This window comes from Gossypium hirsutum, chromosome D01 (genome assembly GCF_007990345.1).
Source record: "Gossypium hirsutum isolate 1008001.06 chromosome D01, Gossypium_hirsutum_v2.1, whole genome shotgun sequence".
Classification (NCBI taxonomy): domain Eukaryota; kingdom Viridiplantae; phylum Streptophyta; class Magnoliopsida; order Malvales; family Malvaceae; genus Gossypium; species Gossypium hirsutum.
The window spans coordinates 2,654,657-2,715,604 of record NC_053437.1 but is presented as its reverse complement, the minus strand read 5'-3'; the positions used below and the strand labels follow the sequence as shown (position 1 = coordinate 2,715,604).

The window sequence follows — 60,948 nt, the reverse complement described above, 5'->3', positions numbered from 1 at the left end:
AAGTGCCTAGCCCGTAGGCTAACATCCCTCTAGAAATATTCCTGGGCACCAAGTGTCAAGCCCGAAGGCTTTACATCCACCCCTAGTAACACGTTAGAATCACTATAAATATAACATGATAGCCCACAACAAATGTTTAACTCTAGTTTATTCAATGGATAACAACAAATCAGGAATCATCATCTCATCACAAGTCAATCCCCTACAACGTGCAATATAACCTATTGGCATGCCAATTATACCCTATCATACGTTCATTCGGGCTCAAAACATATCATTAGGTTAACAATGTTCAAGACAATTACTTTCTCAACTCACAACAGTTTATAACAACTTAAATATACTAAAAATATTCAACAACCACATTTCATAATCAATATAACATTTCAAATTATATTAAACTAAATTGAATGAACTTACTAGAGCTAAACTGCAGAGATAACAAAAGTTTTAAGGACTAGTCAGCAATTTTCACTTTTCCACGATTATCTACTTGTTCTTGATCTATAAAATAGTTTATTTCAATTTATTAGCATCAATTTCATGTAATATTCAATTTAATGCACATTGCTTCCTATTTACAACTTTTCACGTTTTTCCAAACTTTTACATTTTATTCAATTTGATACTTAAGACCAAGATATAATTATTTTCACAATTAAACCCTATACCCATTGAACCTAATTCATTACCATCCCAAATCAATCCTCACATGCTAAAATTTCACAAGAAGAACATGTCATATTTTCATTATTTTCAATTAAATCCCTACACTTAAAAATCAACAAAAACCACTTTACAAAATGCTACTATATAACTATCAAACTTAATAATTTGTCATAAAAATTCAAGAACATCCAAAATTCATCCATGGTAACATTCTAAACATTTAACACTTTTACGAATTAGTCTCCGGGTTAACTAGATTAAGCTACAACGATGCTAAAAACATAAAAATCACTAAAAATAAGCAAAGAAATCACTCACATGCAAGGTAACCTAGCTTGGCCGATTCTTTTGCCTCCAAAAATGGTGACTTTGGTTGAACACAAAAGAAATAAGGAAGATGATAGCTTTAGTTTTGTTTTAGTTTATGTTTTAAATTGTTAATTACCATTTTACCCTTTTATTTTATTTAAAATTTCCTTAATAACCCACTGACCGTCCACTATAAAACTTATGGTCTAATTTCTACTTAAATCCTCAATTCATGTCTTTATATTCATTTAACACATATAACTTAATTGCGATTATTTTTGCAACTTTTATAATTTAGTCTTTTTTTTTCTTTAATTAACCATGCAAACAATAAATTACTGAACCAAATTTTAATACGACAAAATGACCTCGTAAATATTAAATAAATCATATTTACTGACTTACTCATCAGAATTGTGGTCTTGAAACCACTGTTTCCGGCACAACTGAAAAACGAATTATTACATTTTCCATCACAATTGGCCCACTCTGCTTACCTCACTAATTGATATGTTTAACATGAAATCAAGCAATTAAGTGTTGCTTTGATACTATCTGTTACGGGACCATTAACCTCTTCCCAAAAGACATGATGGTATGGCCTCGTTACACATGCATATCTATTTTTTTTCCTCATTTTTTGAATCTATTTTTGACTCTAAAATCACCTTGTCTACTAAGTCTTAAATTTTGACAGATACGTTGGGAGTTAATGAATTTAATTTTCAGTTATTTTAGGTTTAGGTTACTTCTGGATTTCGGTTGGATTCATTTGAGTTCAAGTTGGGTCAAATTTTAGAATTTGAGACAAAAGTAACAACTTTAAATGAGTTCCCTCTACATTCAAACAAATAAATTGATAATTACAATCAAAATAAAATATACTAAATTATGGCACACCCACTTCAATAAAATAACTATATAACAAGTTTATGAAAAATTGATATAAAAGTTAAAATAGTAAAGACTATAATGTTTTGAATTCAAATGTCAATGATTCTCTTTAAATGTATGTATTTTTCGATATTTATATAGAGTATAAAAAGATGTAAATAATTTCAAAAATAATATTGAGCTATTGGTAATTTTACAATTGAGTCAGGACTTGATTATTGAATTACATCAACTTAGTCAAACATATTATACTAATATAGATAAAGATAAATTTCAATACTTAGATTTTATTTCTAAAAGTTAAAAGTAAGTCATTTGTATCTTTATCTACCATCAAATTTTGTAAGAGTTACATCATTAAGTGAAACCTTATTTCCAACATCATGGGTGATTAATGGTGTTTGAGTAAAAGCAGGTTGTTTTGGAGTGTTAAGATTTGAAATCTCACTGTTAAGTATTGAAACAATTGTAGACATATTGGGCCTATCTTTAGCATATTCTTGAACGCATAGCAATCCAACATGTATGCATCTCCTTATTTCTTTCTCATTCTTTGAATCTGATTCAAACTCTGAAATAACCTTGTCTACTATATCCCAAATATTGCCTTCGTTCCATAGTTTCCATGCCTGAAAACAAAAAACAACTTTGTTTAAATTATATGGCCTAACTAAACCCAAAATGCTAAACTCAAAGCTTCAAAAGAGCTCGATTGGATCAATTTGATATAAAGAACAAACTACATGAACTCTCTTGATTAGGTTTGTTTTACCTAAGCTTAAAACCAGTTTCATTTTCATGCTCAACTTCAAACTTGATTATTTGTACTCGAGCTTGAGTTTAAATTGAAAATTTTTCAATATTAATTTAAATGAAAAAAGCTCAATTAAGTTTGCAAGCTACTTTATTCAAGTATTAGCATTCTCAAATTCAAGTTGCAATTACTGAGTTGAATTCAAGTTTTCTTGAACCAAACCCAAATATCTTCCAAATATAGCTTCTTAACCCCCCCCTCCTATTTTAGTTCTCTTAGTTGGCATAGTACAAGACAACATAGGTTTAAGCGCACTTAAGCATGTATTTTTCTCTAAATTATGGGTTTGGGGAGTTATAAATAGCAATAGGAATTGTATAAAAAATTATCCTATATACTTACATATCCCAAGAGGCTAAGATCATACTCATTGTTGTAAAAGCTTGTGTTTTTTTTTCCGCTAACAATCTCTAGCAATAGAACTCCAAAGCTGAATACATCTGATTTCTCTGAAAATTGCCCTTGCATTGCATACTCAGGAGACATATAACCACTGAATTTTAACATTAAAAACAACAGTAATTACAACCTTAACTTAAACTTATTCATGAGCGGATTTGAATTAAATTAAATAATAAAATTATAAAAAATAATATTTTTAATATTTTGTTTTTTAAATCAGTAAAATGAGTCTAAGGGTGAGTTTGGATGGCGGTGCGTTTACCTGCGGTTAGTGTAAAAACAGCGGTGGCGGTGAGATTAGATACTGTAGCAACACTGTAGTGTGAGACAAAAAGTAAGCTAAACGCACCGCACCGCACCCAATCGCCCATCCAAACCCACCCTAAAACCCAAATAGGCCACACTAGATTGAGGTCTACCCGACCATAGACATATTTATATCATATTTTGTCCAAAAAATGAATAAAATTAAAAGATAAGGAGAAAGTTTGAACTTACTAAGTTCCAACAATCCTTTTAGTGTTGGCTTGATTTTCATTGGCTCCGAAAATCCTGGCCATCCCAAAATCTGAAATTTTTGGATTTAACTCTTCGTCGAGTAAAATGTTACTTGCTTTTAGATCTCTGTGTATAATCTTCAATCTTGAATCTCTATGAAGATAAAGCAATCCTCGACTAATCCCTTCAATAATATTGAAGCGCTTTCTCCAATCCAATACATCTAGTTTAGATGGATCTATAACAAAAATTAAACAATAAGAACTACAAGATTAATAGCTAATTCCTATAATAATGGATCTAAACTACCATCGTCATTGTATTTTCTACCATATTATATTCGTGATTGTGAACGAAATTGATGTTATGTAAATCAATTGAAATAAATATTAAAAAATGAATAGAGTTAAAACGTTATGTTGTTCCTATTTAAATCTCAGAATATAACTACATTAGGAGCCATAACTTATTTTTCATATCTTCTTACATAGGCTTGCACCAGATAAAATTGGGGACCAATTTCATTAGCAATATATAAAAACTTTGAATCATATTTTTATATTTTATAATTAAATTTAAAGTAAATAATAATAATACTTTGAACCATAATTTCAGTATGAACTTAGAAAACGCTAGTTCTCGACCTAACTTGTACGAACTAGATGAATAATCCGATCATTGTCCAAGCTATTTGATTGTCTAGGCATATCCATTGATTAGGTTGGATCTCAGCTTGGTTCTTAAAAAAATTCATGATTAGGTTAAAATATGTCGTAAGTTTCTATATATTTATTTCTAAGGATTTAGTCTCTCTATTTTTTAAATTTCAACATTCAACTTCAATTGTTATTAGTGGTTTTTTTTTTGTTAAATTTGTTGATGTAACATTTTGAAATTAAAAAAAAAAAACCCCACTTGATAATCATGTGACTAAAAAAATGAGATTGTCAAGAACATGAATTTAACATAATGATTTGAATAGTGTTAATAGTTAAACTTAAATTTTGAAATCTAAAAAACAGATGAACTAAAATTACTATAAATAAAATTGCAGAGACTAAATTTCAAATTTATAAAAAATACAAGGACTTTGACATATTTAACCCTAAAAAAATATACTAATATTTATATAATTAAAGTTGTTGGATTTGGCTAGATAGAAGTCCAAACTATATCCAATATCTAACCAATATGGATTGGACCTACCAAGTCAAACAAGTTGGACTTATCAGATTAGGTAGAGGGTAAGTCATGGACATGTTTAAGTTCTACCAAAAAAAAATTGTACCAATGCTTATTAGATCGAGTGATAAGAAATTCGATACGTCTTAAATAGAGGTGTTCATGGGCTAGGCCGGGCCGGATTCAGGCTGGGCCCATAAAAAATTTTGGCCCGGGTCCTAGGCCCGGGCCCGGCCCAAAATATGGGCCTAAAATTTTTCCCAGGCCCGGCCCGGCCCATTTTTTTAATTAATACCAAAATTTTATTTTAAAAATTAAAAAAAGTATTTTAAAAATATTTTTAAAATATTTTAAAATTAAAAAAAATAAAAAGTATTTTTAAAATATTTTAAATTTAAAAAAATTTTAAAAATAAATATATTTATTATATCAGGTCGGGTCGGGGCCGGGCCAAAAAAGTTGTGCCCGAGGCCTGACCCGTTTTCTAAACGGGCCTCGTTTTTTGCCAAAACCCATATTTTGGGCCTATATTTTTACCCAAACCCTCCCATATTTTGGACGGGCTGTCGGGCCGGGCCGGGTCACCCGGCCCATAAGCACCTCTAGTCTTAAATAACATTTTAAGTTTGAATCTTGTAAACGAAGAAAATAATTTTGAAAAAATTTTGCCCTTTGTTTCAGGTCTAATTCAACTAGATTCTAAATTTAATCAAGATCCAAAATACCTATAGAAAAATCGCAAAAGAAAATAGTAAAAAAGGATTGGTATAAGTTACTAACCAAAGAGAAAAGCGTCCAAACTTGTGTTGGGCATATACTCGTACACCAGCATCTTCTCTTCTCCTTCAACACAACACCCAAATAATCTAACCAGATTTCGATGTTGGAGCTTAGAAATCACCACCACTTCGTTCTTAAATTCTTCCAATCCTTGCCCCGAAGCTTTCGACAATCTCTTCACTGCTATTTCCTTTCCATCGTCTAATGTTCCCTATGCACAAAATTCAGCTCATAAGACTTTATGGAAAAAAAGGGGTCATTTCAGTGACTCTAGATTTGCTGGAAATCACAATCGTTTATTACCCTGTAAACTGGACCGAAACCACCCTGCCCTAGCTTTTTTGTGCGATGGAAGTTGTCCGTCGCGGTGGCGAGTTCTTCGAATTTGAATAGTGGTAGTTGCTGGAGTTTAACTCCAATTAAATTTTCTTCTACATTTTCACTATAAAATTGGAGTTTGATCTGTTTCCATATTTTATTCCTTCCTGAGATAGAAATCAGAGAAGCACAGAGTTGAATTTTTATATAATTCAATTTCACTTGAATTCCAAGCAGCAATTTCAAATCAGTCCAAGTCCAGTTTTATTCTATCTAGAATTTGATTCTCTTCTAAAGGTGTCTACACATTTTATTACCTCTTTGTTTAGCCATCCTACACCATAAGAAGAGTGCAGAAATTGTTATTATGACTATGCCCGCAATGGCTGTAGTAAAGACAATGACCTTCTTGCTTTTCCCTTTATCTGCAAATCCAGAAACTTGGTTTATAAAACTTCAACACTAAAAAAGCAGATTAATTGAAACACATGGTCGACATGGAAGACAAGTTTACCAAGCTCCGAAGATGGCAGACGAATGTAAAGATCGACTCCGCGAGTGGAGAATTTCTGCACGTCAATCAAATCTCCACCCCAAAACATGCAACCAATGCCATCATCATACGCATAAGCCACGCACGAACAATTCTTCAAGCATTGATCTTTGCAGTCCCTGTTAATTAATGATGACCGGTCCGGAAATGCCGGCACTTTCATCATCTTCAGCTTCAAAAACCCATCATCTCCTTGGCCTGTTTCACTCCCATTGTTGCTATCTCTTTGGCACTGCAAAGGGGTAGTCCTCAAACACCCACTACTCCAATTACCTTTACTCCATCCCTCTATATTCCTAGGCTTAAACCCCTTCAAGCAACTGCAAATGGGTCGTTTCGTTGAATCGCATATCCCAAATGGCCCACACTTCCCATAATCATCACAATCGGTTTGAAGAATAGGGTACCTGTTTATCCAGTCCCCTTTCCCCGCATCCCATTGTCGTTCGACGAATTTCCCCTGAGAATTCAGTTCATAGTACATCGACATTGAGTTATTAGAAAATTTATAAGTGAGATAGTACGTTTGTTGTTGATTATCTGCAGCCATATAAAACCCATCAAGATAACCGGTGAGTATTACGCCAAGAAAGATATTCCCATTCCAGGGACCGGTACGAAAATAGAGCTTGTTATTCTTCCGAATGATGCCCTCTGGGATGTTGAAAGGTTCAATGGCAAAAGAAAAGTTACCATCAGATGGATCATCAATGCTTTTCCATGATTTCAGCTCCACTTTACGACCCTTTTTAACATCAGTGCCGATCTCCATAGTTTCAATGAAGGCATTAGAAGGATCTTGAAAACTCTCCCATAAGCTGCTTCCTCCACCATTATTGAGGACAAGGTTTCCAGAGTTTAAAAGCTGGGCAGTTGTTGCATTAGGAACCAAATTCGTAACATTTGATGACCAAAGAATCTCAGCTTTGCCATTCAAAAAAACAAGGTTGCCATCATCTGATATGTTGAGAATCCCAGAAGAGTCTTTGAGAGGCTTGTTTCTGTTCGCTACCCATACCACTGTTTGTACGGGGATTTGATTGTACAATATCCCTACATAACGATTGCTGGAATTAGCAAAGCTGAAGAACCCCAATCGGAAAACTCCACTCTGGGAGATTATAGATTCAGGGTCTTTGATGGATTTTGATGGTGTTATGGTGTCTAAAGCAGTACCAAACTGCAAGGAAAAGCAAGATATTAAAGTTAGTAAAACAGAGCAGCTAATAGTTTTCCCCATGACCGTTTAAGTGCAGAACTTGGAAATGATCCTACGATTGTATGAATGATATTGATAAGAGTCAAACAATATATTAGGCCACTTGTCAAATGATCCTATGGTGGTTTCTTTGCTTAAATCAAAGTTCAGTAGCGTTGAACATGTGATGATGTGCCATGCAAACTTTGACTTTTTGTTATGGTTAGATAACTATTATGTCTTTTTCCCTTTTTAAATGTTTAAAAAAATCATTTAATTATACAAAATATGTCAACACATAGTCTAATCAGATTACTTGAGAATTAGTAAAGATAGATGATTGCCAAGACTAAAAATATCAAAGGATTGAGTTCACAAATTAGTGGTGTATCTTTTCCTTTAATTTGTCATCTTTAAATGTGATGACGTAATTTTTTTATAATTAAATAATTTTTTTATCTTTTCACATATATAAAAATTTATATAACTACACAAAATGTATTAATATGCATACGTTACGTCATCACATGTTCAAAAACAATATTGAAAATACATATTAGTTGTAATTCTACCTCCTAGATGAAATTCCATCTACATTTGCAATTGAAAGATTGTGCTACTTGTCATATATATGTTGGCTTTTGAAAAATCATCACTTTCAGGATTTTAAGCAACAATTTAATTGAATGGGTTACGTTGATAATCACTCTATTTAAAGTTTTTTGCTATTCTGCTATCTTAAATAAAGAGATCTGATTTTTATAGAAGTCTATTCCTCTAAGATCTTTGAATATTTTGATTCCTTATTAAAAACTTATCAAGCACAATTCAAAGGAATACACGTTCACATGGATTGAAGAATTACAAGCCGTCAATACTTATTTAAAGAAAACTTGTTTGTTTCATTACAGATGATTATGAGATAGCACTTGTCTGTTCATTAGGAACCTATTCTTAATACAAATTTACTGTAAACAATTTGCTTTATGTTCAGTTTGTAGCTAAGCTTTTAAGGGGAAAGTCTTAGTAGAGAGAGTAATCGTATATTGATGTGCGAGAGTGAGGTTAGAGCTTGGTGAAAAAATTGAACTCAAATCACATACTGCAGTGCATAGTGATAATGAATTAGTCTCTAAGTAACATCTCATAGATATAGAAAAGTTTTTCCAATTGTATAACCATTTTCTATGATGCAATTGCCATGTAATTTTAATATTTCTTTGCATATTCCGAAAAGTAGAGAGATTAAAAATATTAAATTATACAGAAAGACAAAATTCACAAAATGTATATAGTGTTATGACCTTCTATAGAATTTGACTTTACTTTCACTAATAAAATATATATTCACTTGATAGTTATGTAACAATAAAAATAAATAATATTGAAAATACTAGTTAAGATTTCTTTTCTTAAAAAAACTCATTTGAACTTGTCATAATAATTTTTTTTTTTTGTGTTCTTAAGAAAAATTGGCATCAGTATTTGATTGAAATAATTAGCAATATTAATTATTTAAACTATCTAAAAACACTATAAAGTAGAGGAGCCAAATTATATAAATGAAATTAAAGCATATATATTATAATATCGTATAAAGGCCAAATTTAAATTTGGCCCATTATCTTATAATGTAAATAAAATAAAATAAAATAAAATAAAAACTGAAAAGAAACGAGAAGTCACTCATCCGTCTCTAAGACTTTTAAGATATTCAAATTATATATAACCACGTAATATTTTAATAAAAAAATTAACAATATCGACATCGTATTTTTGTTTACAAACTAGTTAAATTATTAATTATGCTATTTTCTTTTAGGTCAAATTTTGCTCTAAATCTTTATATTTTATGTAAGTTGTAGATTTAATTTTTGTATTTTAATTTGATAATTATTGAAATTACAGTCTTGACTCGAATGATGGCCGTTAGATTATGTATTTCCAAAATCTTATACGAAAAATATATTATCATGTATAATGACATATTAGCTTGTTGTGTGCACATAATACTCACAAAAATAATGTTATATTAGTTAATGAATTTAACTACTATCGTTCAAGTTAGGACTGAAGTTTTAAATTTTGAAAAGTTTAGAGGCTAAAAAAGATTAATTTTAAAAAACAAGGATTAAATTACACATAATACCGGGTTAATAATAGAATTTAACCTAACAAATTTAACTAATAGAATTAGAATTTCAAATTTAACCTAACAAATTTACCATACATTTACCATACATTAATATATTTAATAATTGAATTTAACCTAACAATTTCTTTCTTCAACATTTTAACCTACATGGTATTGTAAGTTGATACGACACGTTTGTATGCCGAATAAGTTGAAGCTATTTGTTATACAAAGGTTACAAGTAAAAAAAATTTAATATTTAAAAAATTAAAATCGTAATTAAACTGATCAAATTATCAATTTTTGAATCAAAAACAAAGTAAACCACCGGTATGTCACACGTCGTGGGTAAATCTCATCGTAAATTCATCTCCATTTTTATTTGCTTAAATACCATGTCTTTAAGATGGGCTTACGCAAATTTTTGGGGCTGAAGCCCATAGCTCACTTCATTTCTCCCTGCACTTCCCTTTTCTTTCATCAAAGCCACCACGTTTGAACATTTTCAGACATCCATTTCCCTACTAGTATCTTCTTTCCCTCTCACGCTGTGTCTTTATCCGGCGTCCGCCGCTTCAGGTTAGTCCACCCTCTTCTTTCTTTTGTTCTTCGCCGGCGCAGGTTTAGGAGTTGAATAAAACGTATACATGTTTCGGGAATGAGTTTTCAAACTTTGGGTTTATCTACTTCTTGGGAGTTCTTAATGTTTTTTCCCCCTTTTTGTTCTTTCGAAAAGATGAATTCTTGAAATGCTGAAATTTGTTTTTTTTTTCTCTTTTTCTTTTTCGTTGAACGTGGTTTATGTTGTGAAAAAGTGCACTTGAGCAAAATGGGACCTTTGATCTTACTGTTAGTTTGTAGTTGTATTGATGGTGCTTTTTTTTTTAATGAAAGTTATCCTTTTAATATTTTTCTTACATTTTCTTACATAATGAATTGATGGGCTTTGATTAATGTTAGCTGTGGATAATCATTATGGATTGCTACAGTGTTTATGGAATCATGCTATGGGTTTTAAGTTTTAGAAATTGAACTTGTTCTACCAATTACCTGTTTTTATCAAAATAGTCTAATATGGCCATGGAACATGAGTTTGCTATATAAGGCCTTTTATCATCTACATTCATTTTTTTCTCATTTTCAGGTGAAATGAAGGGACTTTATTAGAATGCACATGGTCTCGATTTAAATTCTTCGGTCCCCAGGGTCGTCCTTTCTTGTCTAGTTTTACCGAGCTACGTTTGGCGGATGTTGGTAAAGTCATGCAGCCAGCTCTCGTTTTTCCTTGTAAGACGCATAGTACATACTCATGTAGTGTATGCCATCTGCATCATCTCGTGTAGTGTTACAAGGCCTCTCTATATCCCGAATCCAGAAGTTCATTCCTAAAAAGTGGAAACAAAGTGTCAAACCTGTAGATATCCAATCCAATCAACTGTCGGAATCATCTGATTACCGAGGGAATGAGTTGAAAACAATCTTTACTGATGATACATCTATGTTAGAAAACCTTGTTATATCTCTCAAGGAATTTGTAACCCGAGGACATATACTGAAAGCATTTAAATCATATTCTTTAATTCAGCTCCATGTCTCTTCCACTGCTTATGATGTTATCTTACACCCCATCTCTTCTCTTCTCGTATCGTGCACAAACCTTAAATTGCTTCTGCCGGGTAAACAGCTTCATGCCCAAATCATCTCACTGGGTTTGGAACAACACCCTCTTCTGGTTCCTAAGCTCGTCACGTTCTACACTAAATTTAATCTTTTGGATGATGCTCGAGTTGTTACAGAGAATTGTAAAATTTTGCACCCATTACCCTGGACTTTGCTTATATCTTCCTTTGTTAAGAATGAGCATTTTAAGGAGGCACTATCTGCCTATACAAAAATGTTGAATAGGGGGATTATACCAGATAATTTCACCTATCCATCTGTTTTGAAGGCTTGTGGTGAGGAATTGGATGTCGATTTTGGGAGGATGGTTCATAGCTCGATTACTGCTAGTTGTCATGACTGGAACCTGTATGTGCATAATGCTTTGATTTCCATGTACGGGAAATTTGGTAAAGTGGATGTTGCTCGTGATTTATTTAACAAGATGCTGGAGAGGGATGATGTCTCTTGGAATACAATGATTGGCTGTTATGCCTCCAAGGGCATGTGGCAAGAAGCGTTTGAGCTCTTTGATTGCATGCATGCTGAAGGAATCGAGCCAAATTTTATAACTTGGAACACTATAGCTGGAGGGTGCTTGCGAACACGGAATTTCAAGCGTTCACTGGAGTTGCTTTCTCAGATGAAAAGTAATGGGTTCCACTTGGATCAAGTGTCAATGATCATTGGGTTGGGGGCATGTTCTCATATTGGAGCCTTGAAATTGGGGAAAGAGATTCATGGTTCTGCAATTCGGAGCTGTTGTAATGAGTTTGAGAATGTTAGAAACGCAATGATTACTATGTATTCTAGGTGCAAAGATCTAGAGCACGCCTATATTTTGTTTCAGTCAATCAAAGAAAGGAGCATAATTACTTGGAACTCAATGCTTTCTGGTTACACCTACATGGATAAGTCCGAAGAAGCATCTTTCCTATTTCAGGAGATGTTGCTTTCTGGCGTTGAACCTAATTATGTTACAATTGCCAGCATCCTGCCTCTTTGTGCTAGAGTGGCAAATCTGCAACATGGCAAAGAATTCCACTGCTACATTACACGGCGCAAAGTTTTTGAGGATTGTTTGTTACTGTGGAATGCTCTTGTCTCTATGTATGCAAGGTCAGGAAAACTCGTTGCAGCTAAGCATGTATTTGATTTAATGCAAAAGAGGGACGAAGTTACGTATACTTCTTTGATTGCTGGATATGGGATGCAGGGAGAGGGACATATTGCTATAAAGCTATTTGAAGAGATGATTAGCCTCCAGATCAAGCCGGATCATTTAACAATGGTGGCTGTTCTATCGGCTTGCAGCCATAGCGGACTAGTAATTGAAGGCCAATTTTGGTTTGAAAAGATGCAAAGTTTCTACGGTTTAGTTCCCCGTTTGGAGCACTTCTCTTGCATGGTCGACCTTTACGGGAGGGCAGGATTGTTGAATAAAGCGAAGGAAATTTTCACAAGGATGCCATATAAAGCAACCGCTGCCATGTGGGGCACTCTCTTGGGAGCTTGCAGGATCCATGGAAATACGGATATAGGCGAATGGGCAGCTGAGAATCTTTTGGAACTTAGACCCGACCATTCAGGTTACTATGTGTTGATTGCTAACATGTACGCTGCCGCTGGTTGTTGGAACAAACTAGCAAAAGTCAGGACTCTGATGAGGGATTCGGGCGTAACCAAGTCTCCCGGTTGTGCTTGGGTGGATGTGGGATCTGTTTTTTCTCCATTCGTTGTGGGGGACACATCGAATCCTTACGCACCGGAGATTTACCAGGCATTGGATGGACTGACTGAACTGATGAAGGATGCCAGTTATGTTTCAGATGGTGAAGTACTTCTCGAAGGAACCGGATGAAACCCAGAGAATGAAAATCCGTTTTGGTTCACTGATAGTGTTTTGATAGGGTCCCGAAGTGAAACATTTTTTTCCTATAGGAGATTTCATTAAAGTTGGTCCTTCAAACTTGGTTAACTAGTCGCATGATGGAACAATTTTAAGCTAATTTCCATATGTTACCATTCTTGGTTATTATAGCTCAAATGTGGTGCAAATTTAAGGTGATTCTTCTGAGCCTTAAACATGATTTTGGCAATCAAAGGTAGGTTTATGTAAGGTTTTGCCATTCTTGAATAGTTATTAACAGAGTTGAAGTGAATGACCTTTGTTTTTCCTTAAACATATGCTTTTTTTTTTTTTTGCCGCTGTGCATGCTGTAGTTGGTTTTACATATATTTGTATTCATAATTTGTACGTGTCATGTAATTGTGGTGTTTGCACTTTTGAAACTCTTCATCGAGTGAGTATTAGTTCAAATGGTATTAACATGATCATTATTGTCAATGTAATAGAATATAGGTTTGAGTGCGCTAAAGCAATTTAGGTGATTTAAGAAGGTTCATGGGCCAAGCGCTTTGCTGGGTCCAGTCTGCTCATTCTATTTCTGGGTCCAGTTAGCTCATTCTATTTTATTTTGGGTTTAGTTTGGATTTAATATTTTCAACTTTTAAGTTGAGCCAGCTTAGGCTAAATTATTGTTCAAAAAATAATATATATATATTTAACATTTAGATCTATAATTTTCATAATTAAATTTAAATAAACTTGGCTTGGTAATTTCAACAGGGGCCTCTAATAATATAACAACTTTAGTCTTTTTAAGCTTCTTTGATAAAAGGAAAATTTTATTAGCTTTTATCAAAAGCTAAAAATTCAATTTAAATCATTTTAATACAATATTTTTAATTTTGGTCCTAAATTTTATTTCAATCTCATCACAAAATTTTTAGTTTCATCCCTAAATACAATATTATTATATGATGGCAGAAATAAAATATAATATAAAAGATAATATAATAATGAAAATACATAAATGTGTGAGTTTATACTTAGAAATTATTTATACATATAATAACTTAAACGATAATACTCAAAGTTGTCGAAAATAATACAACCATTCAAATTGTCAAATCTATATTTTTAGATTTGTAATGAAACTATCCCTCTAAATTACCAAACCTTATTTTCATTTCATTAATAGGCTACTCACTAGGGTTTGGCCTGCCTTAAAAGTAAGTAAATTCTCCATGGCCATGGCTACCTAAAATGTCATCCCCCCCCCCTCATGTAAACATCTTTCAAAGCTTGTGATTGTTGATACAGAGATGTCGGAGCGGTGGTTAGTGACAATTTATACAATGTCCGTGTGGAGAGCCATAAATAATGGTAAAAAAGAAGAGTTGAGAGGCGAATTGAGAAAGTAACAATAAGGTCCTTCCTTTTACATTCAAGAATGGGGGAGATTTTATATAACTTCTTTAAGTGAATCCCAATGCCTCCGGTTATCCCCCTAAATAAGTTACGGCAGGCTTTGGGAATGTGCCTTTAGTGATCATGGAGAGTGTTATCTTCATAAAATCTTCTGGTTAGGTCGACGACATGATCATATAAGAAATCACGTGCATGATATTCAAGAGATAAATAATTATAATTGTCGAAATAAGAGAGAAATAATTCTAAACATGCAGGATAAAAGTGTTACCGACCGACGAAGTGTCGATGCTGGTGGGTGGGCTCCTCGGCGACTGTATAACAATAATACACAAGGGAAAGTAGCTCTCTTGGATAAAATTACTTTGTTTAGAGATAGAAGATTACTTCCAATGTGATTTCATGTTGCAGATCTAATAATTTTCAAACATTATATATCAAAATATGAATGAGTATGGTATGTTTAATAAGCATGAAAAAAAAAGTGTAATATATAAAAAAATATTACTAACACAACAAAATTGAACGTATAGTAGTTTATGAATAAGAGGATAACACGCTTTAGTGCACTCGAACTCACATCTTTCTGCATTAACAATAATACTCATGACAATCGAGTTAAGATTCAATATATCCCCAAACTTCATTTTCTATCAAAAAAAATTGCCGTACATATATGATTTGCACACAAGTTTGAAATGACTAAATATCTTCTTTGTCACTTTCCATGGGGAAAGAAATAGTACAATCCATTTATATATACACCACTTTAAAAAAATTATTGAATTTCAACTTAATCAACGAATTTTTTTTAAAAAAAGTTTAAATAAAAAGCATATAATTATAAAAACATTATTATATTTTAGAGACAAATATCGAATTTCTACATGAGTTTTAGTTCAATAGGCAATTTGATACATGAACTTTAATTTTATGCAATTATATATGTGAAACTTGAATTGCGACTGATACATATACATGAAACTTTGATTTTGATTCAATTGTACACATTCAAGGAAATAAATACATACATTTATTTTCATATTAGATTAATATAATTGTTTGTACACGCAATATATCATTAATGTTAATTCAATAATTTTTTTTCACTTGTGTTAATTCAATAATGTTATTAGTGATTTATGAAAATCAAATCAAATCAAAGTTACATGAATCAAAGTTTGTATATAACATTGGACATCGGATCAAAGTTCATGTATAATTTTAGTTTTTATTCATTTATTTTACTGTTTTAAAATTAAAAATAATTGTTTTCAAAATTACTCCCTTCTAGCATATATGTAAAAGGATGGATTTGAATTTAGAGATGAATTTGAAATTTTATTTAACATATGAAAATAGTTATTATTTTCAATATTTTTTATCACAAATAAGATTTATTTTAATTTAAAAATAATTAATTTAATTTAATTTTAAACTCATTATGACAATAATTAATTTCATTCTGTTATATTTTTTAAAAAATAATTAAACTCATGTACTTGGCATCAAGGGTGAAGCCAAAAAAAAAATTCTAGGGGTAGAATTAAGTTGAATATTTTTATGAGAGTTAAAAGATTAAATCAAAATTTTATTATTTTGGGGAGTAAAATGAAATTTTTTATTTTTAGGGGGGCTTGCAGACCCTACTTGGCAAGATTTAGTCCCTCTATTCTTATAATATCAATGCTTAATCTGTATAATTAATATTATTAACTTTTCAAGTCAAAATATTAATGTAGAGTTAGAATAAGTGTTTTTTATTTTAAAAAATGTATATCAATATTTTAACCCAAAACAGATAACTATGTGGATTAATTAGTTGAAGTGCAAAGACCACATTTCAAGTGTGAGCATAATAAAAGGACCAAAACCATAATTTAACCCAATCTTGTAATAAAGTGAAAAAGGAAAGTCGGCACTCAGGGATGAAACTGAATAAAAAAATATGATTAACTTTAAGCAAAAGGCATCTTGAAGCTGTTAAAAAGTAGAATTGAAAAGCAAACAAACAAATAAATAAATAAATAAAAAGTTAAGAGAGAGAGAGAGAGAGACAAATGTTGCAGGTAGAGAGAGAGAGATTGGAGGATTATGGAATCTATAGACACAGAAAAGCACGTTGTTTCATTCATTGATGCCCCTCTTCCAGCCTTCGCATGCAGGCCAGGCCACCCACTGTTCCTCTTTTTTATTTTTGTATATATATACTTTGCTACTAACGGTCTAACGTATTTATTTATTGGGGTTTAACAATTATATGTTATTGTTGATGTGAAGATGAGGTTGCGGTGTTTTGTGACGGTTCATTGAAAGAGTGGAGAGTCGTACGAAAATTAGAATGATGGGAATATGGGTACTTAGAGAAAAAGAGGATGGAAGAGAGGAGAGAGAATGTCTTGGCCTTCTATCCTAATGCCGATAGGCAATTAAGGATTTGTCTCTAATCATTTCTCGATGCGTCACGTGTCATCCATATGGTATTAGTTTCGAACTCTAATATTTAGCTTATCTACTGATACGTTGTTAATGTAGGTATGTGCTATCATATCAAATGAATGGATATCATTGCGTACGAGTGACAAATACCTTATCCATGTCAAGTGTGTGATTTTGATGGTATGGGGTTGTAAGGTCTTTGGCATGTGAGGGTTTGGACTCACAGGTAAAGCTATCCATGAGCAGGTCAAGTCGAGCTGAGACCCGATTTCAAAAAAAAATTCATGTCCATGAGTAGGCTACTGACCCTTGGACAGTTCTACTCGCGGGTAGCTTTAGCTTGTGAGGTGATTCTTCTTAATCAAGGGCGTTGACCTATGAGGTCACAAAAACTCAAGGTGGGCTTAGATAAAAAGCTTTGTGTTCTTAAGAAAGATTTTGCGTACGAATATTGTGAACGAAGACAACAATGTTGGAAGTGTTTTATCTTCGTTTAGAGTTTCGATTTATTTTAACATCAAATTTAGTTCAACTTGGATAATGGATACTAGAGGGCCTTAAATAAAAATATATTATATTATTAGTAGCTTAAATTATACTACATCATTAAAAATTTTCCCAAATAAATATAGATAATTTAGTTATTAATAAAGTGAGTTTATAAGTGTATAGAGTGCACTAAATATAATAAAAAAATATTTTCAATTAACTCGTATATGTAAAATTGGCATTTTAGATATAATTCAATTACAAATATTGCCAGTAAAAAGTATTTTAAAGTAGAAGATATAACGCGTTTAAGCATACTCAAATTCATAATATTATTAATTTACTGATCAAGGCAGGACTAAGAAAATAAGGTTATAATAAAAAAATTTTAAAGGATTATAATAAAAATATATTAATTCTCAAGTTGAATATAGCCCACCAAATTAGACCTAAAACTATAGCTTTGCCCACCACTAGTACCTCCTCACCTTTGCTAACATTTGACAATGCACACCATTGCTATGCCTTCGTGATGAGTTCTCTTTTGTGGTTGAGGCCAAACAAAATTAAAGGCCATTAAAACACTCATCTTTTTAGGTTTTTTCTTTTCTTTTTTACTATCAAAATATATTCTATATTGATTTTATAGTTCGTAAAAGTTATTTGTTTCTATGTCAACAATGTTATTTTTAGAATTTAAACTTGAATTTTATCCTTAAAACTGCAACATACTTTATCATCACACTCGATACTTATAAATAAATTATTTTTATCTTTTAATCATTCCTTCTTCTTTTCTCCCCACAATTTGTTTTCATATTTTAATCATACTTCCTTTTTACCCAACTTTTGCTTTTTTCCTATATCTATTTGCAAATTGAAAAGCCTAATGCATTTGATTTAGAGTAGAACTAATTTCCTACTATGGCTACTTTTAGCTTTGGAATCCTAAAAACATTTTAGATGATGAGATGATTCTCAAGTTCTAAGTACCTATGCATTTAATTTGGAGTGGAACTAAAATTTTGAGATAATGTTATAAACGACTCTTAAAGTTTATTAAATTTATCAATATGGTACCTCTAGGGATCAAATCAAGATCTTTGTACAAGGAGCCGAGATAAATTATAAAATTTTAAGGTTCAAAATAAAAATGTTCTATTTGTAAAAGGGTTAAAATACTTTAATTAAATTATTGATACCCTTAGCTATAAATTAAAACATGGTATTTCCCCAATTAGATGCTAATACATGGTGTTTATTCAAAGACTATAGGAGCTTCTTTTTTTAAAAAATTATTGTATATAATCAAATATTTTAATAGAATAATTAACTTTAATAATATTAGTTTAATACAATTTACATCTCAAACAAACACCATTTGCTTTATATAAAAACATAAAATATAGCAATGGCTCCAAAGGGCTCAAGCAAGTAGGGTGGATTAAATACAAAATAGCCATAGATGCCACACCCCTCCTAAAGAAAATGATCCCATGCTATATGCCCTATATAAACCTGCCTATTTCTCAAATCCAATGGCCAATTTTTCCCATTTATCATATGTTAGTTTATGAAAAAAGAATCATTTAGATTAATTGATGAAGTTTTGTATATATGATTCATTATATTCAAATCACAATTTTTCACAATAATAAACAAATTTATATATCGCGGATCTAATTTTAGCTCAATTGGCATGTGCATTATTATCAATATAGGAGAACGTGGGTTCGAGTATGCTGAAGCACATTATCCTCTTAGGTTGGGAGGAGTTATGAAGAATTCTAGACATTGTGTCAAAAAGAGCAAATCATATTGTGTTGTATAAAATCTAGTTTCTTAGTAGAATCAGCTCAATATAATACATGATAAACTTAAACTCGAAATATAACCAGACCCATAACAAAATAAATTTGAACAACCAGACCCATAACAAAATAAATTTGAACAGCTTATGAATGATATAACTTAAAATAATTTGATAGAGAACTCACTCAATATTTACATATTATAAAACTTAAACTTCAACGTTTAATAATATGACATTAAGATAAAAACAAATTTGCATATGAATAATTTAAAGTAATATTGTTGAGTAATTTTTCATTCTTAGTAGACTTTAAGTATGCTAGACGTGTGTACTGTTCTAGGTTGCTTGTTGGACACTCTTTGGGCATATGTGAGCTGAGTCCGTGAGCACCCCTTGTTGACTTCGTACTGTGAGGCTTGCACGTATCCATCTGGTGGGCCCTAGTCGGGTCGTGGATAGACGACTCGAACCTTATCTAGTTTTCGAGTTGAATCTTATCTAATTTTTGAGTTGGTGACCATAAATACATAACAAATATATTGATTTATTTTCCCACAATAAATGTGAAGGAAAAAAATTCGAGTTTGCAAAAATTTATATATTTTAAAGAATAAAAATGTAATTTTCCAATTTTAGGGGTAGAGGCCCTGGTTGTCCTCTCTCGACGCCTCTAAATAGAGGAGAGACAAATTGACAGCAACTGCATCACTAGAAGGTTCAGAAACAAATCAAAGAGTGAATCACCTTGATCAACCGTCGAGAATTGCATCCTAATTCATCAACTTGACGACGAACTCTAGTTAACCAATAAATAACTGCCAAGAGTCTAAGAAATCCATCACATCAATGATGCATAAAAAGCTAATTCTCAAATAACCACTCTTTTTCATCTTGGAGCCCAATCTCGTAAACATCATCGCTCTGTCACGAAAAAAAATCCTCCCATAACCATTCTCAATAGATTTGGACCGTTTGATGACGCCTTTACCTTGACAAATTTGATCTATATGTCATAACACAACTAATAAATTAAAAATTAAAACTAATATCAATTTCCAGAAAACTAAATAAACACTAAAATTTAGTGTAGTTTGTTTTTAATAGTGATAATATTTGTTCTTTTTAATACAATACTTAAAATTATCTATAATCTTTCTCTAACTCATAAATAGGAAAATAACACACCTCGGCATATTCAAACCCACATTCTCTTAATCGAAAAAAAATTATTAGTGTAATTAACTTAATATAATTTACAACTTTTTGCTGTTGATTTGTGTGCCCCAATTGTCACCCTAAATTTATACAAGTTAGGGCATGAGGTCCTAAAAGTACAAAACATGGAAGGAAAAATAATATATAAAATAATAGATTAGTGGTAAAAAGGCTAAAATTTTTGTAGCAGAAAAGGCAGTGGGGAGTCTGATACAGTCCAGCAAAATGTGGCATCATTTCCCAAACTCCATAAATAAAAACATTAAACAACAAATCTCAAAAAATATTATTTTTTCGAAATTATTAAAATATTTAATGAAAGAGACATATTAGATAAGCTCAACATGACTATTACCAAGGGACTGAATTGAAAACCTGACATACGCGCCTGTTCCAGCGCGTGGACTCCCAAAAATACCAAAACAACAGCTAAATACAGAGATTCCATATCTTTCAGATCAAATTCAACCTAATGAAAAAACATAAAATCAACTTCTCCCAAATGGTCAAATCTAGTTTTAGTCCCTGTTATTATATATAATCTAATTATGAATACATGTAATTCAATACAAAGCATATGAGAGAACAAAATTCACATATAACAAATGCACATTACGAGACTTGATTGCTTAAAAGACCCATGCCCTCCACAACCTTTGCCAACAATGTAAAGGATTAAATTTTAATTTAAGCATAATAAAGGGACCAATATCATAATTTGACCTTTACAAATACTCAGTTTTTTCTGCCCTTTTCCCACTCAGAAGTCAGAAAATAGTGAAAAACTAAAGACCAAATCATAAACAAGGAGAAAAAAGAAAAGGGATATTTACATCTCAATACTACTTTTTTCTTTTTTTTGGTTTACTAAAAACTAAGACAGGGAAAGTTACAAAGAAAATGTGGGTGGGGGGGAATTGTGAAAGTTTTTTTTTTCAATGATGAAAATTGGAAAAACCCATTACATAAAAATCTCAGAAAATACCACATGAATTAAATACTACAACTACTACTAATTAATAACTTCGTACTTAAAATTTGTTACCAAATCTCTTCTTCTTTCTTTCTTTTTCTTCAATGATTTCGATCGGTTGTTCTGTTTCTGTTGCAGCTAATCTGATGGCCTTTACTGCTTGCCGCTGATGATGATGATGATAATGATCCATTTGGATTCTTTTGTGGGGAAGATGAAAACAACTGCCCGAACCCGAAAACCGAACCCGATTTCGAAGATCCTCTCAATGAACAAACGGGTACGTTAAGGACCGGAGTGATCCTAACGTTTGCTGAATATGATCTTTCCATTCCCCTTTGTTTAAACCTTGGACCGCCATTGAAGCTGCTTGGACTGCTTGAACTTCTTTCCAAGCTTTGAAATACGATTTTCCCTGAAGAGTTCATTCTTGGACTATCCACTGAAACTCCCCGGCTTGTCATTGGTTCTCTCCGGATCGGACTCCGACCCATTCTAGCTCCACCGGTGGATGTTTGATCGGACCCAGACCCTGGTCTTGGCTTAACCATCCTCATTCTTGGTGGGTTTGGGTTAGGGTTTATGTTTCTACATGGTGCAAAAGGGTTGGGGCTTGGCTTATCGGAATCTAGTGATAGCCGTGGGAGATCGTCGTGTTCATGGCCTGAAGATGATGAAGAAAGGGATAAACGTGATGAAGATATGGAAACTGATTCGGAATCTGAGCTTTTCAACAATGGGAGATTCAATGAAGAATCTGAGGAAGATTTGGAGCTTCTATGAAGGAAATGCTTGAGAGATTTTGGGTTATTATTGGATAATAACGAGACTTTGCTGCTTTGAGATTCGGGTTTTGATGGTTGATTATTGGTGCTTAGTGAACATTTTTTGAAACCCAGTAGTTCCCTCCACCTGCTGGAACACCTCGGAGCTTTAGGTGAAAACAAGTAATGATCCGACCCGGAAACCTCCATTGATGAACCTGTTTCCCTTGACCTGATCTCAGCTAAACCATTCAAAGCACGATGTTGTTCTTGTTCTTGTCGTTGTTGTTGTTGTTGCTGCAGTTGTTTAACAGTCGATAAATGTAGAGGCACTAGTTTACCATCGGAGAAAAGCTCATCGGCCGGTAACATGGCGACGGGATCTTCAAGCCTGAACTCAAACTCACCCGGGGGAACATCCTGGATCTCCGTCGTGTCAGGATCCGTTTTAGACTTCGACTTCGACGACGATTCTTCCTCTCGACTGAACGAAATCCGTGGACTCAACCAGCCGAACGATGGGTAACTCGTCTTGGGCTGGAAACTCTCCGGCGAAACGCCGATATTGTTAACACAAGCTGAAGCCATGAAAATCCCAAAGAACAAACAAAAAAAAAACCTGCGTTATGGTTATGGATTGTTAATAAGGGAATTTACATTTACAAAAGGGATCTAAAGGGGGAAGTGGGCTTAGCATTGATTTTCGGGTATTTTGGCTTTTGTTTAGGGTTTGGGGATGAGACATGTGATGTGAGTGAAATAAAAACTGTGAAATACTGTGGAGGAGAGGGGACATTTATTTATAGTATGCATATAACCTATGGAGGAAAATAGGGTAAAATTTTAAGTTTTTTGAGGGGTAGGGCACGTGGCTCATGTTTTTTCATATATTACCATTTTTCTAAAATTTAGTGGTTGAATTTGCTAATTTCTTATATTTTACCAAATTAAAATGGATTCGGATACATAATAACGTAAATTCGATTAACGCGGTCATAGTTGAATTGATAAAGTTGTAGAGCCGAATTACTATTTTAAAGAAGTTTTTAAAGTATCAACCATTGAGTGCTAATAAATTTCTTAACGGGTACGTATTATCCTTAATCACATTTTTATCTCTCTACTTTACATAGGTTTGCCCGAAGAGGCAATAAGTTCAATAGAGTGAGAGCGCCTCGTTGGATCGAATCATACATGGTGCACGATCACCTACTAAAGGAACATGATTATTCGCGCTTGACCACTTGTTCTAACTTAACGCACTTGAGCTCTCCGTAAAGTAGAGAGATAAAACTTTGACCAAAGACAATATCAACTTATTGAGGGTTCCGTCAACTTTCAACAGACAACGCTTTGAAAATTTCTTTGAAAGAAGTTGGCCTTCCCTCAACATTGGCATCAAAAGTTAAAGTTTAAGCTCTGAAAATCTATAAAAATTAGATCTAGTATACATAGAATGTCTAAAATTACAATATAATCTTGATTAGAGGTAGCATCAAATAAGATATGTGATGTAAATTTTAAATATAAATATATAAATCTACTTTAAAATTTAAATTACTTATTGTTTATTGATCATATTTGTTCTTTTTATATAACGCCTAAAACTATCCATAGTCTCACCCCAACCCATAAATAAGAGGATAATACGTTTTAGCATATTCGAACTTACATCCTCCTGCATTAACAATAATACCCATACTAATCGAATTAACACTCAATCGGCAACAATTTAAATATCTATAAATTTTCGAATTCATAGCCATTCCTAATCTTGAATGTAAACAATTAAATTCAACCCCAAAAAAAAGTAAAACAATTAAAGAATTTTAACATGTAAACTCTGATTAAAATATAACATAATAAAATAATATACAAAGATATAAAAATTTATATAATATAAATTATTAATATCTTAAATAAAACTATAGAATATATAAAAATAATAAAAATAGCACAAAATACGAAAAAGTTTGTTTCCACGTGAAGGTTGTTATCTACTCTTAAAATTTGCCCTTTTGAACGTTTTCTTGTTATCTTAAACAAAGTTTCTTTTTTGCTAAATATATTGCTATTTGTATCCTTTCTTTTTCTCGTGACGTTATGTTTCATTCATCTTTTCATTTATTTTAATATTGTTGATTGTTGATTGTTGATTGTGTATCACCTTCTAATCTCAAACCGTCGCTGGAATAAGGTTACAATACATTATCGAACATTTCAGATAATTTACAAATAATTCTTAAATAAATAACAAACATATATAAAAGAATCATAAATTCATATAAATTTATACTAATTGGCTTAATTCATTTTTTAAAAAATTTCGACAGTATTTCTGTTTATTTTTACATAAAACCCCTTGCAAACTTAAAATCAATAACAATATTTCAATCAATGATTTTATCCTTTAAAACGCCACTAAATCATGCTTAATAAATTGATTTACTACTTTAATTAATGAAAACCCTATTAACATTTCTAATTAGTTCATCAACTATTCAAGCCATTCCAATTCAATACCAATGCCATAAACAATTTCTACCATTTTTTTAATTTAATCGTCAAAACACTAAATATCTTTCTTTACAACAAAATTATATAACATACTAAAATAATCATTATAATCCCTATGTACATGTCACTTTCACTTAAAGGAAGAAAACATCACCAAAATTTTTATGCTGGAGTTGGGATTGTCCTGGATGCTGAACCGAGACTCTGATTCCTTTTTAACCCGCGCACGAAAACAACGATACCCTGAGTATTTTATACTCGGTGGTATTACCATAATTCAAATTATAATAGCAATAAAGAAATAGAATTACCAAGCATGTAACTATCCATCTTCTTGATTATCAATTAATTCTTAAACTTTCATCAATTAACAATAACAATAAAATTTATAGCTATTCTTCAATTTCAATCACATATCACATGTAATAATTTCAATCTCTACTTGAACATTAAGTTCATGCCTTTTGTTTTCAATCTCAATTTCAATCCACAATTTTAAATTTCCTCATATTCAATACTACAATCGATCAAATTCATTTGATTTTCTCATTTCAATTATTCACCCTATTAACAATCTGGACTTTGACGGATACACGGATTCCAACCCAAACACACTAGTACGGCACATTGTGCCTAAAAACGGTACATAGTACCTGATTAGTATACGGCACATAAGTGCCTGAAACGACACACAAGGTGCCTGATACGACACATAAAGTGCTTGAGATACGACACATAAAGTCCCTAATGTACTACACATGAATAATTTTTACACCCTACATTTATCTTTTCTTAATTTATTACAAAATGAGATAATAATAAAAATAATTACAATAATAATTTAATATAATAATTTAATAAATATCTATTTAATAATTAATTATAAGTATTACAAATGTATGTATTTTATTAATACACTTGCATTAAATTATCACCATACATTTGTCTTTATTTAATTTATTTCTTAATATAATATCTTAACTTTAATTAATATAATTTATAATGTTTTAATTAAATAATATTTTTATAATATAAATCAAGAAAAATCTAAGATTTTTCATGTATTGCTGCCTAATCTTAAGCCATTGGCTTATTCCCTATTTGGTCCCTATTTCTTCCTTTTAATCTACAATTAAACTTTTAACATTTATTCACTTTAGTCTCTTCTTACTAATTACCCTACATTAGGATAAATTTACTTAATTAAAACATAATTAGACACACCACTAGACTCATAAATATTTCTAATAATTATCTACAGGTTAAATTTTCTAAGATGGAGGCCCGATACTACTCTTTTCCGATGCCCGTAAATTTTGGGTCATTACAGATTACTTATATATATATATACACATCAAGTAGACGCATCTTCAATCGAGTAGTAAGAAGTTCGATATTCTTTAAATAAAATTTTTAGATCGGAGTTTTGTGGATCTAAAACAAATATCATCGATTGAATTTATTCTTATTTTAAGAGTCTGATCGAATTCAATTCTGAATTTAAATGGGATCCAATATTATTACTGGATACGAGAGCTTAAAACAAAAAAAAAATTGTTACACTTTTTTAACACGATTTAAGGTTTTTCATAGTGGAAATAAGAAGACGTGTGAGAAAAATAAGTGTCGATTTGGGTTAAAATAGACCATTAGTCTTATATTTAAAATGAAGTTTGAGATTTAGTTCATGTACTTAAAACTGTTTGAGATTTAATCCTATAAAATCTCGTGTTTTTTTAATTTAAAAATCTCAATTTGATCATTGACATTGACAATATTTTTTGTCAAAATTTGCCATCAATACGTCTAAAGCCGATCCAACAAGACAAAAAGAGGCCTTGCCCCCCTGTGGTTGATATGGTGAAATTATATTTTAGCTCCCTATGTAAATGGGTTTTGACAAAAAATAAGACCTGTTTTCTGAATAGGTCAAACCTCAGGCAGAATTTTTTTGGCTTGTGTTTAGTATATTTGGTGTATTATATTTTTTAAAAAAATTATTTTTACATAAAAATAATAATCTAGAAAAATTATTACGATTGGGCCAGATCGAACTCATGTTTAGTATTTTTAATATGGGTTGGGCTTGAACAAAATTCAGATTGAGCTTGAGTCTAAAATTCTACACTAACCTGATCTGATCCGTGATCAAGTCTGTCCATGAGATATTCATGCAAGCATATTAACTTTAAAAGCAAATCATCATGAACTTATTAAACATACCCCATAGCAAGCTAATTTTGATGATACTACTAATGAGATTAATGATTGCACTATAAATTTTAATCGATAAAATAAGGGAATGTATTTTTTTAAGTAGAAAATTTTCACAAAATATACATACCAACAACATGTCGATAATTGATTGTTTTTATAAATATAAAATTATAGTATCATTTAAAAATAATATTATCATTCACAATGTAAAGAATGAGCCTTTTTTTTTAAACTAATTTGTTGTTTCCCAAACAATAAACAAAGACTGATATTATTGTCTCATGGGGAATAGTTTTACAAGATAAATTACAATATTATCACATTATCAAACAAGGCATTTTCAAAAAACTAAATTATTCTCAAAGCTAGCTTTCAAAAGTTCCTTTGTCTGCGAAACGTAGTTCATGAATGAATAATTTTTACACTATAGTCCAAATAACCACTTAGAAAAATGTTAGCTTTATGATTGATTCAATGCTTAATCTTAGAGTTTTGTAATTTAACTTTTTTGATATATGTATTCGTGTGTAACGATGTGTTTATACTTACAGATTGAGTCATAGTTCGATTCGCATAAACATTGTTGCCAATGCAGGAGGATGTAGGTTCGAGTGCGCTGAAACGCATTATCCTCCCATTTATGAGCTGGAGAAGAGCTATGAGTAGTTTCAAGCATTATGTCAAAAAGAACAAATATGACCTGAACCTATAATAGGATTATTAAAAAAATGTGTTCATATATTAGACAATATCAATTTCGGTGTTTCACCATTAGCAAGAATTTAATTTCATCCTTTTAAAATAAAATTTAACTTTGGATCTTCAGGTTTTATAATTTTATTTTGATCACCAATACCAAATTCCTACCTTCATCTCAAGGTTGATATGGGTCTCGACCTTGAGATGGAATATTCAAATACCAAACTATATAAATTTATAGAATGCTTTTTAAAACTTGGGCTTTTTTTTAATGTTCTTTATAGTTACTAAGATTTACAAATATTTTTTTAGTTTTCTTTATATTTAAAATTAAATGTTTTTTTAAGCTATAATAATAAATAATCATCACAATACATAAATAAAATTACAGTCAATATATTTGTACAATTACATTTATTTTTTTATTATAATATTTCACTAATAATTTGATTACAAAATTAAACTATGTTAATGTGTCAACATTTAATAGGCGACAAATGTTTTAAATCTGGTAATTAGCATTAATTGTTACTAAAATTATTCTAAAATTCTATTTTATTATATATACATGTGTGTGAGATATGGCATTTGTATGTATGCTATCATATATATAATAAATAGAAAAATAAAATAAAAATATTTAATTTTTCTTATTTCTTACCCAATAATTTCAATAAAAATAAATGTCATATTTATATTTGATTCTTAAATTTATTTAAATTAAATTATTATATGATGTGATTAATAGAGAGGTATATAATATGATAATTAAAGTTTATTATATTAATTATTATATAATGTAATTAAATTAAGTTAATAATGAGTACCATAATTAAAAATATATTTTGGAACTTCAAAAACTATCTCAGAACTCAGTGTTTCCATATATGCTCTGATACATTCTTTTATATAATTCTTGTTTTCTCTACTGCAAAGCACAAGTTTACTATTTATACAAGTTATTTTGTATATAATATATTTTTAATATTTTTAATGTATTACATGCATAAATTTTAGGAGAAAATATTAAATTTTAAATAACATTAAAAATTATTTTATATTTTAAAAAAATTTTATAAGAATTTTTTCTTAAAAAATGTTATTATAGCTTATTGTTGCTTGGAAATATATTTTTATTTTTATTTATGTTGGAGATTTTAGTTTGAAAATTTAATGATGATTTAATGCATGATGTTTGAATCTGTTTATTATTTAAAACATTATTATTAATGGCAAGAAAATTATATTTAAAACTTAATTTAATAAATGAGACCCGCTTTAAATATAATTAAAAAGAAAGTATTTTAGAATAGAAGAATTAACTCAGAACTCAAAATTTTCATATATATTCTCGTATGTTCTTTTATATTATATCTATATATACATATGATTAAAGGAACAAAAGTAAAGAGCCCCATGTATTGGTTTAGTTTGATGGTTAAGGTGTTCATCGCTCCAGATGTAGTATGGGTTCAAGTCGCGCTAGTCGCGTTGCTATTAAGCTTTGTCATTCTCTTTAATTCACCAAAAAGAAAAAGCAAAAGGACAAGAAATGGCTTTAGCCCAAACGTTTCCATTATGGGGTGAAATGGGCCTTCACCCAAGGTTTGGTTAAACCTTGGACTTTCTTAATCAATGCTCACGTTTTCAGTTTACTCAAGGTCAGGTTTAGAGGTGGGTTTATGGGTGATCAGCCCGCTTCGTTTTGGACTGGGTTTTGATATAAATATTATAACTATTGAGGTAACCCACATCGGCTTATTTTATCATTTAAAATAATAAATATATAAAAATTATTTAGACAAATTCGAGCTCAAACTTAAATAATTCGAGCTCGAATTTTTTTTTGAATTATACCCTTACGAAAACCTGTAGTCAATTCCTTTTTAAAAACCTATCATTTTGTATTTATTACATGATAATCTAAGAGAAGTTGTTCGTAAAGAATAAATTTAATGTAAGGTTTTCAAAATTGAATTAGTGGTCAAATCAATTAGACTACTAATTTTTAGTTTGATCGATCCAATCAGTTCAACTGACATTTTGCTTAGTTCAATCGATCTGATGGTCAACCAATCCAACCCCTTATTCCAAATTGCTACCCCAGAACATTAATTTCATTATATGTTCTTATCATCTCTGCTCTTTTTGATATAATGTGTATAATCACCCATAGCCCCTTCCAACTATTAAATAGGAGGATAATGAGCTTCATCACACTTGAACCCATGTCTTCCTACGCTAACAACAATACTGATGCTAATCAAACTAAAACTCTATCAAACTCTTTCCTTTATTTTAATTAACTTTTTTGTTTTTTTTTATAATTATTTACTCATACATAAGGTCAAAGTTTTATAATTAATAAATTTAAGAAGATGAAGTGTGTGGTCAAAGAGGGTGGGGTTGGTATACCTCTATCTATATTGGTTAATTTTGACTTTATATTTGTGAAATGTAGTAAATAGTTGTATTGGTTGTTATACCTACATCTTACACTTTGATGTCTGTTTCATGTAAATTCATTGTTAGATTATTGCCTTTTAATATTACATGACGGTGTTAATTTTTTACATGATTAAAATATCTTTTATTTTCGTTTTACAATTTATAAAAATTAATCATTTTAGAGTACGTGATTATTTTTTTTTCTCTTTATCTAATGATATGGAAAAATTAAAGCATTAAAACGAGTATCAACATTTGTTTTTGCTTTAACTTACAATAATACGTGAATTTGAAACAGTTTAAAATAACTCGAGACTATATAAATTTAAAATATCCAAAATTTTATTCAGCTCTATATACAACACAATTTCAGGAACGGTAGAAAAAAAAGGGAAAAAATAATTTTTTATGTAAAAAAATAAAAGAATTAATATTAGGGTGGGTTTAGATGGGCGATTGGGTGCGATGCGGTGCATTTAATTTACTTTTTGTCTCACGCTACAGTATCTAATCTCACCACCACCGATGTTTTAACAATAATCGCCGATAAACGCACCACCCATTCAAACCCACTTTTAATAAATACGAAAGCTTGTGGATAAGTTTATGTTAAAATGTCCCAATCAAAATATGATGGTTATATAGACCATACTTTTTTGAATGTCAACATTTGACTTCAACAAAAAGAAAATTTGGACTTTTGGGTAATTTTTATTCAATATTGGGGGAAAAAAATAGATAAACTCTTTATTTAACAAGTTAATGTTAATCTCAATCAACCATGCTGACATATTTGTGTCTAGAATTCCTTTATTTTTAATTATAAATCATGCTATATATATAACTCAAAACCATATCATAAAACGTTATATAATTTGCATAAATTAACATTTAGTCTCTGGATTTGATAAAAAATTTTAATTTGGTTCTTAAACTTGGGCTCCATTAGCACTTTGAGATTATATCACATCATCTGTAGAGTTTACCTTGAATTTCAGACGAAACAAAGTTGATGTCGTGAAGAGGAAGAACCGTCGTCCCAACATGGCGACATGTTCCCCACTTAACTGAGTTTTTTATCCTAGTTAAACTCTGTAATCTTTTTCCAATTAAACTTTGATTATTCTAGAGATGTTTTAGTCATACTTGTACACGAAATTCAACCCATAAATAAACCTCTTAGCAACCCTAGATAGTTGAGAATAACAACACAAAATTAAGAGAGTTTGTGGAAATTTCGAGGAATCTTTATATTTTGGGTTCAGGATTCATTTGTTTCTCTATATTGTTCTCCCATTTTGGGGTTTTTTTTTACCATTTTAGTGAAATTTTCTTTACTCGTGATTTTTTATCCTTTTCGAAAGAATATTTCCACGAAAATATTTGTTTCCAATTTTCTCGATTTTTCGTTTGTGTTTGTTACATAATCCAGGCTCAACCCAACATCATCACCTAATATTTTTATATAAAATCTAAAAAAATCTATATATATATATATAAAGTTCAAGTGATGACACAATACAATATATGAATTTAAGGATCAAATTGAAAATAAAAACCAAAAATTGAAACTAAAGTGAGCCGAAAAAAAAGTTCATGAACCAAATTAAATATTTTTTCTAAATTTACAGGTTAAATGTTAGTTTATCCCTTTATAATTATATAAAATTTGATATATTTATTTATTTACATCATGTAGTAAATAATACTATATTAATTTATTTGAAAAACATTTAAATTATATTTTACTTATTTTTTTCTCCTATAATTGTATCTATCATGGCTAATGTTGACATAATATAATTTAAGAAACTTTGCCTAATTTGATTGGTGGAGTAGTCGACAAATTTACAAAAATATTGGGGATGTATTCTTTTTTGGGGTTATGAAATAAGCAAGTAGGCATTTTGCTTTATAAGTAAGTGACCCCTTTGGCCTCACCACACCTGCTATAGTTTGCCCAATCTTTTGTCTTTTTAAACTCCTGTCTTGTTCCTTCCACCATTAGAATTTTCCACAATATTCCATTTGTTTGCATTTTCAGACCAAGATTTTCTTTCGATATACAATACTCACATTGGGTCTTCATAAAACTCGAACTCGAGTTAATCAGACCTTTAAATTATAGGGGTGGAGCTCTTTTAGTGCACATTATTTAAAAGACATCAATAGGTTCTCTCTAAAAGCATTTAGTTAAATCATGCTATTAGTCCTTGTACTTTGCGAACGTTATAGATTTAGTACTTATGCTTTTTTAATTTTAAAATTTTAAAATTTTAGTCCATATTAAGTCCCTATACTTTTCAATTTTTAAAATTTCAATCATGATATAAATGACCATCGTTAATCAATTAATTGGAGTTTCAGTGAATAGTATGTGAAAATAATAAGTTGGCATAGTATTATATTTGCCGCATCATAATTGGAAATAACAGAACTTAATTTAATGAATTTAATAGTTATAAAGTGAAGACTAAATTAAAATATAGAGATTAAATCCACAAAGTTTCGCAAAGTACATGGACCGACAAAGCATTTTTGTCCAAATGCAAAGTACAATGTAATGAAAGTAAACTAAAAGAAGTTGAGTCAAACTTGGAATATGGCCATTAACATCTAAAACTACCTATTATGAAATTTACTTAATTTGTTCAGGAAAGTACAAAGCATGCATTCAATTTCAAGTTTTTTGATACCCAAATTGATTGGGGAGTTTTTGGCTTTAAAAGTGAAATGATAGTCGCAAATCATAAAATTATTGGTGGAAGAGTTCCTTAAGGACTTGAATTTTGACTGAGATTGTTGATAAGTCTTGCATTTTGCTTTTAACTTATCCATGGATCAATGAACTGTTGCTTTCAATATTAGTAAGTACCATGCTTTGGATTTGAATGTGGTTCATTTTAAAACGTCATTTACTTGTGTCGACCATTCATGTACGTCCACTAAGAGGCCAAATTTTGGGTTTTGGGTGGATAGGTTTGGGTCAGTTATTTCGTGTGGAGGAAATTAATTATGATATGCTAAAATACATGAAAACAATATGGATGGATGGGTTTTAAGGTTGAGGTTCTTGGCAATATCATATTATAGATTATGATTATATCTGTTTTTTTTTAACATGATGTGTAGAATTACTCATAGTCTTTCCCCAACCCATATAAAAGAGGATAATGCATTTCAGCACATTCGAATTCACGTTCTTCTGCATTGACAACAATACCCATACCAATCGAATTCTGTAATTGCATAGACTGTGGAGAATATGCCAACAACCCAATTGAATAAATGGTAAAGAAGCTCTATTTCGACACCTATAATTTGGATTCGTAACTCATCCCCATCCCCCCCCAAAAATTGTAAGCGTACCAAAACTGTGGAGAAAATATTAGGTACATCATTCTTATCATATTAATCATATGGTTGCTTGGATTATGTATCACCACGTCACCAATTTCCTTTACATCATATTTGATGATGAAGTCAAAGTTTCTAATCTTTGCAAATAAGATTCAACAGCGTGTTGATTGAGTTTTAGTTTGATCGACTTTAGTATTGTTATAAGTGCAGCAGGACGTGAATTCGAATGCGTTAAAACACATTATTCTCCTATTTAAATATTTTAAAATATTTAAGCAAACATTTACTTTTTTCATTATTAATATCACAGTTTTAAAAGGGAAAAATATCTTTTAGAGCCTATAAAAACAAAATTTATAGACGAATCAAATCTTGGCATCTAATTAAGCTTTGGGCCAAACCCTAAAAAGGGAAAGTCCATAAATACATTATGAATGATTTTCAAGTTCATAACCCAAAAATACATTCAGATTAAAAAGTTAACACAATAAAAATAATCATGAAATATGATATGATATGATGGTTACTTATAGAACTATGGGATTTGGCCTCGCTTGAAGGTCCACCTAAAAAGTAAGAAGATTTGAGTAAAAATATAAACTTAAAAAATAGGTTTGGACAAAAAATAAGATACGTTTAAAAAACGGGACAAGTCTAGGGTAAAGCATTTTGGCCCGAGCCCAGTCCGAATTCACAAAATGACAAAAAAATGCTATTATTTGCTGTTTTAATGCTATTTTTTTTATTTTCTCCCTATTTTGCTACTATTTTGTTGTTATTCTTTGGATATTATATCACACTTGTTTTATTGTTAATTTTGTTATTATTTTAGAGGCATTTGTTTGTTAAGTTGCATCTATTTTAGTGTTATTTAAATATACATATTTTTTAAAATTTATTTTCAATTTGTTGGGAAATATTTATTTTAATGTTTTTAGTATTTTTGATGTATTATATATATATTTAAAAATTATATAAAAATTTTAATACGGGCAAGTCGGGTCAAGCCCGGGCCTAGCAAACGGGTCTAAGATTTTGGTTGGACCCGGCCCATGAACACCTCTATATACTTACCTCATTCTTTAATTATAATTTGGAGGTTCGATTCTCATCCATGAAAATGAATCACATTTTATGACTAACCGTTTACTTCTTTAGAAAGCATATGCACCCACCCTAAGCTCAACCCACCCTTTTTCATTATTAAAATATTAAAAATTTATTGTGTTTTCATTTTTAAATACTTAAATATATTTCATTATCAATTTTAAAATATTATTTAGTAATATAAAAATCTTTATCAAGGCTTGGCTCGGCTCGGCTGTACTTGTAGCAGAGCTTAAGCCGAATTAACTTATTAATTAAGGAAAATGCCAATAATATTAACTCAAACTTGAGCTTATTTATTATCCAGTAAATTACACCCATGGTTACTTTTGTTTACCTCAGGTTACATTTTAATTACTTATATTATCGTGTTGTAACATTTTAGTCACTGAACCGATAATTATCGTTAATGGTGTAACGGTAAGCTGACGTGGCACGTTAAATCATCATTTCAAACAAAAAAAAAGGTTAAATTATACAATTGGTCTCCATATTTTTTCATTTTGAGCAATTTAATTTTTTCTTTTATGTTCTTTTAACTCCTTTTTTTTTCATTATTTTCCATTCTCTTCTGCATCTCCCTTTATTTTCCTACATTCTCCATTTCTTTTAACATATCAAGAAGTTGAATTGGCAATGAAGAAGGAAGCATGGTATGGATTTATGGGTTTTGGTTATAGGCAATGATGGCTTTCGACTCCCTACTTCTTTCTTCACTGCCAATTCGACTTCCTAATATGTTAAAAGAAATGGAGAATGTAAGAAAACAGAGGAAGAAACAAAAGAGAATGAAAAAAAAATGGGAAAGTTTAAAGAACATAAAAGAAAAAAATTAAATTGGTCAAAACGAAAAAAATATGGGGATCGATTGTATAATTTAACCTAAAATTTTTATTTGAAATGATGATTTAACATGCTACATCAGCTTACTGTTTCACTATTAACAAAAATTAACGGCTTAATGATTAAAATGTTATAACACGATAACTTAAGTGACTAAAACGTAACATTTCAAATATAAGCGATTAAAATGTAACCTAATGTAAACAAAAATGACCATGGGTGTAATTTGGAATATAGTCCCTTATTTTTATTTTCAAGAATTTAGTCTCTTTATTTATTAGATTTCAAAATTCAGGTCCAACTGTTGACACTATTGATTTTTTGTTAATATTTTTGGTGCGACACTTTGAAATAAAAAGAAAAACTTACTCGGTAGGTATGTAACTAGAAAAATAATGTTGTAATGAACTTGAATTTACAAAATAATTTTAACAGCGTTAACAGTTGGACTTGAATTTTAAAATCTGAAAAAGTAAAAGGATTAGTTCCTAGAAATAAAAATATAAGGACTAAATTCTAAATTTACAAAGAATACAGGGACTTATGACATATTTTAACTTTCTTTAAAATATATAAATATTTAAAAATAAATAAAACCTTTATATATATATGCTATACGCATTAGGGTCCATTTTATTTTTACCAAGTTGACTTCAATAAAACAACCCCCCATCCCCCAACCCTCTTTATTTATTCCCCCTCTTCTTTTCTTCTTTGCCTTCTCCATAACTATAAGAGACCTATTTTCATCTCCAAAAAGATAAAACACAGTTCCAATTTTGGGATGCAAACACTTGTTTCTCATCTCTTTCTTGTCTTAAATTAAATCCAAAATCTTTTTTTTTTTTATAAAAAAAATGAGTAACATAAGCTTGGTGGAAGCCAAGTTACCACCTGGTTTCAGGTTCCACCCTAAAGATGAAGAACTGGTTTGTGATTATTTGATGAAGAAGGTGGCTTCTGCTGATACTTTGCAACTCATGATCGAAGTTGACCTCAACAAGTGTGAGCCATGGGATATTCCTGGTAAGCTTCTTCTTCTTCTTTTTATTTAACCTACAAATTCTGGGTTTTAAATTCGATAAAAAAAAAAAACTACATCCAAGATAACACGTAACTGCATGAAACGATGAACCAATTCGTATGTTTTTCTGGGTTTCTGATCTTTGCTTGTTGTTCTTGAGGAATTGTGTTTTTGTTTGCATAATTTGATATATGGAAAGATGATAGCAACTGGATCGGCTATAAATGGATATATATATATACACATATAAAGATACATTTTATGTGAATCTTTTCTGCTTTTGTGGTGGGGAAGTGTTTAATATTCTCTACAGAAAATAAATAAATATCTTTTTTTCTAGTTTTTAGTAATGAAATGGATAATATTGAAAGATATTTCCTATTAATAATGTTCTTCTTTTTAGTATTTTTCACATTTAATTCGTGATTTTTTTGAACTTTAGCTCGGCTGACATCATTGTTATAACAATAATAATAAAAAAGTGTGAATTTAAGTGCGAATTTTGAGTAATAATTTGATGTTCTATGATAATTAAACTCTTCTCTCAACCCTAATTTTCATATTTTAATTCTAAAATATTAGTTTTTCATTCTAGAATATGATTTAAAGAAAAATCCACGGGAATTAGGTGAGATTATAAGGGTCTCTCCTACCTTAACCAGTGGTTGAAGATCAATTCTATCCTTGGATATGGAACAACTTTAAAACTCATGACTAGCATCTACCCCTTTAATGGATCTACGGAATGCGGATGATTAGTTACTGGACTCATTCCGGAAAATACATTGAAATATATATAAAATTGAATTTGAAAAGTGGTGTGGTTGGTATGTATGTGACCTGAAAATTGAATATTATCTATAAATCCATATTGATAGGTATTGAAATATTAGATTGTTATTTCAAGAGAAGTGTTTTGTTAATGAAATTCTTTTAGTATTTTATAACATTTTTATATATTAAATAAAAAATTATTATATATAAATTTAAATAATTAAAGTCATCAATCTTATTTTATTATTAATAATATAATCCAACAATTTCATATTCTACTTCTTTTTAATGAAATTGACAGTCTTGGCATTGTCCCAACTAAAAGCTGTGAAAGTGATTGAGATAATTAATTAATTAATTAAAATTTTGAAAAATAATAAAAAGTCATCTAAAGGTTTTTCAAGGAATTGGATCACTTCTTATATTCACACACCAAATCCAATAAACTATCACATTAATTATAATTTTTATTTAATTTATTTAATACTTATTTTATTTTATAAATATAAATATGGTGGAAATTATTTTTTTCTTTTTTAATCTAAATATTCAAACTTTCACATTTCACACATACCACACGTGTAAGCAAAGCAACTTATCCTTTTGTCTTTTTGGCAAATTACAATTATTATCTTCAATAATTCTATATTAAGAGACAGAAATTGACCTTTCAACTGCAAAATTATTTGATTGGGTCACCTATTTTAGGTCACAGCTAGCCGGTTAGTGAACAAACTTTTTGATGCTTCTACATTTGGACTGCCACGTGCTTATCAACCCTAATTTCAACATCATCATAATTTATTTATTCTTTTTTTAGATTTTATATGATCATCATACTTATCCTAAAAACATATTTATTTTTCAACTTGACCAATGAGATTATGACCGATAAATTATTTTATGGATCTTTATCACTACATCTTTCGTAGTTCCTTTTTAATTATTTAATGATATTTCAACAAAATTTTTCATATTATTGATACATAATTTCGGTAATTTTTTTTACCCTGAACCTTGGACTCCAAACCCAATACTCTAAACCTCAAACCTGATTCAAAACTTGAAACCTTAAACCCAATTTTGATTCGAGTTTGGGGTTTTGCGTTTAAGACTCTGGGTTTAGGTTCGTGGTTTATGATTCAAGTTGTGAGATTTAAGGTTCAGGGTTTAGAGTTCAAGATTAGAGGTTTAGGATTCAGAGTAAAAAAATTATCACAATTAGATATTAATGACATGGAATAAATTATTGAAATATCGTTAAATAATTAAAAATGGACCATAGATGATGTGGCGGGAAAGGTTCATAAAATAATTTCTCCACTGTAACCAAATAATTTAGTTTATAAAATATATATATATAATTTATTCAACTTTCAAAAATATTATTAATCAAAACCCATAAGTGACTTCAGAGATATATGACCAAGCATTATTGCATATAATTACAAAGATCAAAATATAAAGTCAAATATATTAATTTATATAAGGCATATATATCCATGTGATGCATGCAAGTCTAGCTACAAATATTTTTTTATACACATTAGCAAATATAAAGCTGAGTACCCCAAAATTATATACAAATAACAATGTTATATTGACCTTGTTTTACAAGTATTTGTTAATATACAGTTCTTTGGATCAACCTAACTATATATTTTTATTAGGGTTTACCAATATATATCTTTACATTAGGGTTTGACAACTCATTTCCTTATATAAAAAATATATATGTACAAAATCAAAGGATGATGTGTTTAAAATTGTAAAGTTGAGGTTTTGAAGATTATGGTATGAGGTCCTATCATATAAGAGTATCATTTTGTATTTATTTTGGGTTTAAATTTATCTTTATAAATTTTACATAAAAAATATATAAAAAAATAAAAATATCCTTACAATAATATTTATTAATTTATAAAAGGAAGATGAGCTTTTAATTATTTTTCGAAACTGAATTTGGTATACTTTTGACCCGTAACATCAATTCAATATACAAAAAGTGATATAGTAATCTATATATATCTAAAATCCAAATCTCATCATCTATAAGCCTCAAACCCAGGGCTTTTTTTTATAAAAATAAATGAATATATTTATGGGAATTGGGAAATGTACATGGCAGAAACGGCTGGAGTGGGAGGCAAAGAATGGTATTTTTACAGCAAAAGAGACAGGAAATATGCAACGGGGCTGAGGACAAATAGGGCAACATGCAGTGGGTATTGGAAGGCAACGGGGAAAGATAGGGCAATCCATAGCAAAGGCATGGTGGTAGGAATGAGGAAAACCTTGGTGTTCTACAATGGCAGGGCACCTAAAGGTACAAAGTCTGACTGGGTCATGCATGAATTCAGGCTTGATGGCCCCCTTTCTCCTCCAAACCTTGCCACTCTCAAGGTACATTCTTTACTTACACATTACACATTACACATTTTCGGTTTAAGTTTTAAAATTTTATTAATTTGAATTAATGATTTCTTGAAAAAAGTTAACCGAGTCTGTGGTGTAATGATAAAGGATTTTCCTTAAAATAATCTTGATTGGTATTAAATTTTGGGTTTGATCTCTAAACATCTCTACCTCTTTCCTTATTAAAAATTAATTAAAAAATGTTATAAGTATTTATACTTTTTTTTTTGTAAATTTAGAATTTAGTCCCTCCACTTTTTAGATTTAAAAAAGTAAATTCTTTTGTTAAATTCAGGTTCATTACAATACCATTTTTTTAGTTAAATAGCTATCGAGTGAATAATTTTTTAAAATTTCAAAATACCATAGCAACAGATGTAACAAAAAAATTTAAAGTGGTTAACAATTAGACTTGATTTTTGAATCTGAAAAATAAAAAGACTAAATTCTTGAAAATAAAAAATATATAGACTAATTTCTAAATAAATAAAAAAACTTAATAGCATATTTTACCTAAAAAATATAAAATTATTTGCGAAGATTTTAAACTTTACAAGCAAGTTTAAAAGGTGATATATATCCCGTAATAAAAAATTAAAATGAAATGTTAAATATTAAAAAACAAATTACTATCAGATCATATCAAATATACTAATTAGGGATGCTTTCGAGTTTATTTATTTTATTTTACATTTTTAAGAAATTCCTTGGATTTTTGCATGAATCTTGGGACATGTTGCAATATAAAATGTAATAATAATAAAAAATATGTGACTGATGACAAAAGTCAGATCTCTATGTGATTTTCTTTTATCCAGAGCCGATTATTTTAATTTAATTTTGTCTTCTCCCTTTTATATATATATATAGTTTTAAAATTTCTATATAATACGATTCAATATACGTGAACAACATCCTCCCGTATTAATAATGATGTCGATATCAATTAATCAAGACTCAATCGACTATTCTTATTTAGGTTTAATAATGTAATGTTTTTTTTTTTCTTATATTTCGAAACATATGTAGGAAGATTGGGTCTTATGTCGAGTTTTCCATAAAACAAGAGACACCATTACCAAACCTTCTAGCATGGGAACAACCTGTTTGGACGACACAAGCTCTTCATCCCAGCTCCCACCATTGACGGATCCTTACCTAATCTCCGACCACACCGGACCGAACTCCAACGAGCAAGTGCCCTGCTTCTCCGTTCTATCTCAAACCGATCCGAACAGTTTCAAAGTCGAAATGCAACCGAACATGCCAACTGAAACCCTAACATCATCATCATCGGTCGATCATCAACAACAACAACAACAAATGATGCCAGCCATTAACGACATAACTTCATGTTTAGATTCATTCCCAGGAGACAAAATGGTGATCAAAGCTGTATTGAACAATCTGACACAGCTGGATACTTATCTTAATGTCAAGGAATCGACAAGCTTCGATGGAGGAATTAGTTCAGACCACAGCTACTTGTCTGGAATTTGGGATTGTCCTACATTTGGAATTAATTATTAATTATATTGTCATTAGGGTTTTAGAACCAAAAAAAAATGTTTGTAAAAAAAAAAACACATTATACTAATTTGGGGTATCATAAATTATTTGCCCCACTTCCTTTCAACATTTTATTTAAGATATGTGATGGTCCTAAAGGAGAAAATTGTAACCATCAAAGTTTATTTGAATCAAATATAGGGTTGTGGAAGAGGGGGTAAATTTAAATTAGTGCAAAATTGGATTAGTTTTATAAATATTTTCATATTTTATCAGTAAATGTTGGGTATAGTTGTTTTGCACTCCTAATAAGAAAATTTGAGTTCTGACCTCGGAGATTAGATTATTGGGAGAGATAGCCACATAAGGATGAAGTCAGGAGTTTACTTTTGGAGAGGTCAAAATTAAATTATAAAATTTTAAAGGGGTCAAAATATAATTTTATCTTTTATATGCTTGTTATTTTACAATTTTAAAAGGATTAAATTTAAAAAAATTCATCTTTGGGAGATCAAAGTGTATTTTTACCATTAAATTAATTTATAATTATAAAATTTTCAAAGGACTAAAATTAAAATTTGTCATTTTTAAGGGGATCAATGCCCCTCTTGTACTAACCATTAACCTCAAAAGAATTAATCTTCTTGAACCATACTGTAAAATAGACATGAACGATCATAAAAAGAAAATGATATTAAAGTAAAATATGTAAATTCAAATATTATCGATGATTGAAACTAATTTTAAATGAGTTGTCAATATAATCGTAGTGAAAATCATATTAAAGTAAAATATATAAATTCAAATTTCAACATAGTAGAGGGACTAAAAACTGAAATTAAACCTTTTTAAATCAATATTGGGTTAGATTCTGGAAAAAAATTGGTTAAATTCTGTTACTAGTCCCTGTATTTTATGAAAGTTGTGGATTTAATACTTGTACTTTTATCTGGTCTTTTTAGTCCTTTTACTTTTCGAATTTTACAATTTTAGTCCTCGCTAAATGATAACTGTTAATTCATTAAGTTCTATTGTTTTCAAAATCTGATGTAGTAAACATATTATTTATATGTGTCATGCTGTGTCAGCTTTCACATATTGCTTACTAAAAATCTAGTAATGGATTAACAAGTGTGATTTGAGTCAAGACTAAAATTCTAAAATTCAAAAAGTGTAGGGACTTGGCATGATCCAATTGGAGAACGTGGACGAATTGAATCTACAATTGTACGCATACTACCTGTTTATGTCAAGACTAAAATTTTAAAATTCAAAAAGACTGGGACTAAAAGTGATTAAATTAAAGTGCATGAACTAAATATATAACTTTTTCAAAGTATAGGGACTAATAGATAATTTATCCAAAATGTTTTTTTCCCAGCGCTCATCTCGAAACCGAGACCTAATAGACACTGAGCTCTGTTGGTGCCCTTGCATATTAAAAACCTTAGCTTAGTTTGCAGTGCTTTTGAAAAGTGATGTGGAAAAGTGATTTTGAAAAGTTTGGTTTAAAATTTAACTGTTTAGCATTGCTGTCAAAAAGTGCTTTTGAGAAATAAAATGTCTATTTTAGACATGTTATTATCAAGTAACAAATATGTATTTAAATAATATTTAAATTAGTTAATATTATTATATTTTAGTATGAATATAAAAAATTATTATAACTTGTTGTTAATATTTTAATATATGAAATATAAATTTTAAATATTTTTAAGCAATAAATATTAATTATTTATAAAATTTAATTAGAATATATAAATTATATTTTAAATATTTAAATATAACCATTAAATATTTATAATTTGTATTTTAAAAAATATTTTTTATTTTTAATTAATAATTTTTAACACATTTATAATTAAGCATCTAAAAAAAATATTATATTATTAAAGAGATGAAAAAATAATTAGATACCAAAAATACTTTTAAAGAGGAAAAGCTACAATTTTTAGTTTTTAACCTTGCAAAGTCGGAAGTACTTTTTTTTTTTTTTTAACAACCAATAATGTCGAAAAAATGAGAATCTCGACCGCGGAAGAGGCAGAAAGATAAAACTAAAGAAAAAATTACTGTAAATAGTTAATAGTTCTTGAAAGCAAGAGCAGAAGAAGAAGAAGCCGCCTTAGCTGCAGCTTCTTCAAGCTTTCGAACTGTACTTTGTGAGCAAATTTTAATTGCATGGATTCTTCTTTAGTTTTCTCTTTGGAACTGAAACTCCACCATCACTCTTTGCCTTTCCCAACCCATTTCCAAAGACGTCCGTTTCTCACTTCATCCAACTTCCACTTAGCGGCGGCCAAGAAACCACCCAGGAAAGTTCACTGTGAATTCGAACCCAAAGTTAATGGTGCTCTCTCACAGGACCCTGATTCCCGTTTCCTCGACCGGGTAACCCGTTTTCCTCCTTTTTTTCATTGCTATAGTTCTGGGATTGCTTTGAAAACTCACTTCGAAGAGTTTGGTCATTTAGAGCTATTCATTTTTGTGGGGTTTTTTTTTTTTTGCTTGGCTTAGGAAGAAAAAAATTGCCCCATTTGAAACTTGCTTGCAATTCTGCGGTTTGGGTTTGTTTCATTTGCTAACTTGGTTGGTTTTCTGCTTTTAAAAATTCAAACTTCAGTAAAAACTTTGGATGGTAAAAAATAGTTTACTTTCATATAGAGCACTTTGTACTATGTTAATGGATTTTCATTTTTCCTATACTAGCCATTTCTGAGATATAATCCTCTGAATATATTAAAAATAAGAATAAAAAAGAGAGGATATCTTTGTTGGAACATAGCTGCATTCGACACTTACTACCACTAATATTGGAATTTGTATTTTTGTTTTAGTCATGTGTTCATTGCTATGTCGATTATGATTTTGGTTCTCTACAATCTGCTTTGGCTTTATAGTGAATTTTCCAATGCAAAATGCAAGAACAAAAGTAATCATCTACCCTGTTCTTGATGAATTTGGTTTTGGGTATACTGCCTTCCCCTTTGTTGTGTTTTGTCAGAATATGTTAGTCGAGATTAGTTTTATTTGAATGCTTAATGTTATATGCTTGATTCCTTTTCTTTCTTTTTCATTCCAGCAAAAAGCATTGGAGGCTGCAATGAATGATATAAATAGTTCATTTGGAAAAGGAAGTGTTACAAGATTGGGGAGTGCTGGTGGAGCATTGGTGTATGTTTTCGAACTTACCATAACATTCTTGTTTTATTTAAGGATATTCTTATTGATTTACTTTGATATGTGGAATTCGGGTTTTGTTCCTTTCTTGTTTAGACTGGAAAAAATTGTGCTCGCTATGGCAAGTATTATGTTGAGATTCTATGAGGCATTTAGTTATAGAATTTTAACTGGAATTGTGTTTAGCCTGACTTCATTTGGTAAAACTTAATCCATTTCAGTGAAACTTTTCCAAGTGGTTGTTTGACGCTAGATTTAGCCTTAGGTGGTGGCCTTCCCAAAGGAAGAATTGTGGAGGTATTGATTTTCTCCTTCTACATCATTCCATTTCTCCATGAATTTGAATCAAAATAATTATTTGAATGAACATTATCTGGCTATGCTAGTTTCCTTTTGATGATGGTGGAGAGGAAAAATGGTAACTTTGTAATTGGCCAATATGTAGAAATTATGAATTAGGGCTTGGAAACACTGTAACTGAAAAAGGAAGCAATCTGTCCTCATACTTTGAATGTTTGCTTCTACTACTTTCTGTATCCAAAAAGCTGATCCTAAAGTGTCATTCACGGTGTTTTTACTTGATTTGAAAATTTTAATAAACAAGATGAAGTGAAAGAATTGTTAACACATCTTCATTAAGAAAGTAATAGATAGAATGATAACTGACAAACTATGTTTAGACATTACTCCTGCAAGTTTCTTATCTTCACCTTATTTCATGGAAGCAAAGGCCCTTAGGCCATAAGCATGTTGCTGCAACTTTTCATTTTTCCTAAATTGATATTCAAACATGTCCTTCATTTTCACTTGCCTTATGAATTTTGTTTAGTGATGTGCCTCTGTGCTAGATGACTAATTACTCTCATAAAGGCCCAGTGCTTAGGACATCTGAAATTAAGGATTGTGGTCGAAGCAACAAAACGGCCAATTCTGGTGCAAATTAGGGAATTAGTCCAGAGAGTAAAAGCTTAAAAAGAATAAGTGGAAAGCTTTTAGGAGTTGAGACTTGAAAAATAAAGAATATATTTCTAAGGAAAGTTTTGCAATATTTTAGGAGTCGTTTTCTGCTAGTGTATTACATTGAAACCAAAAGTTTAACTATCTAGCCGAGAACCACTGTGATGCAACCTTTGTTGACAAGTGACCCTTGATTCCACATGATTTCATGAGTATGCCTCACACTTTGGTAGCCTTAAAGTTAGTCGTATTTTCTTCCAATGCTTGTATGATTAGATTTCTTTGTGTTTCTACTCACATCACAGACCTACAACATTAATTAATAATGGATCATGTGGTAGATTTGAGAGTTTTGGACTCATCTGCCAGGTACAATTGGTGATTGGACTTTAATATAGGATATGGAAGAAACTGGTGACTCAATTGTGACTATGATATCTGAAAAATTAAATCATATTTTCGTGATGATAAAATATTTTGGAAACAAAATTTCTGTGACATAAACATCATTCTATTCTCATAGGAAACCAATGAACATATGCTTTAGTAAATCATGGTTCTAAATTTGTTTCCTTTAATACCACTGTGCTTCTCAATTTTTCCAGCTTTGGTATTTAATGACATTAGACTCCATGTTTTAATTTCAATATTATACCCAAACCTGCTTTGAGTGGCATCATAATATCTGCTGTTTCACTTGGCAGGTATATGGACCAGAAAGTAGTGGAAAAACTACCCTAGCACTCCATGCCATTGCTGAAGTGCAGGTTGATAGCTTCCTGCCCTTTTCTTAGGCGGTTTGGTTTCTGATTTATTATGCTACAAAAAGGTCAATGAAGTGAAATACTACATGCATTGTTTTTATGTTAATTATGCAGAAGCTTGGTGGCAACGCGATGCTTGTTGATGCAGAGCATGCTTTTGATCCAGCATATTCAAAAGCATTGGGAGTAGATGTCGAGAATTTGATTGTGTGCCAGCCGGATAATGGGGAAATGGCATTAGAAAGTAATATATCAAGTCTCGTTTTATGCAGTTATGAAAGTGGTCACGGTTGAGGAAGGCCGTAACTGATGCAGTACATGTGATGCTTTTGAAAATTTTACTATTTCTGTAAGCTCAACAAATAAGACTGATAAAGTTGTTATGTTTCAGTTGCGGATCGTATGTGCAGGTCTGGTGCTGTAGATTTAATTTGTGTTGATTCAGTATCAGCTCTCACTCCACGGGCAGAGATTGAAGTATGCTTCTTTACTCTAGAAAGTAAATTACATTTCATTCCTGTGGTTTATTGAGTCTTTCCAGTCAGAAAGCTACAATAGTTGTCCCCACAAAATCCTTTTAGTCCATCAGTTTCAATTGAAAGGGTATCTAAACCAGGACATGTCTTTATTTATTTTAAAATTTTTTGCCTCTTCTATGAATCCATGACTTGATTGAACATAAGGATATGTACCAATTAAGTAATGTAACAAATGGAAAATACAGACTCGAATTTGAGGCTAACACCTAGCTAACAATGGAGCATCTTAAAAAGAACTCAAGAACAATTGTCACTTTGGTGTTTTATTCTAAACTGTGATTTTCGTTATAAACTTTAAGAATTAGTATTTGACGTATCTGTTCTTTTCTTCTCTTCCCCTTTTGTACACCTCTTTTTCTTTTCTTTTTCTTGTTGTATGCTTTTGCCATGTCTAAGCTCTTTCTTGTTGCATTTTATTACATAGGGTGAGATCGGGATGCAGCAAATGGGATTGCAAGCACGTCTTATGAGTCAGGCTTTACGTAAGATGTCAGGAAATGCTTCTAAAGCTGGTTGTACTCTAATTTTTCTTAATCAAATAAGATATAAGGTACTTTGAAGTTGTCTTCTTGTTGAAAGATGAAGTAAAAGCAATTGCACTTGCAATATACAGGGCACTAATGTGTCCAATTCAAACTATTTTTAGGCACATCCCTTACTCTATGTTTCTCGATTAGATCAACATGATTTCAATGTTCTTTTTCTTTTTTTCCCTTCCCTTCTACCAATTGATAGTATTGCTTCTGATTTTGAAAGATTGGAGTATATTATGGGAACCCAGAAGTGACTAGTGGAGGAATTGCATTAAAGTTCTTTGCCTCAGTTCGTCTTGAAATACGTTCTACTGGGAAGATAAAGTCTGTAAGCACATTAGCACAGTAGCTACTTGATTTTCCACTACAGTTTTTTCCGTTTTATCACTTAATATATTATCATTACTAGTACATAATTCATATTATTGTAGGTTAAAGGTGATGAGGACATTGGGCTTCGTGTTCGTGTAAGAGTGCAGAAGAGTAAGGTAAATAAGAATTATATCAGCAAATTTGATGACAATGGGAATCTGTACTTCACTTCGTTGTTCTTGTTAGTCTTAAAGCTAAAATCGATAATGCATGCCAAAAGACCATTAGAAATGCTTTCAGGCATCTTAGGCTTGGCCCATGTTGCCTCATGGTACCAACTCTCATCAAAAGTCCTTTCATCCCAATTAAATGGGAAGATTCGATGGAAATATCCTCCCCAAAAAGAAGGAAAAAGAAAGGAACTTAAACGATAAAATCTGATGCTTTTCAATCTTATAGATTTGACATAAATGTACCATTAGAATAGAGGTCAACTTATCCAGGGTGACCTGATAGCACTTAATATATCTGGTGAAAATGTGTCACCAAATTGATTGTTGTTGCAGGTCTCAAGGCCATACAAGCAAGCAGAATTTGAAATCATATTCGGAGAGGGAGTAAGCAAATTGGTAAGTAATGCAATCAAATATTTACATTCATCCAAATTTGCAAACTTTTTCTCTTTATTTTGACAATGAAAAAGCCTACAGGGATGCATTTTAGATTGTGCTGAAATGATGGATGTTGTCACAAAGAAGGGCTCTTGGTACAGCTATGGGGACCATAGGTTTGCTTTCAAGCTTGTCTTTACTACCTAAACTTTTAAGACAAATTTAGATCTTTTTATTTGTTTTCTTGCTTATAATTTCAAAAACTGATTATTAAGAATTAGACTTGGTAACTTATACAGATATTAGCTTTTTTAATTTAGGCAGTAGTGTAGTTACTAATTACTACATTTTTGCTCATAGATTACTAACCGTTGTGTTCTGCACAGTCATAATCTCTTGTTGGTGTCTCGTATTCATTTATTTCACATTTTTGCATAGACTCGTTTTGCTTGAACTAGCATCGTAAATGTTATTCGATGTGTCAGGAGATATAGAAGTTAGACTTACTATGGTCTTGTTTTTCTATGTTTTTGTAAAGGCTGGGGCAAGGCAGAGATAGAGCACTACAATACTTGAGAGACAACCCTATTCTACGTGACGAAATCGAGAAGGTTCAGTACTTCAACCCTACATATATATTTCATATTATGCTATTAAATTGAAACCTAGTCCACTTTAATCAACTGATGATGCATGAAGCTCTAAACTGTTCTTTCTTTTGTTGTATGATCAGTTGAGGAGGAACATGCTAAAGCTACCCCCAAAACTTAGAAGATAGTACAGTATATAATAACCCCTTATTCTACGCCTCTGTTTTTCTAATTGTCTTGAAGTATTGGTGCCTGAGTCTGACCCACACCTAGATTTAGGTTTGAGAATGTGACCCTCCAAATACCATATGCATGTCAATACATTATGTATGATTAGACCTGTCAAATGGGTGGATTGTGTTGATCTAGATCGGACTAATTTGGGTCAATTTTTTAGTTTGTGTCATTTTAGGTTTGGGTTAATTTTGAGTTAAGGTCATTTGGTTTTGAAGCTCGGTTTTCACATCGGGCCAATACAGGTTTGGATCATTTTGTATTCTAGTCCCTTCAGGTTTGGATCATTTCATGTTCACGTCTGTTTTAGTTTGAGTCAATTTGGGTTTGGGTTTTAATGGTCAAATCCAATTGGGTTGCATTTGGGTTCAAGTTAATCAGATTGGTTTTCAAGTTCAACACGTGTACTAAGATTCGAGCCCCAGTTGATCTTGTAGTGTTTCTCTTTTGATCAGCATTTTTGATTGAATACTAACCACAGTTCTTTCATCTGTTCTTAACAAAATAACCATATATTTTATTGGTATAATGCAGATAGCTCGGTCTATGATTGCGGATGGAACCGAACATTTGAGCTCAACTCATGTGAAGAGCTTGTCATTTCCTCCCCAAGATGAAGATATTTATGAGGAGGTATGATGAGATTGAACTAACTGGTCTTTACCACAAGGCCTTGGCAATCAACTGCAGAGGTACTCGGAATTTTGTTTCGCCATTGTGCATTGGGCCCGAAACAGAGAGTTTTCATGCCTTTCAGAAGAAGGTATGTGTGTATTCTGATTATGAATTGGCGAGACAGTAACTTTTTGATTTGGTTTTAATATGTTGTTTAACCTTATTAACATTACCAAATTAATTTTTGCAAAGGCAAAACATTCAACATGTCTACATATAGACATGCAAAACCAACTTGTTGCTTAATTATTTTGATTAGAACATAATTACATCTTGGAGACTATAATACAAGTATCACTAATAGAAATATATGTATCTACTGTGCCAAAGCACTTGTGTTGTAAACCAAAAGAGCTCCTCCGGCAAGAATTCCGGCTAGGGTAACTGCCCATATTGCCAATCCAGTAGTCCCTGCAACATCGTTTATATAACTTTATTTGTCCTGATTGTTGAGTTCGTTGTCCGATTAGGTCAAAAGTTTAATAAGAATCGTACCACCGGTATAAACATCACCGCTGGGAGACCAGTCGTTGGGGTCGTATATGGGGCTGCAGTTCAATCATCAGGGAAAAACGATAATCATGCATTTGCATATTATTTATTTAATTTAAAATTTTATTTTATAATGATTTTTTTTCCTCGAGTTGGTATCAGGGGCAAACCCATAATTTTTTGGAGGGGTGAAGTTGAATTATAAATTTTTTGGAGAGCTAAAATGTAATTTTATCATTTTTTACATGAAACTTCACAAATTTTGAGGGATTAAACTATAAACTTTTCATTTTAGAGGGCTCAAACTTTATATTTATCATTGAATTAACTTAAAATTATGTAATTTAAAAAGGACAAAACCAACAAATTTTCATTTTTAGGAGGGATCAAGGAGCAGGCCATGCCCCCTGCCCCTTTAACTTTGCCCCTGGTTGGTATAACTTGTGCCACCAACTCACAAGGGCAAACCAAGAAAATCTTTTAGGGGTTAAAAATGAAATCTCACCATTACAAGGACTAAACTCAAAATTATCATTTTGGGGGCCAACCCTCTACCTAACACTTATGAGTCATGATCGAAGACTTTGCAAGTACATATACATCCTATCTAATGTATTATCTATATACGCGTATGCATGTATGCGCGTGTATAATTTACACCATAAAAATTGAGTTTGTGATTATAATTAAATGTCAATCGAGTTTCAATTCAATTGATATGGGTACTATTGTCTATACAAGAAGATGTAAATTTAAGTATATTAAAGTGCATTATCCTCCTATTTATGGGTTAAAAATGGACTATGGTAATTCTAAACATTGTGTCAAATAAAATAAATATAATCAAAACTTATAATGAAATTATTTAAAAATAAATAAATTATAATTAAATAAAAACGAGCTCAATTCATCTAAATCCAGATTGAGTATATATTTAAAACATCATAGTCAAACTTAAATTTGATCTATATTTAAACTAGAATCTTAATTTTTATCTTTCATATATTAAATAATAGAGAAATATTAAAACAATTTTATTATTTAATTGAAATTTAAGCGGGATGCGAGGTGAAAAGCATAATAAATGTAATACAGAATTATATAATGATTGAAATAAAAGGGGAGTATAGGTTGTCATACCTGTACCCATCGACATTAGCACCATATTTGTCAACAAATTGATAGACACCCTTTCCCTACAAATTCTCAGAGTTCAAATCTGTCAATCTCTTTTACAAATATACAGCTATACATAAATGCTAATTAATTATAGAAAAGTCACCAAATTATTGAATTTATATGTAATTCGTAATCATTGAATTAAGTGTAATGCAGGGAATCACTTTTATGATTTTTATAAATAGGTTAAGACTTGGATGATTTACACTGAAATTTCATTGTCTGTACAAAATGATTGATCTACTAATTACACTTTATTCATGAAATTATTTGATAATGTTGTTTTTAAAACCCAAAAGAATGATAAAAATAGTAACTATAATTCATGTCTTTAATTGATATTCAATAAATTATATTAAAAGGACAACTGAGGTTGGGTTTGTTACAAACGAATAAATAAAATATTTCAAATAATGTTTTGTGCATGAGAAATTAGTTTGTTAGATGGAATCGTGAACAGAAATTTTTTATTTTAAATATCTATCCATTTAATATAAATAATAAAATATTTTTATTATTTAATTTGAATTTGTAGATAATAAAATCAAACTGAATTTAAGTTTCTGTCTGACGCGCAACCTATATGGATTAGGCACAGGAGCAAAACTAACGGGTTGGCACTTGGCAATTACCCCGACCCTTAAAATAAAAAATTTTCTATTTAAAATTTTTAAAATTTTAAATTAGTAAAAATAAAATAATATTCTACCTCCTTAAAAATATAAAAATTTGATTTAACTCTTTAAAGAAAATATAAATATGAGTTATTAAAATAGTAAAATTGTATTTTTACCTTCATAAAAATTAAAATTTAATTTCATCCTCTTAAAAAAATTTTCTGATTTCACCTTGAGCATGTGGATAGATAAATTTTAAAACAATGAATAAAATAAAATAAAATAAAATATATAATTTTATTTAACAACTAATAAAGAATTTATTAATAAATTTTTATTAATTTTAAATTAAATTATTGATATTTTATTTTTTAATCATATATTTTTGTATTATTTAAATATTTTATATGAAATAAAAGATAAATACCATATAATAATATTTATTTTTAAAATTAATTTTTAAAAAATTCTCTAACTAAATTGATATCGAATAATTTCCTCGTGGCAGTACCAACCTTAGCCCTTCTTCCAGAAGCATCAACACCATCCTTTAAGTTCAAGCCACCATTAATTCCTGCAAAATTCATTATTAAAATTTATAACTAAATCATTTCACAAAAACAAGAATATAATATTTTTACACTTTTTTTTTAAATTTCGAGAATTCTTTTATACCAAAATATATAATTTTTCTACAAAATAAAAGAGTAAATACGAGACTAATATTCACAAAGTGATTCATATTTAATATAAAAAGTAATTTGAATTTAATTTAGTAATAATGGAGCTATTGATTAAACCGAATTTAAGCTTATTCAAAATTTTTATCTTCAAACCAAGCTAATGGAGTTCAAATTCGATCTTTGAGTACAATGATAAACAAGCTTGATTAGCTCGTTAGTAGAGCCGGAGCTTAAAAATTAATTTCGATTGAGCTCGAACAATATGCCAATCTTCAAATTTCGAATCGCACTCGAACTATAAGTAAAATTTTCAAAACAAACAAAATTTAAGGAATGATGGCAAATACTTTTTAAAATATACAAAAGAACAAAACAAAAAACGGATCATGCGATTTCACAATGCTAACGAATCATCAATAACAGTGCAAATTTGTTCATGAAAAAATTCAAATTCTATAATCAAAATTTACCAATCGAAAACCTACTTTCAAAAAACAAAATGTGAGCAATTACCGTAAGGGCTATCGGTCTTGATCTTCTTCTTGCCACTACCAGCTTCAACCTTGAAAGAAGACGGAACCCTAGCAAGGGAAGGGACGCCTCTGCTACCACCTGATTTATCGACATTGAAATTAGGTTTAAGCCTTACTGAAGAAGACGAAGCCATAACTGAGGCAGCCATTTTTTTTTCTTACTTATTTGAGTAGCTGGAAATGCTTTCGCCTAAATGGGATTATTATTTTATACTATTTGATAATTATTATTATATTTATAATATGAAGATACTAGAAAGTGATTGTCATGCTGACACGTGGAAATACTTTTTGGCATTAATTTATGTATATAATAATGCATGCTTTGGTCAGACTAATGATCACTCTTGAATCCTCTAATGTTCTCCAAAACAACGGAAGAATCCTGAAAGTCTATCCTAATACCCCACCAATCAATTTATGCAGCTTTAGTTATAATCAATCTTTTCGAATGTGAAATGTCACGTTATATTGTTGAATTATTTGAATATTGTTCATATGATATTTGATTTAAAGAATTAAGATTTATAACATTTCTATAAAATTATGAAAAATGAATAATAATCAATTATAGGATTTTAAAATTATTTTGAAATATCTTAAAATCAATTTTTAGGTGTTCAGAGGTGTTAAGATCAATTATGGACCTTGTAAGTAGAGTTGATCATGAGTCGGGTCGGATTTGGATTGGGTCAATGCAAAAAATTAAACACAGGCCCGACTCGAAAAATGGGCCTAAACTTTTGCTCAAGTCCAATTCGGATAAAAGTACTCAACTTGGGTCTGGACCAGCCTGCCCACATTAATTTTTTTAAATTATTTTTCTATAAAAATAAATTTAAAAAATATAATTCATCAAATAGACTAAAAATATTAAAATAAATATTTCCCAACAAATTGAAAATACATATAAAAAATATATTTATACTTAAATAACACTAATATAATGGTAACTTAACAAGCAAATACCTCTAAAATAGAGCAAAATTAACAATAAAATAAGAATTATACAATATCCAAATAATAACAATAAAATAGAAGCAATATAAAAACGAAATGGTAGCAAAACAACAATATAACAGTAGCAAAAATGCAACATAACAGTAATAAACAACAACAAACAACAACATAAATTTTTTTTGTCAAATTTGAGCCGGGCTGGGCAAAAAAAGTCTTGCACGAGGCTCGGCTCATTTTCTAAACGGACCTTATTTTTTGTCCAAGCTCATTTTTCAAGCTTATATTTTTGCCCAAACCGTCCTATTTTTTGACCAGGCCTTCAGATTTAGACGGATGACCCGACCTATAATTAAGTCTGTTCATAAGGTCAAATAGGCTCGAAACACGGCAATAGTCCTGTTCAAGGGCCTATTTATCGATACCTAAGTCCATGTCCTATATAATTTGATATTTTGCTAAACTGGGTACTGATACCTAAAACAAGGATATCGAACATGGATTCTTCAAGTTAAAATTTTCCCTCTAACTACCCTATTTTAATACCTAATTGATCATCACCTAATATTAAGCTCGACCCAAAAACCAAATTTGAAACACTAAAAACACATACCAATTACCTCCAAACTTAATGAACATACACTAAGTACAAGAATAGCCAATTTCAAGCACTTGCCAATATTTAATACATTCAACTCCTAATATACTCATTATGTAAGCACATATACGTACAAAACATTACCAATGCTTATACCTTTAGCACATGCCATTTGAGTACTCAACACACATCATATGAAACTTTCCTAGTCACCTAGGCATAGGTACATGCCAAGTCACCTTAAGTGCTGCTTGTGGTATCCCTCTTACTAATGGTTTAGGAATGTATCATCAATTATTCATAGTTGGGTAACAAAAGAGACTTATGCAAGTAATGTTGGTAAAGTTATTAAGAAACTGAGCAATTGAAAAGGTGAAGTACTTTCATCGGCTGGGAGGTGTACTCTGATTAAATTAATAACATCTACAATTTCACTTCACACGACACAGTTAATTCTATTACCTGTTTTGGTTAATAATTAGTTGGACCGAATAAATAGGAATTTTCTTTGGGTGGCACTGCAAAACACTCTCACAAGTATTTAGTTAGTTGGGATAAAGCTCCGCTTCTTTATTTGGCTTGTCTTTCTTGATAAGATTAATACTAATCAGATTTGTGTATGTAAGAAAATGTCAATTGATGAAATCTGTAGTCACCCAATTATTTAGTTCGTTCTATTTTGATCGCCTAACTATTAATTTTTTTTATTTAGTCACTCAACTTTTTGAAATTAAATATTTTAGTCGCTTTTGTCGTAAACTTAGTGACAGATAGTCTAACGTGGGCTTTTTTTATTGACATAATAACAAATTTAGCCCTCCAGTGTTTACACATTCTATTAATTTGATCCTAAATATAAAAAATTCAACAAGTTTAACCCTTCAATGTTTACAGAAGTTGTCATTTTAGTTCTAATTTTAAAAATTATATAACAGAATTTAAAAATCTTTAACATCTTTTTATTTATATTTTTAAAGTTCATCAATAATGCTCATTTCTCATCAACCAAATGCATGAAAAACCCAAGCACCGGTGGAAAAATGCCTCAACACATTCTCTTACCTTATTTTTCAGCTTTTCACTCTACCTCAAAAATTCTCTAACTAGCTTAGTGATTGGACAAGTAATTTGACCCTCAAATATTACTCGTTAAGGGTGGTAACAACTCAATTCGGAAAGATTTAAAAATATTTATATTACTACGTAATATTATGATTTTTTAAAATAAAATGAACCGAAACCGAATGAAGCCACAAACATAACCAAATCAATCCAAATTACACCAATTTAACTTTTTACTATTAAGTTATTTTCACCAATCTAAATATAAAATATTTATTTTTATATATAAATATGAAAATCTCCTAGTCAAGTAAATACAATTGTTTTAACTTATAAACTAAAAACTAAACTATCCAAATACATCAAAATAAAAACAAAACAATTCAAATTAATTTTAGATTTTCTTTATTTTTCTTCTTTCTAAAATCAGATCGGTAATCAATTCGAGCAGATCATTAATTTTCAGTTCGGTTGGTTTGGTTTGGTTTTATTAAAAATAAAATATTAAAAAATAGAGAAAATCGATTCAATCGCCCGTTCAATTGATTTTTAAGTTCAGTTCAATTAATTTTAAAGGGTTCATTCAAAACCCAATTCAACCATTTATTTGAATCGACACTGATTAAATGCTACAGTTACATATTTTATGTAATTAAATTTATTAATTTATGAGAGTGCACCACTAATTTTTCCATGTTTTTGTTGAATTTTATGCAGGGGTGCAATTTGGGGCTAAATAGAAGAAAAAGGAGACAATTGGGCTAGATTGAAGAAAGAAGCAAAGAAGGAAGACCAAAGCAGTATTTTTCCAAGATTAATTAGCTGAAATTTTTGTTGACTTAGTGGGAGATTATGTAGAGATTTTTAATATTTTATTCCTTGATTTTCTATACTAGTTGGCTCTTAATTTAGAAAAGCCACTAGTATAAATAGTGGACTACTTTGTTCATTTTATCATCAAGTCTTGAATCAAGTCTTGTATCAAGTCATTAATCAAGTTTTTAATTACCAAGTTTTTTTATTAAGTATCCATTTCAGCTTTAGGCCGGTGTTAACTTCGTCAAGATCCGTGAGTTACGAACCCGAGCAAATTAATTCCTAAATTTCAGTACTTATTATTTCTCCGGATTAAGAGTATGATTTTGCCAGCTCATAAAGTCAGATCAACACTAAGTCAAAAAAGACGTCGTTTGAGTTAGTGTGGTTAGACGTACAGTTGGAATTCCGAAAGGAACGTTTCTAATCGGTTTTCTGTGAACACATTGGCGTGCCAAGTGGAGATAGCTGTTTGGTTCCGTCAAGGGAAGTAGTAACCGGATTTAAATGTCCCAAGCGGTTGAGGACATTGGTTCGAGCTAGGCTCTTCTAGAACGCAAGGCTGCTGGAGTTCTAAATCACGAACGTTTCGTGGTTGTTCGATCGGTAAGGGTTAGTTATTGGACGTTCCATAACTAATTTACATAAGGAAGAGTTGGTGTCCGAGGCGTCCTTGGTAACTATAACTAGCTTATTGGAAAAGAGGAGTTCATCTAATTTCGAGGATCGGTTCAAAGACGAGGAAAAATTCGTGCCTAAAGCTGAGCTTATTCTAATTAATTTTTCTTCAGATTTATTTAACTGCTTTTTATTATTTATTTTCAGCTTTTACTTTTTACACATTTTATTTATTTATTTCAGGTTCCAGGTTTTCGATTTTATCCTCCCCAAAATTTCTTGGGCACGACAACTGCCCCAACATAAATCTGGTCAAGAGAGCAACAATTTGCAGTAAACCCAGTCTCTGAGGGATCGACCCTACTCCCTATACTGCTTAAAATTGCAAAATTAGATGTAAGTTTATATTGGTGGATTCGACACCCATTAGATACATCAGTTGATTTTCAATTCGAGTTGATTAAACTTCCTCCTGCTATAAATCCCATAGGTTAGAGAGGGGGAATAAAGTTTAATTATGTAATGGTGACGGTATGACGAATTAAGGTGGAATAAAGTTCAATTCAAAATAATGTCAGTTGGCCACTGTATGAATAGAGCTGTTGAATCTAGTTAAATGATTGAATTTTTATAACTGCAACTATATGACCAATTGGTTTAATTTGTACTAATAAAAAAATATTTGACTTTATTTGGAATTATAAATCAAAAGTTGATTTTGTGTTCATATTTAGATACACCATCAAGATAAAATGAAATAAGTTTTTAAAATCATTTAAAAATAATCCAACTAAGCAAAATTCGATAAATAATAATATATTAAAAAGGAAAATTTAAAAAAAATTAGAATAAAAATAACACTCTGTTAATGTACCAAATACTATCCCTTTTTTGGTTCCTTCTCGCCGTTTAGGATTCGAGTAGTGGTTCGACAAATTGAGGCAAATGAATATTATGTCAGTAAAGCATATGAGTAGTACCCATTTTCCAAGAGAAATGCGCTTTTTAGTTGGATTCTTATATATGTCTCCCTTCGATCGACCCTCTCTTTCACTTAATACTTGTACAACAGAAAAATATATTGCAATTGTAAAACGCGTCAGGTCTCTTTTGCTCAGTTCAACCACCGACTATTGGGATAGAGGAAGAGAACCAAGAACAACTGACTTGTACAATTTGAAGCGCCTTGTGCGTCTAAGGATCATCTAGGCTAAAATAGCAGCCAATTGCAACTTCTCTCAAAGTTTGAGTTCACAACTTACACTTTGAGTCGTTCCTTAGATTGTAGAATAATAGAATGATTGTTTGGGTTAATATTTGGTACATCAGCCGTTTACCATTTTTATTTCACTAGAAATCTTAAAAAATTGTTATATTTATCTCCTTTTTAAATATATTTTTTCGAAAACTCAACCTGCGGTCTATCAAATATTATTCCTAATGTTTTGTGAAATAAAAATCGAACTAAATACATTTAAATAATAACTTATTTAAATTTAATAAAATCAATCCGAAATCAAACCTCAAAATTTAAATCGATTTTTAATTTTGTTGAAATTATTTTCCAAGTATATTACACATTAATTTCCCATGTTCCATGTCATGTAGCTCATGAATAGATTACAAATGTGAATGACATTCAATTTATAATATCAATCGTCAACGGTATGACCAATTGCTTTAATTTTATATAAATTATTTCACTTAATACAATTTACTTTATTTAGTGTAAAAACAAACCTTTTATCGGTCGAAATTTAATTTTGTGACCATAAATATGTCATGGTGATGAAAAAGAAATATATTCCAATATTAATTTTAAAAAATTTGAACCCTAACAATAAATATTTCAATATGATAATATTTTAAATTCGTTTACGGATTTTTTATTCCACTATCAATTAATTATCGATAAAAAAATAACAAAATAATCGCGATTATTTGAATTGAATAATTATTTTTATTTAATTTAAAATTATTTTTAAATTTTTATAATAGAAAAGTATTTTATTTTCAAAATATTCTCTTTTTTCCCTCAAAAAGGAGAGTTATTGATTGCTTTTTATTTAAAAATTCAAAAGCATATTTAATAAAAAAAAAGTCCAATAACCCAAAAATAATATAGAAATCATTAGAGTTTATACATAAAATAAAAGCAAAGATGCTTTAATCTTTCCCTTTATTTATTTTACATTTTAAGCTGATAATACTCCTTACTCACTTTCAGAGTTGTTCATAAATAATAGAAGAAAAGTTGATTCGATCTTAGTTTGATTAATATGAATTTTTTTATTAATATAAAAAGATATAAGTTCGAATACGTTGATGTTGAGATTATAGAAAATATATATATTTGTTTTGGTCAACAATAATTATCATTTCCATGAAAAATAATTGACCATGCAAATGATATGAAAAAGAAGCCAAAATTTGCAAATATAGAATTGAAAAGAGCTCAAGAAGACGTAGCAAATAATTGACCAAACCAAATGAGTGGAAAATTTAGCCGAGTAGATTCATTTACGTACGCGCCAGGAAGGAAGGCGCAGAAAACCCTAATTTCTTTCTTGTTTCATGTTTGAAAAGTTTAAGAAATGTTTATCTTTGAACATGTTAATTTAAGGAAATGGATTTTTTTTTTAAATAAAATAAATTTTGACGAGTCAGTTTTGGGCAACTACTGACACCTAACATAAATTAAAACCATTTCCCCTTTACTTCACCTTCTTTTATGGACTTTGGTTTCTCTCTATCTTCATTATTCTCTTAAAACCATTTCCCTTCAACTGATTCCTTTTGCTTCTCTCAGGTTCTTGTTTTTTCAGGTTAATTTTCTGATTTACCTATCAGTTTTCTTTCGGGGTTTTTTTTTTTGGGATCTGTTTTTCTTTAATCTTGCTTTTCTTCATGTTTAGCTAATTTGCTGATCTGGGTTTCTATTTTCTTGTTGAAGCATGTTGTTATTTTGCTTGAATTTGATTTAGTTAGTTCATAGTTTTAATGGGTGCTTTTAAAAAAAAAATTATTTTTATAATTCCTTCTCTTTGATGTTTAATGGTGAAATGAACATAGTCAAATTGGGGTTGACTTCAGGTAGCATCTATTTATTTATTTCATCAAATTGAAGTGAAATGAACTGGGAATTGGTAAGTGGTATTATTATTATTGTTGTTGTTGTTGTTGTTGTTGTTGAATTATGTATTAAGCTTTTTAGTTTTTGCAATTTGGTCGAATTTCCCCTTTGTTTACTTCAATGCTCTCTTCTTCACTTCTCAATTGCTGGAAATATACACCGAGTTTCAATTAAGGAGATCGAATAATCGAATCCGGTTCGGATATCTAGTTTCGAGAGTAAGCCTGTATTTGGTGTCTAATTTATTGGGCATTTGATTCTATGAGCTGATTACTTCATAATATTATTAACTGAATTTTCAGAATTCAACAAGTTCTTGTTAATGAACTTGATGATATGGTGTCTAATATATGAATTTCTTCAACTAGGAACTTTATTTAATGGATGATTCGAAATGTATAATTGATACCAATGCCTTGTTAAGTGCAGCAAAGTGACCCTTGTTTGCTACTTGCTCAAAACTTCTATAGTTTCTTAAGCATTTTGTGTATGTACTAGATTTATTCAATTGATATTGATATTATGTGTGTGTATATAGATAACTTCATTACTTTAGAGACTGCCATTGTGGGTTA

The 60,948-nt window shown here is 30.5% G+C and overlaps 7 protein-coding genes across 9 annotated transcripts in view; 4 read left to right on the top strand and 3 right to left on the bottom strand.

Annotated features, from left to right (window-relative positions):
* Positions 1–2,081: 2,081 nt before the first annotated feature.
* On the bottom strand, positions 2,082–7,728 carry LOC121213745 (G-type lectin S-receptor-like serine/threonine-protein kinase At1g11330). Its single transcript, XM_041086759.1, has 7 exons — positions 6,381–7,728; positions 6,184–6,291; positions 5,852–6,033; positions 5,549–5,759; positions 3,587–3,824; positions 3,029–3,179; positions 2,082–2,501 (listed from the first exon to the last, which is right to left on the bottom strand). Exons 1-7 carry the CDS (start codon positions 7,657–7,659, stop codon positions 2,196–2,198), a joined length of 2,475 nt encoding a protein of 824 aa, XP_040942693.1. The 5' UTR covers positions 7,660–7,728; the 3' UTR covers positions 2,082–2,195.
* Positions 7,729–10,172: 2,444 nt separating this feature from the next.
* Positions 10,173–13,572, top strand: LOC121213744 (pentatricopeptide repeat-containing protein At1g71490). Its single transcript, XM_041086758.1, has 2 exons — positions 10,173–10,330; positions 10,896–13,572. The coding sequence occupies exon 2, from the start codon at positions 11,070–11,072 to the stop codon at positions 13,269–13,271; it is 2,202 nt and encodes a 733-aa protein (XP_040942692.1). The 5' UTR covers positions 10,173–10,330; positions 10,896–11,069; the 3' UTR covers positions 13,272–13,572.
* Positions 13,573–21,308: 7,736 nt separating this feature from the next.
* LOC121213743 (transcription activator MSS11) lies at positions 21,309–23,155 on the bottom strand. The gene has a single exon (XM_041086757.1). It carries the CDS (start codon positions 22,963–22,965, stop codon positions 21,715–21,717), a length of 1,251 nt encoding a protein of 416 aa, XP_040942691.1. The 5' UTR covers positions 22,966–23,155; the 3' UTR covers positions 21,309–21,714.
* A 13,057-nt stretch (positions 23,156–36,212) lies between these two features.
* LOC121213742 (NAC domain-containing protein 21/22) lies at positions 36,213–41,501 on the top strand. The gene is made up of 3 exons (XM_041086756.1): positions 36,213–36,594; positions 39,495–39,769; positions 40,811–41,501. The coding sequence occupies exons 1-3, from the start codon at positions 36,426–36,428 to the stop codon at positions 41,309–41,311; spliced, it is 945 nt and encodes a 314-aa protein (XP_040942690.1). The 5' UTR covers positions 36,213–36,425; the 3' UTR covers positions 41,312–41,501.
* A 1,763-nt stretch (positions 41,502–43,264) lies between these two features.
* On the top strand, positions 43,265–49,915 carry LOC121213739 (DNA repair protein recA homolog 1, chloroplastic). Its single transcript, XM_041086754.1, has 13 exons — positions 43,265–43,681; positions 44,373–44,464; positions 44,692–44,767; positions 46,132–46,194; positions 46,306–46,435; positions 46,583–46,668; positions 47,155–47,280; positions 47,487–47,591; positions 47,695–47,751; positions 48,142–48,204; positions 48,286–48,362; positions 48,725–48,797; positions 49,545–49,915. Exons 1-13 carry the CDS (start codon positions 43,472–43,474, stop codon positions 49,647–49,649), a joined length of 1,263 nt encoding a protein of 420 aa, XP_040942688.1. The 5' UTR covers positions 43,265–43,471; the 3' UTR covers positions 49,650–49,915.
* On the bottom strand, positions 49,909–53,393 carry LOC121213740 (photosystem II 10 kDa polypeptide, chloroplastic). Its single transcript, XM_041086755.1, has 5 exons — positions 53,170–53,393; positions 52,489–52,547; positions 51,318–51,373; positions 50,181–50,233; positions 49,909–50,096 (listed from the first exon to the last, which is right to left on the bottom strand). The coding sequence occupies exons 1-5, from the start codon at positions 53,336–53,338 to the stop codon at positions 50,002–50,004; spliced, it is 432 nt and encodes a 143-aa protein (XP_040942689.1). The 5' UTR covers positions 53,339–53,393; the 3' UTR covers positions 49,909–50,001.
* Positions 53,394–59,617: 6,224 nt separating this feature from the next.
* The window catches only part of LOC121213738 (cold-responsive protein kinase 1), a 3,990-nt gene continuing 2,659 nt past the window's right edge, over positions 59,618–60,948 (top strand). Inside the window, exon 1 of one of the 3 annotated variants that reach the window (XM_041086752.1) lies at positions 59,618–60,065. The gene's annotated coding sequence lies outside the window, so the exon portion shown is untranslated. Of the gene's footprint in view, positions 60,387–60,948 lie in introns of all 3 variants that reach the window. The other 2 variants (XM_041086751.1, XM_041086753.1) reach the window with 2 other exon arrangements.

What these genes read in the sequence shown, in the direction of transcription:
- LOC121213745 (XM_041086759.1), bottom strand. Translation starts at nt 7,659, where the DNA reads ATGGGGAAAACTATTAGCTGCTCTGTTTTACTAACTTTAATATCTTGC. An exon ending in TAGGATGGCTAAACAAAGAG is followed by an intron (nt 6,034 to 6,183) that starts GTAATAAAATGT and finishes TTTCTATCTCAG; the next exon opens with GAAGGAATAAAATATGGAAA. An exon ending in TTTGGACGCTTTTCTCTTTG is followed by an intron (nt 3,825 to 5,548) that starts GTTAGTAACTTA and finishes TTTTTGTTATAG; the next exon opens with ATCCATCTAAACTAGATGTA.
- LOC121213740 (XM_041086755.1), bottom strand. Translation starts at nt 53,338, where the DNA reads ATGGCTGCCTCAGTTATGGCTTCGTCTTCTTCAGTAAGGCTTAAACCT. An exon ending in CTTCTGGAAGAAGGGCTAAG is followed by an intron (nt 51,374 to 52,488) that starts GTTGGTACTGCC and finishes GAGAATTTGTAG; the next exon opens with GGAAAGGGTGTCTATCAATT. An exon ending in CGGTGATGTTTATACCGGTG is followed by an intron (nt 50,097 to 50,180) that starts GTACGATTCTTA and finishes ACGATGTTGCAG; the next exon opens with GGACTACTGGATTGGCAATA.
- LOC121213739 (XM_041086754.1), top strand. Translation starts at nt 43,472, where the DNA reads ATGGATTCTTCTTTAGTTTTCTCTTTGGAACTGAAACTCCACCATCAC. An exon ending in CTACTGGGAAGATAAAGTCT is followed by an intron (nt 47,592 to 47,694) that starts GTAAGCACATTA and finishes ATATTATTGTAG; the next exon opens with GTTAAAGGTGATGAGGACAT. An exon ending in GAGAGGGAGTAAGCAAATTG is followed by an intron (nt 48,205 to 48,285) that starts GTAAGTAATGCA and finishes AAAAGCCTACAG; the next exon opens with GGATGCATTTTAGATTGTGC.
- LOC121213742 (XM_041086756.1), top strand. Translation starts at nt 36,426, where the DNA reads ATGAGTAACATAAGCTTGGTGGAAGCCAAGTTACCACCTGGTTTCAGG. An exon ending in TGAGCCATGGGATATTCCTG is followed by an intron (nt 36,595 to 39,494) that starts GTAAGCTTCTTC and finishes TGTACATGGCAG; the next exon opens with AAACGGCTGGAGTGGGAGGC. An exon ending in CAAACCTTGCCACTCTCAAG is followed by an intron (nt 39,770 to 40,810) that starts GTACATTCTTTA and finishes AAACATATGTAG; the next exon opens with GAAGATTGGGTCTTATGTCG.
- LOC121213743 (XM_041086757.1), bottom strand. Translation starts at nt 22,965, where the DNA reads ATGGCTTCAGCTTGTGTTAACAATATCGGCGTTTCGCCGGAGAGTTTC.
- LOC121213744 (XM_041086758.1), top strand. Translation starts at nt 11,070, where the DNA reads ATGCCATCTGCATCATCTCGTGTAGTGTTACAAGGCCTCTCTATATCC.